The 60948-nt window shown below is 39.9% G+C and overlaps 5 protein-coding genes and 2 long non-coding RNA genes across 9 annotated transcripts in view; 4 read left to right on the forward strand and 3 right to left on the reverse strand.

Annotated features, from left to right (window-relative positions):
- LOC147308882 (uncharacterized) overlaps positions 1 to 3422 on the reverse strand; it is a 7490-nt gene extending 4068 nt beyond the window's left edge. The window contains exon 1 of the long non-coding RNA XR_015125993.1: positions 3379 to 3422. This is a non-coding gene — a long non-coding RNA (uncharacterized LOC147308882). The remainder of the gene's footprint in view (positions 1 to 3378) is intronic.
- Positions 3423 to 7226: 3804 nt separating this feature from the next.
- LOC147308883 (uncharacterized) lies at positions 7227 to 10748 on the forward strand. Its single transcript, XR_015125971.1, has 2 exons — positions 7227 to 7914; positions 9645 to 10748. It is a non-coding gene; the product is annotated as an uncharacterized LOC147308883 (long non-coding RNA).
- A 1785-nt stretch (positions 10749 to 12533) lies between these two features.
- LOC147308884 (caspase-8-like) lies at positions 12534 to 17738 on the forward strand. Its single transcript, XM_086271162.1, has 5 exons — positions 12534 to 12888; positions 16430 to 16446; positions 16572 to 16674; positions 16757 to 17300; positions 17389 to 17738. Exons 1-5 carry the CDS (start codon positions 12639 to 12641, stop codon positions 17549 to 17551), a joined length of 1077 nt encoding a protein of 358 aa, XP_086127288.1. The 5' UTR covers positions 12534 to 12638; the 3' UTR covers positions 17552 to 17738.
- An 8436-nt stretch (positions 17739 to 26174) lies between these two features.
- Positions 26175 to 32083, forward strand: LOC147308885 (caspase-8-like). Its single transcript, XM_086271161.1, has 9 exons — positions 26175 to 26282; positions 26525 to 26878; positions 27341 to 27385; positions 29937 to 29995; positions 30082 to 30120; positions 30215 to 30323; positions 30478 to 30605; positions 30975 to 31354; positions 31819 to 32083. Exons 2-9 carry the CDS (start codon positions 26629 to 26631, stop codon positions 31952 to 31954), a joined length of 1146 nt encoding a protein of 381 aa, XP_086127287.1. The 5' UTR covers positions 26175 to 26282; positions 26525 to 26628; the 3' UTR covers positions 31955 to 32083.
- Positions 32084 to 34095: 2012 nt separating this feature from the next.
- LOC147308886 (caspase-8-like) lies at positions 34096 to 43601 on the reverse strand. Of its 3 annotated transcripts, none has more exons than XR_015126057.1 (11): positions 43518 to 43601; positions 42933 to 43038; positions 41685 to 41814; positions 41556 to 41590; positions 41404 to 41464; positions 41222 to 41280; positions 40998 to 41112; positions 40707 to 40834; positions 36874 to 37268; positions 36299 to 36501; positions 34096 to 34178 (listed from the first exon to the last, which is right to left on the reverse strand). XR_015126057.1 is itself a non-coding variant. In XM_086272131.1 (10 exons), the coding sequence occupies exons 2-10, from the start codon at positions 43032 to 43034 to the stop codon at positions 36351 to 36353; spliced, it is 1176 nt and encodes a 391-aa protein (XP_086128257.1). In that variant the 5' UTR covers positions 43035 to 43038; positions 43191 to 43241; the 3' UTR covers positions 35334 to 36350. The 3 variants fall into 3 exon arrangements, 1 of the variants encoding a protein (XP_086128257.1); XR_015126056.1 differs by lacking the exon at positions 43518 to 43601 and adding an exon at positions 43191 to 43241; XM_086272131.1 differs by lacking the exons at positions 34096 to 34178; positions 43518 to 43601 and adding an exon at positions 43191 to 43241 and having other exon boundaries at positions 35334 to 36501.
- Positions 43602 to 43936: 335 nt separating this feature from the next.
- LOC147308887 (ciliogenesis-associated TTC17-interacting protein-like) lies at positions 43937 to 60044 on the reverse strand. Its single transcript, XM_086272133.1, has 11 exons — positions 59857 to 60044; positions 59528 to 59710; positions 59383 to 59438; positions 59185 to 59271; positions 50311 to 50478; positions 50098 to 50222; positions 48947 to 49023; positions 48785 to 48855; positions 47508 to 48684; positions 44354 to 44419; positions 43937 to 44239 (listed from the first exon to the last, which is right to left on the reverse strand). The coding sequence occupies exons 1-9, from the start codon at positions 59972 to 59974 to the stop codon at positions 48496 to 48498; spliced, it is 1074 nt and encodes a 357-aa protein (XP_086128259.1). The 5' UTR covers positions 59975 to 60044; the 3' UTR covers positions 43937 to 44239; positions 44354 to 44419; positions 47508 to 48495.
- LOC147308888 (zinc finger BED domain-containing protein 4-like) lies at positions 54327 to 55443 on the forward strand. The gene is made up of 2 exons (XM_086271503.1): positions 54327 to 54922; positions 55317 to 55443. The coding sequence occupies exons 1-2, from the start codon at positions 54327 to 54329 to the stop codon at positions 55441 to 55443; spliced, it is 723 nt and encodes a 240-aa protein (XP_086127629.1).
- Positions 60045 to 60948: the final 904 nt, after the last annotated feature.

Raw genomic sequence — 60948 nt, forward strand, 5'->3', positions numbered from 1 at the left:
ACATTTTATTTATTGTATCTCAAATTATAGCGTCATAATGATTACAGGACATCAGATTTCTTGTTCTTATCACTTAATAATGCAGAGTTCATCATATAGAAATAAAAAAAAACTGAAGTTGTGTGCTATTTGAACACCTTGCCTGCCTGCAGCACTAAAGGACTCCATGAGAGACGTCTGTCTCGCCCTAGCAGCACCTGTCCCTGTCCTCTTCTTCAGTTCGCCTCAACATAAGCTCGTCATATTCTGTGATATGATTTACTCTGAGGTGTTTGACAAGGTTAATGATGTTGCCACAACCATACATGCCAACCCTCCCGATTTTTCCGGGAGAATCCCAAATTTCAGTGCCCCTCCCGAAAATCTCCCGGAGCCACCATTCTCCCGATTTTCCACCCGGACAACAAAATAGGAAAATCACATCGCAGAATTCATAGCGCGGCCCAGCCAATTCCAGTTTCCAACAATGACGGCAGCTACTTAGTTTTAATATTACTCTTATTTCTCTTTCTGGGTCGCAAAAAAACTTTTAACATATTTTCAGGTGAGAATGTAGCTGTGTAAACTTCAAATATCTGAGCCGACCGACACATCGTTTTCAAACCCCCGCGGTCTTTCACTACTCGGGTTAAACATGATATACAGGTCCTTCTCAAAAAATGAGCATATTGTGATAAAGTTCATTATTTTCTGTAATGTACTGACAAACATTAGACTTTCATATATTTTAGATTAATTACACACAACTGAAGTAGTTCAAGCCTTTCATTGTTTTAATATTGATGATTTTGGCATACAGCTCATGAAAACCCAAAATTCCTATCTCAAAAAATTAGCATATCATGAAAAGGTCCTCTAAACGAGCTATTAACCTAATCATCTGAATCAACGAATTAACTCTAAACACCTGCAAAAGATTCCTGAGGCTTTTAAAAAACCCCAGCCTGGTTCATTACTCAAAACCGCAATCATGGGTAAGACTGCCGACCTGACTGCTGTCCAGAAAGCCATCATTGACACCCTCAAGCAAGAGGGTAAGACACAGAAAGACATTTCTGAACGAATAGGCTGTTCACAGAGTGCTGTATCAAGGCACCTCAGTGGGAAGTCTGTGGGAAGGAAAAAGTGTGGCAGAAAACGCTGCACAATGAGAAGAGATGACCGGACCCTGAGGAAGATTGTGGAGAAGGACCGATTCCAGACCTTGGGGGACCTGCGGAAGCAGTGGACTGAGTCTGGAGTAGAAACATCCAGAGCCACCGTGTACAGGCGTGTGCAGGAAATGGGCTACAGGTGCCGCATTCCCCAGGTCAAGCCACTTTTGAACCAGAAACAGCGGCAGAAGCGCCTGACCTGGGCTACAGAGAAGCAGCACTGGACTGTTGCTCAGTGGTCCAAAGTACTTTTTTCGGATGAAAGCAACTTTTGCATGTCATTCGGAAATCAAGGTGCCAGAGTCTGGAGGGAAATGCCAAAATGCCTGAAGTCCAGTTTCAAGTACCCACAGTCAGTGATGGTCTGGGGTGCCATGTCAGCTGCTGGTGTTGGTCCACTAGGCAAGGGCAGGGTCAATGCAGCTAGCTATCAGGAGATTTTGGAGCACTTCGTGCTTCCATCTGCTGAAAAGCTTTATGGAGATGAAGATTTCATTTTTCAGCACGACCTGGCACCCGCTCACAGTGCCAAAACCACTGGTAAATGGTTTACTGACCATGGTATTACTGTGCTCACTTGGCCTGCCAACTCTCCTGACCTGAACCCCATAGAGAATCTGTGGGATATTGTGAAGAGAAAGTTGAGAGACGCAAGACCCAACACTCTGGATGAGCTTAAGGCCGCTATCGAAACATCCTGGGCCTCCATAACACCTCAGCAGTGCCACAGGCTGATTGCCTCCATGTCACGCCGCATTGAAGCAGTCATTTCTGCAAAAGGATTCCCGACCAAGTATTGAGTGCATAACTGAACATAATTATTTGAAGGTTGACTTTTTTTGTATTAAAAACACTTTTCTTTTATTGGTCGGATGAAATATGCTAATTTTTTGAGATAGGAATTTTGGGTTTTCATGAGCTGTATGCCAAAATCATCAATATTAAAACAATAAAAGGCTTGAACTACTTCAGTTGTGTGTGATTAATCTAAAATATATGAAAGTCTAATGTTTATCAGTACATTACAGAAAATAATGAACTTTATCACAATATGCTAATTTTTTGAGAAGGACCTGTATAAGTCACTTTGATAACTTAAAAATGTTATTGTTTGGCTTTTTCAGTGTTTTATTTGTTCGTGAGTAAATCGGTTTGGCTGAGATTAAAGTTATTAGATTAGATTAAATAAAACGTTATTAATCCCTCGGGAGGGTTCCTCCGGGGTTTTCACACAGCTGAATAAACGTCAAACAGAAAACTGATTAAACAGAAGTGTGAGACGGTCGAGAGTTTAAGTCAGCGCCCGGTTATATTTTAGATAGCAAGGAGCAGACGGCAGAGTTTCACTCCACCGAGGGAGCTCATGACGTACTACCCGGCTTTCTTTAGACCGCGAAGGCCGGGTCCTCAGGTGGAAGCAGCGACAACACCTCACTTTTTTGCCACATGTATCACAAACCACGTCTCAGCTGTTTGTGGAGGTAAAATACGTCCGCACATGACTCCAACTACGATCAGCCATTGTTGTGAGTGAGCACGCCAGCAGCTGCGAGACATTTATACAGCCGTATTTCGCACAGTTTCTTATGAAAGGCGGAAGAGGAAGTAGTTCCTTTGAATGTAGACAATCCGAATGATATAGTTTCTTTCCACTGTGTTCCTGTTAATGATAAACTACAAATTTACCCTAAATTACTAAAATATCGATATTTTAATGTGAAAATCGATTCTAGAACATAAACGATTGGTATCGGAGGAATCGATATTTCAGGATCGATCCGCACATCACTACTGCTGACCAGGAATATAGTTAAGCTGGCTAACTGATAAAGGCACATGTAATGCCGGCTTACATTCAACTAGGTTTATGTGCTGTGTTCATTAAAAGTCATTTGTTCCTTGCTGGGGACTTCATTATCAGTCACCATTGCAATACTAAATAAAAGCGCGGGCCCACGATTTTGCTTTCATCTCTTTATATCTCCTGGTGATTAATACACGAGCAGGACTGCCTTTCACGTGTTTCTGTTTAGGCTCAACTCGATTTGATGTTTCAAGGCTCACAGTGACGAACTCCCTTCAAAAACGTCATACCGGAAATAATCAGCTTGTTTTGAATATGTTGGGAGTAAAGGTAAAAACTTGTCTGAAAGAAACTATTCAAGTAACGTAGGTATACCTTAAAACTTTTTTTTACAATAACAAAGTATTTGTACTTACTTACTTCCCACCTCTGCTGTTGTCCACGCCCAGGTTAATGCATGCATTCTTCTTCTTTCCTTTTTTTCCCCTTTGTTTTCAGCTTGCATTCAAAGGTGTTGCACTACTGCCATCTCCTGGGTTTTACTACAACATTACTTCCAAATCCTTAGATCCTCATGATGAGTATTTCTCAAAAAACGAAAAATCACTCCTTTCCCTTCATCATAACATAACCACTCAACCACCTTTTCAAATTTGAGTTCCCTAGTACTACTCATTTCTACCCTCAACAATCTCTTGACTGACATACTTCCTGCAACTAATAAGCACATGTTCAACTGTTTCCATAGCATTACACCAATTACACAAACCAGTCGGATGTTTCCCCATCCTAAAAAGAGTGCAATTAAGAAAACAATGACCTCTTCTTATTCTACTTATAATTATCTCCTCCTGCCTACTTGTTCCTCTATTTCTTTTAACTTCTACTGTGTTTTGTACTCTATATAAATGAGTACAAAACTTGTACTCATTTATAAAAATGAGTACAAGTTTGGCATACAGCTTGATGTCATCAAGCAGTACGCCAAGACAAAAGGAAAATCCAGCGGATGGTGAGTGCGGCAAAGCCGGCAATTGGCACTTCACTCACTCAGAGACATTTATACTGGCAGACTTCAGCAGAAAGCCAGTATCATCATCAAGGACGCCTCGCACACTGGACACTCACCCTGCTGGGATAAGTTGGCCAAAGGAGGAGATAGAAGCCACTGACATCAAGACAAGGAAGCTCCTGACCATGCATGAAGGTTTTCACCCCAAGTCCAGCACCCTGAGGCTGTACGCTAAGCGGAAGGAAGGAGGCCAGGGACTGGTGAGTGTCAGCACCACAATCCAGGATGAGACAGCGAACATCCACCAATAGTATTTTATTTTATTCTGTACAGTTGTGTGCAGTATCTTATTCTTGTTGTATTACAGTGTTCTCTAATCTTTGCATTGTCCACTTTCTGCTGTGACAAAACAAATTTTCCATGTGTGGGACTAATAAAGGTTATCTTATCTTATATGTACAAGGGCTCTGCCTTCACCAAAGAAATTATCATGGTATACACAATGTACTCATAAAATTTGTTGCTTAAAATGCAGCTTTTGAGAGTTTTTATATCATTATTTACAATTCAAAGATCCTACATGGGCACACACATTTTTGCATAGTCATGCAGTGCTGTGATGTCTGCCTGCTGCGACAGGGGGTGCTGCAGCACAGCTTCTTCTCAGTGTGACACCAAAGGCTGTAAACCTGTTATTCCTGCTGTCGAGAAGTAGAGGGCACTGTCACTGTCACTACCCGATCCGTACCGGAAACCCGATCGGTACCCCGCATGCGCGAAAGGTGTCTACTTCCGGTCGAAGCATTTTACGATAGTTACAGGTCAGAGTATCTGTTAAGATGTTAAGAATAACAAGTATCTCTTAACATGTTTCCGATAATGAAACATTTAATATAATGTAGACAAAAATAAAAAAATTAAAAGATAGTGACAGATCGGGACTCCCGATCCTTACTGCGCATGTGCAAAGTCAGACCGTACAAATCTGGTCTACCCAATCCGTACCGCGCATGTGCAGGGGTTTCCTTCTTCTTCTGTTCGTTTAATCGGGTAGTGACAGTCACTACCCAATCCGTACCGGAAACCCGATCGGTACCCCGCATGCGCAAATCTTATGTCACTTCCTCTCTTTGCCAACATTGCGACATTCAATATATTTGAATGATACGGTTAGCGCCCAGTTAGCTCCTAGCATTTCTCAGCAGCTCTGCCTCCTTTTCGACTACCAGGACATTTAAACAATGGATAATCCGTATCCGCAACAAATTTTTGCTTTTCTCCTCAACAGAGAGCGTTCCCCGATTGAACAACAGCGCCGTAAAATAAGAAGAATGGTGCCTAATGACAGAGTTAATAATACAGACTTTATAATATGTCACGTGAAGATTCAGCAGCCAGATGAAGTGTTTACTGGCAATTGACAGTGATAGCGGACATTATCATCACTTTTCCAACAATCCTCTCCACACAGACAAGTATAAACACACTCGATTATCACTAAATCAAATTTAACACACGTTTGTAATGACGCTAATTCAGTTTACAATAGGGTTCATTCGCTCAGTCAGCAGGTGGCGGTATCCTCGTACACTGGGGAGTACACTGCCATTAAACGAACAGAAGAAGAAGGAAACCCCTGCACATGCGCGGTACAGATCGGGTAGACCCGATTTGTACGGTCTGACTTTGCACATGCGCAGTAAGGATCGGGAGTCCCGATCCGTCACTATCTTTTAATTTTTTTAATTTTTGTCTACATTATATTAAATGTTTCATTATCGGAAACATGTTAAGAGATACTTGTTATTCTTAACATCTTAACAGATACTCTGACCCGTAACTATCGTAAAATGCTTCGACCGGAAGTAGACACCTTTCGCGCATGCGGGGTACCGATCGGGTTTCCGGTACGGATCGGGTAGTGACAGTGACAGGCACTTTTGTACAGCGTCTAGTCGTTTTAGGATCTGAGAGTCACTTCCGAGTCACTTGTTCTCAGAACGCGGGATAGTTTTGTTCTGACGGTTGACATTTGAAAAGGAAGAAGCGCGGTCTCGTTTTCAAGAAGAGAAGGAGTTCCAGCTGACCGTAAGAGAATTACGTTTTATTTAATGTAATTTAGTGTGCAGTTATTAGTACGATAGTAAGCTGTAATAAACCACTTCTCATAGACAGTAGTGTTTAGGATCACCTCTGACTCTTTCCTTTAGCGCAGATTCAGCATGTCGGCCCAAAATGCAATAAGGAGCAATAAAACAGCCATTCATGAGATTCTGTCCGGAGACTACGGGCTAATTCTCAACAAAGTTTATGAGAATAAGCTGATCACTCAGTGGGAGTACAAGAATCTTAAACGCATCAACAACGTAAACATGGAGATATACGTCATTGAGCTCGTGGATAAGATCATGAATAAAGGAGAAGATAAATGCAAAGACTTCCTGAACCTCCTGCAAACCGACGGCGCCGTTGAAGACACTTTCCCTCTGCTGGCGAGTTTACAGCTGACTTACACCCCCCTTTTATCTGAGCCTGTCCAAGTGTCTTCATGTCAGCACGGTAACACACACGTAACACAGTATAGAAACGCTGTGTCTCCTGTTGTGTTTGTTTTTTTAACTCAGTTTTATTGTCCTTCCCTCAGATGTTCTGCCACAAGATGGGAATATGTCAAAGGTGAGATGCTGATGCAGAAACAGCCTCCTACACTTGTGACATCGCTTGAGACAGATATGTAAATGAAATTCTGTGGTTACGCAGCCTGTAGTAACACATGTAAAGTGTTGGTGTCCACTCTTTAGGACAGGGATGGGCAATTCCAGACCTCGAGAGCCAGTGTCCTGCAGATTTAAGATGTGTTCTTCATCCAACACAGCTGATTCAAATGGCTGAATGACCTCCACAACGTGTCTTGTAATTCTCTAGAGGCCTGGTAATGAACTAATAATTTTATTCAGGTGTGTTAACCCTGAGTGATATCTAAAACCTGCAGGACACCAGCACTCAAGGCCTGGAGTTGCCCACCCCTGCTTTTGGATGTTTATCAAACTTCTTTGATGGTAAAGCAAGAAGAGGAAAAGATAAAGATGCCTGTAAGTTTCAGGGGCTGATTTTTTTTTGTTAGTATCTGGTGCTTAAATATTTTTCTCTAATTACATTTTTTGCAGAAAGCTTGGCAGAGGTGTTCAGCTGGCTGGGCTTCAAAGTGCTTATGTGTAAAGACCTCACCAAGGATCAGATGGATCAGGCACTGACGTGTGTCGCTTTCCTGGCAGACATGTCTCAGCTGCAGAAGTTCAACTTTAAAGAGTGGGATGGCAGCAGCTTTGTTGATCCTCAGCAGGCTCTTGAGCACGGTGATGCTTTCATCTGCTCTATTCTGAGTCACGGAAAAAAGGGTGTTGTTTTGGGATTTGACAGGTACCAAGAGCTATTGGATTTCATGGCTCGTTCACTAGCCAATCAAAAATCAATTCCTTCTGCAGCTGATTATCTAACAGCAGAACAAGAAATCCTTCGTCAGGCACAAGTGGACAGTTTCAGTGAAGATTTAACCCGTTTTCTGGACTTATCCATGTAGGAGGCCAACTACGGCAAAGCCCAGACTTGGAGTTGAATGTCATTCACCCAATAGTACTCGATCCTGCTCATCCAGTGACCAAATTAATCATACAAGATTATGATGACAAACTGCATCATGCTGGTTCAGAAAGACTTTTTGCTGAACTACGTCAGAAATTTTGGATTCTCAGAGGAAGGGAAGCAGTACGCAGTCATCAGTATAGCTGCGCTGCATGTAGAAATGCAGAAATGGAGATCATCATTCCAAAAATGTCAGACTTGCCTGCTGCTCGTCTTAGGTTATTCAAACCACCTTTCTATTCCACAGGAATAGACTGCTTTGGACCATACATGGTCAAGACCGGCTGCCAATTGGAGAAAAGGTGGGGAATAATATTCAAATGTCTCACGACTGAGGGGAGCTAACATAAGAGTTATGAGTTATAAGATATAATCTAAGTTGTAACATTGCTGTATGGAGCTGCAGATTTGGTTGCAGGTTAACATAGCTGGACTGGCCATCGGGCATACCGGGCATATGCCCGGTGACTTATTATTATTTTTCTTTTGTAACGGCCCACTTTGCGCCAGAAACAGGAAACCAGCAGATGTCGCGCTAAACAACAGCAGCACATTTAAGCTTGATCAGCTGTTGTTAGAATTTATTTAATATTAATTTCTAGTATCAGCTGATGTTTGCTGGAGCCACAGCTGTAAAACTGCTGGTCATGATGGTTTGGATATGTGATGAGAGGGAAACATGAAGATGAAACCAGGAGATGTCCTTACTGAATCATCAGAGCTGTGATGGAGAAACAGGTTTACCTTTTAGGTGACATGAATGAGTTGAAGGGAAGTTATGAACTGTTTCTGAGAGACAAATAACACCAGGATCCTTTTTTAGGTAGCTGACAGCTGGTAACTGTGCAGGGGCGGGTCTTGCAAAGTTTTGCCAGGGGGGCAGGTAGGGCATTAACAGGGAGAGGGGGGCACAAAGAAATACTTTTCTTTCTTATTCTCATTTAAAATATCTAGCTTTTATTAAATAATTATCTGAATCTTACAACCAAAGTTTTTATCTGACGTAAAATGTATAGAAATCAATTTGGATATGTATTTCTATATATAGATATATATAGAAATACATATACCAACAAGACAGTGTACATATGGAAAAGATATATATAAATCTTATAAAGTTTGTATCTGTCTTGTGTGAAACTTGTATGAAAAGCATACAAGAGTAAAAACAGATATAAGATCCCTTGAAAAATTATATAATGAAACTTGTATGTTTTGGATACTTACTAAAACAATATATGAAAGTAATGAGAAAGTGGCCACTTTCATGAGTAAATCATATAAGTTTTTACTATTTCTTTTCCATATGGGCACTGTCACAACAGTATTTGTTTTCATTCAAAGTCTTTATGGCTTTAATACCTGGTGAGCCGGTCAAAATGCCCGATTTTGTGTCCCAGTCCAGCCCTGCAGGTTAATACTGTCAGTGTCACCATGCCAGCTGACTGTATTTCATCATCAGCCAGTGTTGTTCTTTATCAATATTACCAAAGTTTACCATAAGGCAGAATATAAAGTATTTACTTGCTTTCAGGTTTTATTCAAATGTTAGTCTTTTCAGTTGTTTCCCCACTTTTTTCCTGTTTCAAAATCAAACACCAGTTTGTGAGAAGATTATCTTCTTTTTTTTAACAGGCAGATAAAGTTTTACATTGGCATTGGCTAATTTGTCAATTGTTTGCTACAAATGTTCGTATTTTAATACTCAAAAATGTTTTTGCCCAAAACATATGTGCACTATATGTCAGTCAAAATACTATGCAAATATTGATGTCCTTGAATGCTGAGTAAACACTGACTGATTGTATCTCTTGTACTTTATCAACGAAGTATCTGAAAACTATTCACCGTAGTGGTTAAAATCTCATTCTAATAAGAGTTAAAAGTGCATTCGGTTATTAGGTTTATAGGATTATTGAATTATGGTTAACGGTTGGTAGAATTTTTTTTTAAACATTATCTGCCAATTACATCTGCCACCCTTCTCCAAATCTGTGCCCCTACCTTCCCCCCCCCAACAAAAATTTTCTAGACACGCCACTGGACCCAGGACACGCTGGAGAGGTTATATCTCTCGGCTGGCCTGGGAACGCCTTGGTGTTCCCCCGGATAAGCTGGAGGAGGTGGCTGGGGAGAGGGAGGTCTGGGCCTCTTTGCTTAGGCTGCTGCCCCCGCGACCCGGCCTCGGATAAAGCGGATGAAGATGGATGGATGGATGGTCTGTGTTAAAATGCAGCCCTACAAAGTGTTAAAGTTTTGTTTCATTTTGTTTCATTTGTGTTTTTCAGTCACAGAAGCCGTTGGAGGAAATTAGATTCTCGTCTGGACAGAGTTGACCTTCCTGTCGTTTGTTCATATAAAGAACTATATGCTATGATTTATTTTATGTTTTGCAGGTGAAAGACTTCACGACAGCTGGAAATCTCAATGTGAAAGGTTTTCTGTAAACTGAGAGATCTAGTACTCACACACAAGCTCCAACTACAGATTTATTTCAAAACAAAAAACTGTTGTCTCGTTAAAGTTTTAAACCCAAAGAATTTCATAAAATAAGACTCCATTGTTATGTAATTTTTGTTAGTGCCATTTTTGTTTCATTAGATGCATTTTGTCCTTTCAGATCTCATAGAATAAAAAGATTTCATTGCTAAAAATGCCATTTCAAGTAAAACCAGTTCTCTTTTTCCTGTAAAGTTAGTCATAGCTCAGTGTTTTCCGTTTCTATTGTTGCCAAACTGGATCATCCATCTGTTCAGAGCTAACCTGTTATAAAATTTTACACTCAAGCAAGCATGCAGACTGGAAGCTTTCCTTAACCCTGCTTTAGATGAGTATACGCTACCTCCAAGGTTTTAAGCTGAAGGTTTAACCATTTCTCTCACTCCCCTGAGATAAACATTGTGGAAAATCTGTTCCAAAAAAAGCCACACGCAAGATGGACCAAGAATCAGAAACAGATGAACGTGGAAGGAAGAAATCTGCAAAACAAGAATTAAAAGAGATTCAACTGCTATAAAAAGAGTTTACATGCTGTGGGGAACTGTGGGGTCCCTAAACATTTACTTTGGGCCCTTTTTATTATTTTAAAACTGTAAAAGATGGAAATAAACAAATCCTGCTCCGAACAGTCAAGAAATGTGTCAAGTTTTATGCCTTTTGAAAACCACATTGTCTTTTAATCTCCTAGCTGTTCGCAGTAACTGAAACATGGAGCTCAAAGGGGTTTCAAACGTTAAAACATCAGTGTTTATAAGCTATTGTGCTATTTAAATATAGAATATTATTATTTGATGAAACTTTGTGTTCTTAATGAAGAACATGTTCTGTAATATTAAATTTACAGTCTAAGTTAAATAAATATAATAAATTTTAATTATATTGTATAAATTAATAAACTAATCTGCAAAGCTAGAAGCATCAGAATTTTGAGGCGTTTGAGTCAGTGAGGGTCAAAGGTCACTGAACAAACAAACAAACTGCTCTCCATTATGGACAAGCTTCACTCCCGCTCCACTCCACACTCTCCTTCTCCCACTGATGCCATAAAGAGCGCTTCAGGAAATCATTCCATTCTTTAAATATATCTGTATAATAATCCTTCACTCTGTGACCGGTGAACACACCTGTCAGGCACAAGATCCCAAACATATTTTCTATTATAGTTTCATCCAGCTGTTTTTCTTACATTTATAGTGCACATATCATTTATTAATGCAATTTGCACAGCTGTCTTACACAATCTCAAGGTTATTTTTACTGTTTTAACTAACTTTGATTTTACTTTCTTTGTTTTTCATCACTGTTGTAAATATAAATTCCTGCAGTCTCTCATAGTATAAGGCCCTTACTGGGGACCTGTGGCACTTTTATTTTCACTGTGTTGTTATTGTTGTGTATTGTAAACTGTACAATTTTTTCACCCATTACATTAAAACACATCCATGAATGAAATGGATTCTTCTTTTTGTTGCTTAGGGTGTAACCAGAAAAACATTTCACTGTACCCTGTTCTCTGGAACACTGACATTATTTTTTCATGACATGGTTCTACTTTGTTGTTATGCAGTTTACATTTTCCTTATGTATATAAGCTTTCACTTTCAATTTACAGTCATTACACAGTCCACTGATTTTTTCTGAAATGTTTTATATGCTGGGAAATACATTACTTATACATCCGGACCTTGCTCCCTCTCATTTGTACAAGAGTACGCAGTTCCTAGTTAGCCGGTGCAGCAGCAGTTTAAATTATTAGAAAGAAAAGCAAACAAATGGTGCTTAAAAAAGGAAGGAGAACAGAGAGCATGGTGAGTTTATCGCCTTTGGATTTAAGCGGTGGTGTCACTGACTTGTGAGCCCCGAAATATGAAAGTTGTTTGTGTTTCTCTAAAAGAATGAAATGTTGTTGTTAGCACTCATATCTTGAAAATATGCTGTTATACTGTAATAAACGGATGTGATGTATAAGGTGGTTGGCTGGAAATGAGTGATGAACGAGGAATTGTGTAACTGTAACTGTGCTTGTTACTTCCTGCTTGTGACTCATCCAGTGAGCTTTTGAGGACCTGCAGTTAATGGGCTTCTCTCATTTGTTCCATGCTGACAAACATCGCAGTGTCCTTATGTTACTTTAGAAAGCCTGAAATGTTTTGGGCTTGTGGTGGCACGGTTAAAGAAGACTGTAAGTTTAGCATAAACTTTGATAAAGGTGTCCGAGAGAGAATCGGAGATGCTGTGTTTGCTCCGATGCAACATGACAAAATAAATAAATGGGCTTGTGAAACCACTACACTGAAATAATCTGTAAAAGTCGTGAAACAGACTGAGCTATTTTAATGAGTACTCGTGTCCATTTGCTTTCATTAGAGGTCTTCTGTTTCCAAAGGCATTTGAATGTATCTTTTTTTTTCTCTTGACTATAGTTTCGAATTGCTCAGAAAGGAATTACGTAGTTAACTTCTCTGGCAACACACCAGGAAGCAACAGCGGTTACAATCAGAGGCTCAGTCTTGGATCTCGGTGAAGAATGGCCAAAACTATTAAATCCGCTTTGGCAGACACTCTGGAGAACCTATCAAAGGGGGATTTTGAGAGGTTCTGCCACCAGCTTCTGGACCGCAGAGAAGAGCCGCGGGTAAAACGCAACAGGGTGGAGGGCAAAAGCCGTCTGCAGATCACAGACGTGCTGGTGTCTACTTTTACCGAGGAGCGGGCTCTGACGGTGGTTCTCGAGATCCTGAAAGCGATCGGCTGCAATCAGCTGGCGAAAGAACTCGGTAAGATTAACGACTGTGATTCTGCATCGATAAAGTAAAGCCCGCACAGACGGAGGTCGGAGTTTAATGAGGACTGAGTGTTGGGCTACTGCATGCTACAGAGCGAAAACTTAACGACCGATTGACTAATAACGAGTAACTGGGCTGATGGCAGATTCGCACATTTATACAATAAATTAAATTAACTCCAGTCCCACAATACAATCTGGACTTAGACTTGTTTTAGTAATAATAATCTTATAAAATGTCCTGATCGCTCTGATGGAGCTGCTGGCTGCTTCATTCCTCTGTATAAATGTGCAAGCTTGGTCAGGCTTAGGTAGAAACAGGGTGTCAATGATATGTAAGTTCTTCAGTTCAGGGAAAGTACTTTAAATGTCTTCATCAGTTTGCAGGAGGTTGAGGAACGTTCTGCAGGTATCTTCTGCTTTACTCATGATCTTATCCACAAGCTCAGTATGTCCCACCACATCTTCCCTGTTGATACTTTCAGTATCTGGAGAAATGTTTGTGTGCAAGGACACAAATCAGTGTTGTGTTCCTGTGACATTGAGTCACAGGCCCACAATGAGCTTATTCACTGTTACAGAGTGAGACGTTACATGCTGGCCATGTTTATAGTCTTATTTCCCAAAGGCCCAGGTCACCAAGGTGACGGGAAAGGACACCAGCTACTCCAGGAAGAGGTACAAGCAGGTGATGAGGAGAAGCGAGTGAGCAGGGCCGTAGGACTCAGGCAGCAAGGAGCATGGACAAGGTGGGAGAGTACCTTGCAGCGCCAAGTCATCATGCAGGCAGACTTCCACCAAGTCCGATTCCTCGTGCAGGAAGTATACAGCACCCTACCAAGCCCAGTTAACCTCCATGTGGGCGGGAAGAGTGAGACATCAGACTGTCCGCTGTGCTCTAGAAGAGGCACCCTAGAACACCTCCTCAGGAGCTGCCGAAAGGCCCTGGCTGATGGTCGGTATTGTTGGCGTCACAACCAGGTGCTTAGAGTAGTACCTGAGCAAGCACCATCGCGCTCCAGAGAAGGCAATTTCTTTCATTAAGGCTGGAGAGAAACCCAGGTGTGTCCACAGTAGACTTGTAGTCAAGACCGCCTAATCCGAGACCAAGACAAGACCAAGACCAGAGGGTATCAAGACCAAGACCAAGACCAAGTTGAGACGAGACCGAGACAAAAAAAGTATTTAAACTGCAGCCAGATGCTATTCTATAGACATATGCAGGACACCTTAAACTAGTTTTTTAATTAAGCAGCAAGGCAGAACAAAGTCGGGCCTGTATCAAGACACAGGGACTAAACCCCAATTCAACCAGACCCAGAACTGATCCGCATTAAAACAGGACTACAACAGTAACCAAGAGGGAACCAGAATCAGAACTAGATGATAGTAGCACTAAAAATCATCATAGACCTGCACTACACTTATTTTTTAATTCTACCAAAGTACAATATTTAGATTGAGAAAAGTTTATATAATTATTTAGCCTTGTTGTGCAAACAAGCCTGCATAACTTAATAAATATAGAATTTGAAAAGTAACAAATGGTATCTAAAAAGAAACACTAGATACTAGGTACATGTTCAACCATTTGACTAACATGTGTGTCTCACCTGCTCTTGTTCCATCTCTGTTCTGTCGTCATTCTCTCTCTCCCTCTCTGTTCCTCTCTCTCCCCCTTTGTGCTGACAATCAAGCCAAACACCAACATCATCAAATATACAGTTGAAACCAGATATTTATGTACTCTTCAGATAAAAACACAAACACTTTTTTAATTGTAACATCAAATCAGACTAAATGTTTATTTTTTTAGATTGATAAATATAAAAAACATATTTGTTAACTTTAAGAGTAAAGAGAGAAACTATCTGTATTTCTTAATTGCAAATGGCACCAAATTGTATTCAAAATTGAGCCACACTTATGGAGCTCCACAGTTCTTTTCCTGGTGTTTTGATTGACATCTCTTGATTTTCCCATGTCAAAGAAACAGGCTCTGTGTTTTGCCTTATATGCATCCACAGCTGTTCCACCAGTTTACTCACATGGACTCTACGAACCTATCAGAAGCTTCTTCAGCTCAGAATGGAATCGTCTGGAGTTTTCCTATTAATTAACAATAAACTTAGTGTATATGTGCTCCTAAATTTGATGAAAGTGATTAAAATAGACAGCTCCCTCTTTTTATTCTGACATTTAACTAATTCAAAAGATATTTCAACATTTATTTATCTAAAACAAAAGTTTACTCTAAATTGATGTTTAACAGTAAAAAAAAGTTTTTTATGTTTTCTCCATGAAGTGTATGTAAATATCTGGTTTCAACTGTGAATATACTGTTGTGTATTGAAATTCCTCTTGTTTTGCATAGATATACTGAACATTCAAAGCATAATATATAAAATAACATCTACCTGAGTTTTTTCTTTGAAAGAAGCTCCATATGTCCATTGTTGTGTACATCAGTACACAATTGAAACCGATTTAGAGAGTTTGTTTATCCGTGGAGGGAAACAACTGAAAATATGAAATGTAAGCTAAGACTCTCTAAAAAATCAGCATTGCTGTTCGGCTTTTTATTTATCCATTTGTTGATCAAAAAAAAGTCAAAAAAGTAAGAAATCTTTGGGGGTACTTTGATTCATTTTGGGGGTGCTTCAGCACCACCAAAAATGGGCTAAAATCGCCCCTGGTTTAACCCTTTAAAGCCAGACGGAGCGGGAACGCTCCGTTTTGAGTAACTATTTTTAAATCCCGGTAGCACTGCAACCACGTAAGCTAGCGCAATAATTTTTTTGCATATGAAACCAGAGGAATTGTACTTACATCTTATGCCATCAGCTTGTCCTAGGTCACAGTTTCCTTCCACATATAGCTTTGCAAAAACTGCATAAAAAGCACTTGCAGGAACCAAATCATAATATTCCAGAAACACGCTTTGCCGATCCGATCAGCTGTTCGTAACACTTCCTGCGTCCATCAGCGTTAACTATCGCATGTCCGCCATGACCTGCCTTTTGCGGGAATGTAGTATTTTACCATCAGGGCCTCATGAGCCTATACTGGTGTTTTTAAAAGTTATGTTTTACTTTAGCATAACTTTAGCATTTTAGCATTCAGCATGTCGGCCCAAAATGCAATAAGGAGCAATAAAACAGCCATTCATGAGATTCTGTCCGGAGACCACAGGCTAATTCTCAACAAAGTTTATGAGAATAAGCTGATCACTCAGCGGGAGTACAACAATCTTGAAAGTATAAATAACGCAAATGTGGAGACATACGTCATTGAGCTCGTGGATAAGATCATGAATAAAGGAGAAGAAACATGCAAACCGATGGCGCCATTAAAGACACTTTCCCTCAGCTGGCGAGTTTACAGCTGAGTTGTACCCCCCTTTTATCCGAGCCTGTCCAAGTGTCAGCATGGTAACACACACGCGTAACACTGTATAGAAACACTGCGTCTCCTGTTGTGTTTGGTTGTTTAACTTAGTTTTATTGTTCTTCCCTCACATGTTCTGCCACAAGATGGGAATATGTCACAGGTAAGATGCTGATGCAGAAACAGCCTCCTACACTTGTGACATTGCTTGAGACAGATATGTAGATGAGATTCTGTGGTTACGCATCCTGTAGTAACACATGTAAAATCTTGGTGTCCACTCTTTAGGATGTTTATCAAATCAACAGCCGGCCCGTCGGCCTCTGCGTGATCATAAACAATAAGAACTTCAAGGATGGTTCACAGAGAAGAGGAACAGATAAAGACGCCCGTAAGTTTCAGGGGCAGATTTTTTATTCTTTCTTGTTAGTATCTGGTGCTTAAATATTTTTCTCTAATTACATTTTTTGCAGAAAGCTTGGCAGAGGTGTTCAGGTGGCTGGGCTTCAGAGTGCTGATGTGTAAAGACCTCACCAGGGATCAGATGGATCAGGCACTGACGTTTGTTGCTTCCCTGGCAGACATGTCTCAGCTGCAGAAGTTCAACTTTAAAGAGTGGGATGGCAGCAGCTTTGTTGATCCTCGGAAGGTCCTTGAGCACGGTGATGCTTTCATCTGCTCTATTCTGAGTTACGGAAAAAAGGGTGTAGTTTTGGGAACTGACAGGGACCCCCTCCCCATTATAGAAATTACTAGAAAGTTCAGTGGGTGTGACCAGTCCGTCCTCACCGGTAAGCCCAAAGTGTTCGTGATCCAGGCCTGCCAAGGAAGTAACATACAGCGTGGAGCGCAGCTGATGGAGACTGATGATGATACTTCACCGTCTACCATCCTTGAGGATGCTGATGTTCTGGTTGCCATGGCCACTGTTGCAGGTCGTGCTTCATTCAGACATATAGTCGATGGAAGCTGGTTCGTTCAGTCTCTTTGTGAGCAGCTGAAGGAGCGCTGTCCCAGGTAATTGTTTTAAAATCACCAAACACATCTGCACACTGACCCTGACAGTAGTAGTAACATGTTTTTGTATCTCTATAAATGCTCTTAGGGGTGAGGACATCGTCTCCATCCTCCACTACGTGAACAATGATGTAGCAAATAGAGAGGTTTCCTTGTGCTCCCAGTCTGGTGAAGTCAAGCTAGGCAGGCAGATGCCTGAACCGAAGTTCACTCTGACGAAGAAACTTGTGCTGCAACCTCAGCACAGCTGAAGTCATCATGGAAACACAGCACACCTTACTGTGTAACTAGGGATGCATGATTAGCTCAGTTTCTTATAATGTTTCTTAAAATGTTGCTTTCATATTTTCCCTCTTTTTTCATCATTTTAAATCTTTTATTTTTCTAAATCTTAATCTCACATTGCGGTGTTGTATTTTATACTGTCACAGTTTTATATCAAAGAATAAATCTGACTGTGAACACAACTGGGGAGAAAAAAATTTTTATTCGTGTTGGGAGGTTTTTACATGTGCTGCAGTAAAGCTTCACGGGAGCTTTGCCTAAACTGAGTCTTTACATTCTTAAACCTAGTAACATTATTAAATCACTCGAAAAGCTAAAAAAAAAGTTTTCAAACAATAGATTTCTGTTTAGGCTCAAATCAGTTTGATGTTTCAAGGCTCACACTGATGAAATAATAACTCCCTTCAAAAATGTCAAGCCAAAAGTAATCAGCCGGGTTTGAAAATGTAGGAAGTAGAAGTAAAAAGTTGCCACAAAAAAATACTCAAGTAGATATACCTTATAACTCTACTTAGTACAGTAACAAAATATTTGTACTTCTTTACTGCCCACCTCTGCTGTAGTGCCCGTCAAGCTTAAAGCATGCACTGTTGATAGTTCAGCTGAAGTGTAATCACAAGTGAACCTCAAACGTGGTGTGTTGCACATTCTTTTAGATCCAAACCAATTCAATAAAACTTTATTGAGCCCGAAGGAAATTGGGTAACAGACCTACCACACCTACAAGTAGCATTACTGGCCACAGAGTGAGAGGGAAACTAAACCTTCATGGAGTTATTTCAGGTACAAGGGCTTTTTTTCTGCTATCAATTTGTTATTTTTAGGTTTTATGTTTAACCCCGACTTTGTTGTAATTATGCAATTTAGAGTTTTTGTACCTTTTTGATAGTATGGCTGGTTTCATTATGTTTATGCACAGTAAAATTCACTGAGTAAATTTTACTCAAATTGAAAAAAAATTTACTCTAAAAAAGACAGTATGGTTGGTAGCCGAAGAGTCTCTGCAATCTTACAGCCCCAGTCTAATGCATTTAAAGAGAGCATTTTACCTGGTCCAGTGGTCAGTCTCTTGGGGTCAAACGTCTGCCAAATGAAAGCAATATGATTTTGATGTTTTATTGCCAATGTTTCAGTTAAATTTTTGAAACTTTTCAATTGTTTCTTAATTATTAAGAATTCATCCAGTAATGGATAAAGTTAAAAATATTAAAAAGTACATATGAAGTTTCTTTCCTAAGTTTTAAGAAAAGGTTTGCAGTGACTTCTTCTACTTTAATAGGTAGGTGGAGTTTCAGTATGGAGTTAAAATAATGATAATATATTATTATTACAAAAAAATAGTATGTAAAAAAACATTTCCAATTGTCCTTAAACAATTCCACATGTTTTGTGACTTAAAAAAAAACAGCTAACCTCCATCCTCAGATACCAGTGGGGCTTGTTCAGTGTCAGGAGTTTGGGAATGGGGCGATGGGAGTGGAACCCCTGAGTCTGAGGCAGGTTGGCAGATACGTGATATAGTATACATATATACAAAGGGTCTGCCTTCACCAAAGAAATTGTCGTGGTATACACAATGTGCTCCTGAAATTTCTTGCTTAAAATGTAGTTTTTGTTTGTTTGTTTAATCATTATTTACAATTCAAAGATCGTGTATGGGCACGCACATTTTGCATAGTCATGTGGTGCAGTGATGTCTCCGTGCTGCAGCACAGCCTCTTTCAGTGCTACACCAAAGGCTGTAAACCTGTTATTCCTGCTGTCGAGAAGTACAGGGCACTTTTGTACAGCATGTAGTCGTTATTATAGGATCTGAGAGTCACTTCCGAGTTTGTTCTGAGATAGTTTCGTTCTGACGGTTGATAGTCAGAACAGAATACAACAAACTTCCCAGAAGGAACAAGGTTTTGTTTTCAAGGCCAGAAGAAGTTCCAGCTGACCATAAGAGAATTACGTTTTGTGTGCTGTAATTTAATGTGCAACTATTAGTATGATAGTAAGCTTAAAATCTTGATTTACCCATTCTTATACAGGGAGTGCAGAATTATTAGGCAAATGAGTATTTTGTCCACATCATCCTCTTCATGCATGTTGTCTTACTCCAAGCTGTATAGGCTCGAAAGCCTACTACCAATTAAGCATATTAGGTGATGTGCATCTCTGTAATGAGAAGGGGTGTGGTCTAATGACATCAACACCCTATATCAGGTGTGCATAATTATTAGGCAACATCCTTTCCTTTGGCAAAATGGGTCAAAAGAAGGACTTGACAGGCACAGAAAAGTCAAAAATAGTGAGATATCTTGCAGAGGGATGCAGCAGTCTCAAAATTGCAAAGCTTCTGAAGCGTGATCATCGAACAATCAAGCGTTTCATTCAAAATAGTCAACAGGGTCGCAAGAAGTGTGTGGAAAAACCAAGGCGCCAAATAACTGCCCATGAACTGAGAAAAGTCAAGCGTGCAGCTGCCAAGATGCCACTTGCCACCAGTTTGGCCATATTTCAGAGCTGCAACATCACTGGAGTGCCCAAAAGCACAAGGTGTGCAATACTCAGAGACATGGCCAAGGTAAGAAAGGCTGAAAGACGACCACCACTGAACAAGACACACAAGCTGAAACGTCAAGAAATATCTCAAGACTGATTTTTCTAAGGTTTTATGGACTGATGAAATGAGAGTGAGTCTTGATGGGCCAGATGGATGGGCCCGTGGCTGGATTGGTAAAGGGCAGAGAGCTCCAGTCCGACTCAGACGCCAGCAAGGTGGAGGTGGAGTACTGGTTTGGGCTGGTATCATCAAAGATGAGCTTGTGGGGCCTTTTCGGGTTGAGGATGGAGTCAAGCTCAACTCCCAGTCCTACTGCCAGTTTCTGGAAGAAACCTTCTTCAAGCAGTGGTACAGGAAGAAGTCTGCATCCTTCAAGAAAAACATGATTTTCATGCAGGACAATGCTCCATCACACGCGTCCAAGTACTCCACAGCGTGGCTGGCAAGAAAGGGTATAAAAGAAGAAAAACTAATGACATGGCCTCCTTGTTCACCTGATCTGAACCCCATTGAGAACCTGTGGTCCATCATCAAATGTGAGATTTACAAGGAGGGAAAACAGTACACCTCTCTGAACAGTGTCTGGGAGGCTGTGGTTGCTGCTGCACGCAATGTTGATGGTGAACAGATCAAAACACTGACAGAATCCATGGATGGCAGGCTTTTGAGCGTCCTTGCAAAGAAAGGTGGCTATATTGGTCGCTGATTTGTTTTTGTTTTGTCTTTGAATGTCAGAAATGTATATTTGTGAATGTGGAGATGTTATATGTTATATTGGTTTCACTGGTAAAAATAAATAATTGAAATGGGTATATATTTGTTTTTTGTTAAGTTGCCTAATAATTATGCACAGTAATAGTCACCTGCACACACAGATATCCCCCTAAAATAGCTAAAACTAAAAACAAACTAAAAACTACTTCCAAAAACATTCAGCTTTGATATTAATGAGTTTTTTGGGTTCATTGAGAACATGGTTGTTGTTCAATAATAAAATTATTCCTCAAAAATACAACTTGCCTAATAATTCTGCACTCCCTGTATTCTTATATTTTGCTTGTTCTTATGTTATTGTATTTTTGCACACCTCCGTTGCTTGTCAAGCTTGCACAGAAGAATTTAACTCACATGTACTGTACCAGTGTAAAATGGTAAATGGCCTGTATTTGTATAGTGCTTTACTAGTCCCTATGGACCCCAAAGCGCTTTACGCTACATTCAGTCATCCACACATTCACACACTGGTGATGGCAAGCTACATTGTAGCCACAGCCACCCTGGGGCGCACTGACAGAGGCGAGGCTGCCGCCACCGGGCCTTCTGACCATATGGTGTACCTCCACATGTGATGTGACAATAAAAGTGATTTGATTTGATTCATTCTCATAGACATTAGTGTTTGGGATCAGCTCTCTTTCCTTTAGCGCAGATTCAGCATGTCGGCCCAAAATGCAATGAGGAGCAATAAAACAGCCATTCATGAGTTTCTGTCTGGAGACTCCGGGCTAATTTTCAACAAAGATTATGAGAATAACCTGATCACTCAGTGGGACTACGAGAATCTTAAACGCATCAACAACATAAACATGGAGACACACGTCATTGAGCTCGTGGATAAGATCATGAATAAAGGAGAAGTTAAATGCAAAGACTTCCTGAACCTCCTGCAAACTGATGGCGCCATTAAAGAAACTTTCCCTCAGCTGGCGAGTTTACAGCTGACTTTACAGCTCACCCTTTTATCCGAGCCTGTCCAAGTGTCTTCATGTCAGCACGGTAACACACACGTAACACTGTATAGAAACGCTGTGTCTCCTGTTGTGTTTGGTTTTTTAACTCGGTTTTATTGTCCTTCCCTCAGATGTTCTGCCACAAGATGGGAATATGTCAAAAGTGAGATGCTGATGCAGAAACAGCCTCCTACACTTGTGACATCGCTTGAGACAGATATGTAGATGAAATTCTGTGGTTACGCAGCCTGTAGTAACACATGTAAAGTGTTGGTGTCCACTCTTTAGGACAGGGATGGGCAATTCCAGGCCTCAAGGGCCAGTGTCCTGCAGATTTAAGATGTGTTCTTCATCCAACACAGCTGATTCAAATGGCTGAATGACCTCCACAACGTGTCTTGTAATTCTCTAGAGGCCTGGTAATGAACTAATAATTTTATTCAGGTGTGTTAACCCTCACTGCTGGTCATGATGGTTTGGATATGTGGTGAGAGGGAAACATGAAGATGAAACCAGGAGATGTCCTTACTGAATCATCAGAGCTGTGATGGAGAAACAGGTTTACCTTTTAGGTCACATGAATGAGTTGAAGGGAAGTTATGAACTGTTTCTGAGAGACAAATAACACCAGGATCCTTTTTTAGGTAGCTGACAGCTGGTAACTGTGCAGGAGCAGGTCTAGCAAAGTTTTGCCAGGGGGGCAGGTAGAGCATTAACAGGGAGAGGGGGGCACAAAGAAATACTTTTCTTTCTTATTCTCATTTAAAATATCTAGCTTTTATTAAATAATTATCTGAATCTTACAACCAAAGTTTTTATCTGACGTAAAATGTATAGAAATCAATTTGGATATGTATTTCTATATATAGATATATATAGAAATACATATACCAACAAGACAGTGTACATATGGAAAAGATATATATAAATCTTATAAAGTTTGTATCTGTCTTGTGTGAAACTTGTATGAAAAGCATACAAGAGTAAAAACAGATATAAGATCCCTTGAAAAATTATATAATGAAACTTGTATGTTTTGGATACTTACTAAAACAATATATGAAAGTAATGAGAAAGTGGCCACTTTCATGAGTAAATCATATAAGTTTTTACTATTTCTTTTCCATATGGGCACTGTCACAACAGTATTTGTTTTCATTCAAAGTCTTTATGGCTTTAATACCTGGTGAGCCGGTCAAAATGCCCGATTTTGTGTCCCAGTCCAGCCCTGCAGGTTAATACTGTCAGTGTCACCATGCCAGCTGACTGTATTTCATCATCAGCCAGTGTTGTTCTTTATCAATATTACCAAAGTTTACGATAAGGCAGCAAAGAAAGTATTTACTTGCTTTCAGGTTTTATTCAAATGTTAGTCTTTTCAGTTGTTTCCCCACTTTTTTCCTGTTTCAAAATCAAACACCAGTTTGTGAGAAGATTATCTTCTTTTTTTTAACAGGCAGATAAAGTTTTACATTGGCATTGGCTAATTTGTCAATTGTTTGCTACAAATGTTCGTATTTTAATATTCAAAAATGTTTTTGCCCAAAACATATGTGCACTATATGTCAGTCAAAATACTATGCAAATATTGATGTCCTTGAATGCTGAGTAAACACTGACAAAGCACTGATTGTATCTCTTGTACTTTATCAACGAAGTATCTGAAAACTATTCACCGTAGTGGTTAAAATCTCATTCTAATAAGAGTTAAAAGTGCATTCGGTTATTAGGTTTATAGGATTATTGAATTATGGTTAACGGTTGGTAGAATTTTTTTTTAAACATTATCTGCCAATTACATCTACCACCCTTCTCCAAATCTGTGCCCCTACCTGCCCCCCCCCCAACAAAAATTTTCTAGACACGCCACTGGACCCAGGACACGCTGGAGAGATTATATCTCTCGGCTGGCCTGGGAACGCCTTGGTGTTCCCCCGGATAAGCTGGAGGAGGTGGCTGGGGAGAGGGAGGTCTGGGCCTCTTTGCTTAGGCTGCTGCCCCCGCGACCCGGCCTCGGATAAAGCGGATGAAGATGGATGGATGGATGGTCTGTGTTAAAATGCAGCCCTACAAAGTGTTAAAGTTTTGTTTCATTTGTGTTTTTCAGTCACAGAAGCCGTTGGAGGAAATTAGATTCTCGTCTGGACAGAGTTGATCTTCCTGTCGTTTGTTCATATAAAGAACTATATGCTATGATTTATTTTATGTTTTGCAGGTGAAAGACTTCACGACAGCTGGAAATCTCAATGTGAAAGGTTTTCTGTAAAATGAGAGATCTAGTACTCACACACAAGCTCCAACTACAGATTTATTTCAAAACAAATAACTGTTGTCTCGTTAAAGTTTTAAACCCAAAGAATTTCATAAAATAAGACTCCATTGTTATGTAATTTTTGTTAGTGCCATTTTTGTTTCATTAGATGCATTTTGTCCTTTCAGATCTCATAGAATAAAAAGATTTCATTGCTAAAAATGCCATTTCAAGTAAAACCAGTTCTCTTTTTCCTGTAAAGTTAGTCATAGCTCAGTGTTTTCCGTTTCTATTGTTGCCAAACTGGATCATCCATCTGTTCAGAGCTAACCTGTTATAAAATTTTACACTCAAGCAAGCATGCAGACTGGAAGCTTTCCTTAACCCTGCTTTAGATGAGTATACGCTACCTCCAAGGTTTTAAGCTGAAGGTTTAACCATTTCTCTCACTCCCCTGAGATAAACATTGTGGAAAATCTGTTCCAAAAAAAGCCACACGCAAGATGGACCAAGAATCAGAAACAGATGAACGTGGAAGGAAGAAATCTGCAAAACAAGAATTAAAAGAGATTCAACTGCTATAAAAAGAGTTTACATGCTGTGGGGAACTGTGGGGTCCCTAAACATTTACTTTGGGCCCTTTTTATTATTTTAAAACTGTAAAAGATGGAAATAAACGAATCCTGCTCCGAACAGTCAAGAAATGTGTCAAGTTTTATGCCTTTTGAAAACCACATTGTCTTTTAATCTCCTAGCTGTTCGCAGTAATTGAAACATGGAGCTCAAAGGGGTTTCAAACATTAAAACATCAGTGTTTATAAGCTATTGTGCTATTTAAATATAGAATATTATTAATATTTGATGAAACTTTGTGTTCTTAATGAAGAACATGTTCTGTAATATTAAATTTACAGTCTAAGTTAAATAAATATAATAAATTTTAATTATTTTGTATAAATTAATAAACTAATCTGCAAAGCTAGAAGCATCAGAATTTTGAGGCGTTTGAGTCAGTGAGGGTCAAAGGTCACTGAACAAACAAACTGCTCTCCATTATCTTTAAATATATCTGTATAATAATCCTTCACTCTGTGACCGGTGAACACACCTGTCAGGCACAAGATCCCAAACATATTTTCTATTATACTTTCATCCAGCTGTTTTTCTTACATTTATAGTGCACATATCATTTATTAATGCAATTTGCACAGCTGTCTTACACAATCTCAAGGTTATTTTTACTGTTTTAACTAACTTTGATTTTACTTTCTTTGTTTTTCATCACTGTTGTAAATATAAATTCCTGCAGTCTCTCATAGTATAAGGCCCTTACTGGGAACCTGTGGCACTTTTATTTTCACTGTGTTGTTATTGTTGTGTATTGTAAACTGTACTATTTTTTCACCCATTACATTAAAACACATCCATGAATGAAATGGATTCTTCTTTTTGTTGCTTAGGGTGTAACCAGAAAAACATTTCACTGTACCCTGTTCTCTGGAACACTGACATTATTTTTTCATGACATGGTTCTACTTTGTTGTTATGCAGTTTACATTTTCCTTATGTATATAAGCTTTCACTTTCAATTTACAGTCATTACACAGTCCACTGATTTTTTCTGAAATGTTTTATATGCTGGGAAATACATTACTTATACATCCGGACCTTGCGCCCTCTCATTTGTACAAGAGTACGCAGTTCCTAGTTAGCCGGTGCAGCAGCAGTTTAAATTATTAGAAAGAAAAGCAAACAAATGGTGCTTAAAAAAGGAAGGAGAACAGAGAGCATGGTGAGTTTATCGCCTTTGGATTTAAGCGGTGGTGTCACTGACTTGTGAGCCCCGAAATATGAAAGTTGTTTGTGTTTCTCTAAAAGAATGAAATGTTGTTGTTAGCACTCATATCTTGAAAATATGCTGTTATACTGTAATAAACGGATGTGATGTATAAGGTGGTTGGCTGGAAATGAGTGATGAACGAGGAATTGTGTAACTGTAACTGTGCTTGTTACTTCCTGCTTGTGACTCATCCAGTGAGCTTTTGAGGACCTGCAGTTAATGGGCTTCTCTCATTTGTTCCATGCTGACAAACATCGCAGTGTCCTTATGTTACTTTAGAAAGGCTGAAATGTTTTGGGCTTGTGGTGGCACGGTTAAAGAAGACTGTGTAAGTTTAGCATAAACTTTGATAAAGGTGTCCGAGAGAGAATCGGAGATGCTGTGTTTGCTCCGATGCAACATGACAAAATAAATAAATGGGCTTGTGAAACCACTACACTGAAATAATCTGTAAAAGTCGTGAAACAGACTGAGCTATTTTAATGAGTACTCGTGTCCATTTGCTTTCATTAGAGGTCTTCTGTTTCCAAAGGCATTTGAATGTATCTTTTTTTTTTCTCTTGACTATAGTTTCGAATTGCTCAGAAAGGAATTACGTAGTTAACTTCTCTGGCAACACACCAGAAAGCAACAGCGGTTACAATCAGAGGCTCAGTCTTGGATCTCGGTGAAGAATGGCCAAAACTATTAAATCCGCTTTGGCAGACACTCTGGAGAACCTATCAAAGGGGGATTTTGAGAGGTTCTGCCACCAGCTTCTGGACCGCAGAGAAGAGCCGCGGGTAAAACGCAACAGGGTGGAGGGCAAAAGCCGTCTGCAGATCACAGACGTGCTGGTGTCTACTTTTACCGAGGAGGGGGCTCTGACGGTGGTTCTCGAGATCCTGAAAGCGATCGGCTGCAATCAGCCGGCGAAAGAACTCGGTAAGATTAACGACTGTGATTCTGCATCGATAAAGTAAAGCCCGCACAGACGGAGGTCGGAGTTTAATGAGGACTGAGTGTTGGGCTACTGCATGCTACAGAGCGAAAACTTAACGACCGATTGACTAATAACGAGTAACTGGGCTGATGGCAGATTCGCACATTTATACAATAAATTAAATTAACTCCAGTCCCACAATACAATCTGGACTTAGACTTGTTTTAGTAATAATAATCTTATAAAATGTCCTGATCGCTCTGATGGAGCTGCTGGCTGCTTCATTCCTCTGTATAAATGTGCAACTGAAGCCATAATACGTGATGGCTGTGTGGGTCAGGTACTTTAATGAATGTAATATTACACCCATGTGTGATGTTTTAATATTACTGTTCTTCTCTGTGTGATCGACTGAAACACCATCACAGGGATCGGACTCTAACACCGTGTCTTCATTTTTGCAGAGGATGCTACAGGTGGAAACTTCTCAAAACCTGATCCCGGTGACAGTGAGTTTCTGCTCTCTTTTACCTTTCCGGCTATGAGACGTGGCTGATTTACTGTTTTCCTTTACTCTTTACCAATATTTCACAGTATAGACAAGCGCTACTTTTGACAACAACATTTGAGTTAGTTTTAATCTAAAGTCTAAATTCTTTTAGCTTTAGTCTGTGAACGCGTTTTCATGGGAGCGCGGAAGCTTTCTCTGCCCCTCACACCCTGATTATCGACAGCAGATCAAATTGCGCGTAAAAGGGGAGTGACTTATTGGATCGCTCCACCCATCTCTATACACAGTTAATGAATTCTGGATGAGTTCTTGTCTCTCCAAAACATTCTGTTCTCGATTTTATTAGTTGAGTGTCAGTACATTTAATCATAGGTGTTGTCCTCGTGCATTAATTTTCATTTAGTTATTGTTTTGGATTTTTTTTTCCATTTTCTTTTTTATACAGAAAAAACCCAACTAACCAGGTCTGCTGGTTGTTGCAACAGCTCAGTGTTGCTAGCTTTAATTGACAAATATTGACGATTTGTGTTGAAATAAGTAGTTAGAAATACTACTACTTAGTTATTAATGGTTACTGATCATCTGAACATTTAACCACAGTTCAGCTGGTGCACCCTGCTCCAAGTCAGGTTTAAAAATCAGACACAAATCCACAAAAATAACTTCAGAAAAGTCTCAAAGCAGAATCTTAAAAAATACTCCTAATTTTATTAGCAATACAAGTATCAGCTCAACAGCTGACCGCTCAGACACTCACAGGTCCTCTGCCTTTCCAGAAGTAGGACCTCACCTCCATTTGACTGGAGCCCTCATGTGATAGAACATGCGAGGGAATCAGAGAGAAACAGAGTTGCACATCCAACCTGAACATGATCTCAGACACAACATTTCTCTGTGTGTAATTACTATGCTGAAGTAACGAAGCTTGGTCAGGCTTAGGTAGAAACAGGGTGTCAATGATATGTAAGTTCTTCAGTTCAGGGAAAGTACTTTAAATGTCTTCATCAGTTTGCAGGAGGTTGAGGAAAGTTCTGCAGGTATCTTCTGCTTTACTCATGATCTTATCCACAAGCTCAGTATGTCCCACCACATCTTCCCTGTTGATACTTTCAGTATCTGGAGAAATGTTTGTGTGCAAGGACACAAATCAGTGTTGTGTTCCTGTGACATTGAGTCACAGGCCCACAATGAGCTTATTCACTGTTACAGAGTGAGACGTTACATGCTGGCCATGTTTATAGTCTTATTTCCCAAAGGCCCAGGTCACCAAGGTGCCGGGAAAGGACACCAGCTACTCCAGGAAGAGGTACAAGCAGGTGATGAGGAGAAGCGAGTGAGCAGGGCCGTAGGACTCAGGCAGCAAGGAGCATGGACAAGGTGGGAGAGTACCTTGCAGCGCCAAGTCATCATGCAGGCAGACTTCCACCAAGTCCGATTCCTTGTGCAGGAAGTATACAGCACCCTACCAAGCCCAGTTAACCTCCATGTGGGGGGGAGGAGTGAGACATCAGACTGTCTGCTGTGCTCTAGAAGAGGCAACCTAGAACACCTCCTCAGGAGCTGCCGAAAGGCCCTGGCTGATGGTCGGTATCGTTGGCGTCACAACCAGGTGCTTAGAGTAGTACCTGAGCAAGCACCATCACGCTCCAGAGAAGGCAATTTCTTTCATTAAGGCTGGAGAGAAACCCAGGTGTGTCCACAGTTAACAGCTGGCCTCCTCAGCACAGTCTCAGATTGGCAGCAACAGGCTGACCGGGGTAAACAGCTAAAATTCCCCCAGCACATCTTAAAAACTTCCCTCTAGCCACACATGATCATCACTTCTGAGGCCTCAAAACAACTGATTATGCTGGAACTTACAGTGCCCTGGGAAGAGCGGATCAAGGAGGCCAACGAGAGGAAATGCGCTGAGGACCAGGAACTAGTGCAGGGAAAGGGGTTGGGAGACATTCTATGAGTCCATAGAAGTGGGATGAAGGGACTTTGCAGGTCAATCACTCTGCAAAGTCCTCGGCCGGCTAGGTGTGGGTGGGCCAGCCAAGAAGAGGGCCATCCAGGCTATGAGTGAAACTGCAGAGAGAGCCACAAAGGTGGCTGTGGATAAAGAGAGCGGATCTGTGGATAGCTATTGGTACGCAAGTTGTGGCCTGATTACCCCTGACTTGGTCGCCAGGGTGAGGATGTATGATTTTGCGAGTCCCGAAACACCTGATTACTCCAGGATACATCGCCGAAGATGCATACCAGTGCATCCAGGAGATGTTTCTTGCATAGTTAATGTTAAAAATATTAAAAAGTACATATGAAGTTTTTCTAAAGTTTGGGTCACTGAGGGCACTTTTGTGCAGCCTCTTAGCATTATATGAGGATCTGAGAGTCAGAGACAGATGTTACTTTGCTGCATGAAGCAGTGCAGAAGCCGGATCAACAACTGGCAATTATTTTAGAGAACTACACACAAAGTACAGGATGCACTTCCATATACCAGAACATGCACGCATGAAATTGTACATGTTGGTAACACCATCGAATGATTGTGATCATTACAGGGGCCCGGCATCCACAGCAGCAGTTCAAGTTACATCCTGACGTCAGCATGGATATTGAGGTATATGTGTGTCTGTAAATGTGTGTTTCTGAGCAGTTAATGTTGCAGTTTGTCAGTTTGCTGACCGCTGTGTTTTATTCCCACAGAGGACCCATGAGCCACGGCCCACTCCTCCTCCTAATGAGGTAATTCATTCACAGGTTCTCATGCTTTCATTCATTCTTTTGTCACATCAGTAACATTTATCATCAGTCTGTTTTCTGTGTTTGTGTCCTGTAGTCAGACTACTACACTCTGACTCATAACCCACGTGGTTGGTGCGTGGTCTTCAACAATGAGATCTTCACAGGAGGTCTGAATAATCGAAAAGGAACTCAGGAGGATGCAGGTACAGTTCTTGGCTTTAAACAATGACCTGATTTATCTATGACTGTTTTATCTGGAAGCTCCTGAGCCCTGTAACAATTAATGCATATATACGTATGCCATGACCATGTAATGTACTTATAATCCTTCTTTTGCTTCTTTTCTGTCTGACACAGATACTCTGACAGAAGTGTTCACTCGCTTAGGTTTTCAAGTGAAGATACACGACAACTGTACTGCAGAGCAGATGGAGAAGAAAATAAATGATCTTGGCGGGATTAATTTTACAAATCATGATGCCTTGGTGCGTAGTCACTCACCTTTAGAGTTGTAGTACTTCATACACATGCACTTATTTTGAAATTATTTTGAAAAAAGAGTTATCTGAGAAGATAATACAAGCAGCGAGCTCTGAGGCTCTTACCATAAACATAACCTACAGACACTTTACCATAAAACCATAACTTCTCAGTATTACATTTACATTTTTTCAGCTATTGTTTATCATTTACTGTGCAGATATGCGGTATCAGCCTTCTCAAAAAGGTCTTAGATCAGCACATTTCTAAAAAATGTCACCATGTAGTGCATGTCTCTGTGATTGTAACAGCAGCAACATGTCAGCAGTAGTGTTAGTATAAATAATAAAACATAGGTCTACCTCTGATTTAAGGTGGTGTTCGTGCTTTCACATGGAGAAAAGGGGTGTGTCTTTGGCACTGATGGGGAAAAGGTGCTCCTGAAAGAGCTGACGGACCCCTTTACAAGTGGAAGAGCTCCAACCTTGACAGGGAAGCCCAAACTCTTCTTCATTCAAGCCTGTCAAGGTGATGGATACCAGAAAGGATACCGTCCCTGCAGTAGAGAGGACGAGAACCGAAAAAAAGAAGCATGGCAAGCTGACGCTTCAATCCCTGATGAGACAGTGCCTGAGCTAGCAGACTTTCTGATCGGCATGTCCACAGTAGAGGAGTGCAAGTCCTTTCGAAACACACTCACAGGATCTATCTACATCCAGGAGCTGTGCAAACAGCTGAAAATAGCAGCAGAAAGGTGAGTTAAAATGATTAGTTTCTTTATAGCAGACCACACCACTGTCATATGGGAAGGTCGTAGTGCAGTAGTTTCCTACAGAGTAGATTTTTTAAAATGTCACATACAGTTAGGTCCATAGAATTTTGGACAAAAACAAAAATGTAGTCGTTTTTCCTTTTTAGAATACCTCAATAAATTTTCACACAATCATGATGTGACTCAAGTGAAGACTTTGAGCTTTGAGTTTTACAAAAAGCACAGGTTTAACAGTTCCAAAATTACTCATCTTTACACAAACTCCATCATTTTCTGAGACTCAAAAGTAATGAGGGAAGGCAAATCAAATGCATCAAATCTCTGTACATTTCTGTCTGCCTGCTTTTGGTGCTTTCAGACATGGTGTTGGCATGAGTTGGGTGTTTTGTTAAAATTTTGAAACTATCCAAAATGTGTCCTTTTTTATTCTCATGTTGTCCTTGCAGCCAGGTGATGGACGATATCCTCACTGTCCTGACACGTGTGAACAGGGAGATCAGCAAAGGAGAGTATTCAACCCACAAACAAATGCCGGAGCCCAAATACACTCTCACCAAGAAGCTTGTCCTCAAATATATATGACCTGACTGTGACCAAATACAACACTGCAAGTCTGCACAATTCCTGCATAGAAAAATGTTTTTCACCTCAGAATCATACATTCTTTCTTGGGCCTATAGTGCTATTTACCTAAATTAAATTTTTAATAGGAAAGACATGTTTGTTTGGTTTTTTGTCATGAAATAAAAAAAACATTAAAGTGGTTTGTATTATTTAAGCAGCTGCCAAAAAGAAACATTACAGGTAAAGGAGGTGCAGAGGTGCTCTGCCATGTCCACACTAATTCATTTTCGTTTGAAAACACATCTTTTTCTCTCTGTTTTGGCTTTCCGTCCACACTCAGATAACGTTTTTGGTGAAGGGAAACAGAGCTTTTTGAAAACGCTCTCCAAAGCAGATACATTTGAAAACGTTTTTGCGTCGCAGTGTGGACAGCAAACCCGGAGCCTTTACGAAAACAATGACACATTTTAGTCACATGATGCAGTCATTAAACTAAGATAGCGGAGGGCATTATACAGCAGTTGTTTAGTTTGCTCTCAGTTTTGACAGCCCTAATAAAGTTTAATATCAGTCTGTACATGTTCCAGATAGCTTTTCTTCAAATTCTTTCATTCTCACTCGCTTTTGCAACTTTGTACTTCTGTGTTAATCGCAGCAACAACGCCACATCATTGCCAGTCCATTAAAAAAAAAACTGTGTTTTTCCTCAACATTTTGCCGTGACGTTTCAAAGAGCCTAAACAGCAGACCGATATGATGCAGGTCAAATCGTCTTATGTTTCACAGATGTGTAAGCGGTTTTAGTCGTTTCAGCGTGGATGAACAACTGTTCGGAAACGATTGAAAATGATAGTGTGGACACTGAGCGTTTTTAGACGAAAACGGATTAGTGTAAGCGTAGTATAAATTTCAGCTTCAAACCATGACAGAGATACGCCATATAGACACTGTTGTACTTCCCTCTCGACCTCTGTACACAGTGACAACCACAGGTGAATGAGACAGGTTGTATAAAGCACTTTTGAGTACTCGGAAAAGAAAAAAGCGTCATATATAAATCACTCATCATTTGAACCAAAAAATTAGAATTTGGATCCGTCGCTGCATAAGACATGGACTGATTTCATTGCAGTTCTTGTGTAATCTTGCATGCCTCAACCCATTCTTCTCATCTGGGTGGACAGTCACCCTTCCACTAAGACTTTTTCTGATGATGCTTCAGTGAACAGAAGCTGGATAAACTGAAGGGCCAGATCTCTCGGGTCCTTTGTCGGGTCTTTGCTAGATTTTCTTCATATTTATTAGGGACATGACTTTCATATACTGTTGTAAATAGTTTTTAAAGGTCTGCTACATCCTCTTCTGTCCTTTTCATAAGGACACACAGTACACAATGCATCCAATAAATTTGAAGAGACGTGCTTTTGGAACAGGCTGCTAACAATAAATTGTCTAAAAATACTAACGGAAAAACATTTTTCAGGTCAGATACAAGGATTGGATTGAAAATGAGTGAAAAAGCAGCCAATGTCCACAAAAAACCCTTTGAATGACTTTCAGAAAGCCTATAGGATTAATGTTCAAGATCATTTTGAAAAATAACAAAGTTTGGCTACTTGGAAGCAAAACATAAAGAAATTAACGACTTGCACAGTACTCTATAATATATCTCACTTAAATCTTCCTTATGTTAAATCATGAATGAGCTGATCTGCAGAGGGCACATATAAAAGATGTTTTCAGGTTACCTCTGACGCATGTAAATATCAGCTTCATCATAACGCTGGCCTTCATTAGCCTGAGAGAAATTCAGCATATTTGATGAGCTTGTTTACATCACTTTGTAAAACTTCAGAATCCAAATAATAACAGCTCAAATTATATCAGGTGAAAGGAGTCAAAACTCTGCAAAGTGTGGAAGACTCGTGCGCCAGCAGCAGAGAGCACTTTAGGAGAGCGCGTGGATTCAGTAATGTGACACGCGAATGATGAAAATGAGTCTGCGCCTTTCAGGCCTCGCTGTGTGGGTGTGCCTTCAGAGAGATTCTTCCAGAGCCCAAATGGGTTAAAGATTGTGTTGAATCCCTGACCCGGAGTGGGCACTCCTCCCTTTTCCGGCTGCGGACCATGGCCTCAGATTTGGAGGTGCTGATTCTCATTCCCATCGCTTCACACTCAGCGGCGAACCGTTCCAAGGCAAGCTGGACGCCATCAACTGACGAAGCCAACAGGACCACATCATCTGCGAAAAGCAGAGATGAGATCCTGAGACCACCAAAGAGAAAGCCTTCCGCCACTTGGCTACGCCTAGAAATTCTGTCCATTCTAATGGACCGATTCTGTTCATCATAAAAATTAAGAACAGAATCGTTGACAAAGTGCAGACCTGGCGGAGCCAAACACACACCAGGAACAAGTCCGACTTATTGCCGGCTATGCAGACCAAGCTCTTGCAACAATCGTACTGAATGGCCCATAGCAATGGGCCAGACACCCCACACTCCCGGAGCACCCCCCACAGGACCCCCCGAGGGACATGGTCAAATGCCTTCTCCAAGTCCACAAAACACATGTAGACTGGTTGGGCAAATTCCCATGCGCCATCGAGTATCCTCGAGAGGGTAAGGAGCTGGTCCAGTGTTCCACGGCCAGGACGAAAACCGCATTGTTCCTCCTGTATCCAAGGTTCGACTAACAGACGAACTGTCCTCTCCAGCACCTTGGCATAGACTTTCCCAGGGAGGCTGAGGAGTGTGATCCCCCTGTAGTTGGAACACACCCTCCGGTCCCCCTTCTTAAAGATGGGGACCACCACCCCGGTCTGTCAGTCCAGGGGTACTGCCCCTGATCCTCACGCAACATTGCAGAGCGGTGTCAACCAAGACAGCCCTACAACATCCAGACTGCTACATCTAACTGTCCATAGAATTCTATTCTATTCTATTCTATTCCATAAGAATAAACATGTTTACAGCTTATAAGCAACTATAAAGAAAAACAACAGCAGTCATTCCTTTAAAGAAAAATATATTTTTTTTATAATTGTCTATAATTATATTTCTTTTTGTTTTGAGCCATTAAGTATAGAAGTTCATTTGTTGTGTATCATACACAGGACCTAACAAAATATCACGTTTCTACAAATAAAGAGTTAAAAACGATACATATGACACTGAAACTTTCCTTTTTATTTATTTATTGAACTCATGTCCCAAAAGAAAGTCATTTGTTTATAATAATTGTCACCATATTTCTACTACTCTTATGTAATTTCTTTTGAAATTGTACTTAACATATATCTGTAATTAGTGTTAAGGTTCAAAATTGAGGAAGGAGAGTACAAACCACCCATGGTCCAGGAGGTCTTGGTCAAACAATGATTTTAATGAACACACGTGTGGGAAGACACTCTGTACGCAGACAGCCAGTAGTCCTCGACTCAATCAAAGCATGAACAGATATTTTATAGCATCAGGGTTTGATTTACTGACGCCCCTTCATGCGTCACAGATACATTTTATACATAGATCAGACTTTTAACCCAGAAGATCATCTTCTATTTTCATGGCTGGTACTTTCCGTTCTTGTCTTAAAGTGAATTGTTCCTCTTTTACCGAGACATGACTAATCTCTCCTCTAAATAAATCTAACTCATGTGTGTGTGTCGTCCTTAAAGGCTCCTCAAAATAACCTGCACTTAGACTCTGCTTTCGGTTTCAGTTCTGCAAAAGGCACACTCTGCAAACCTGCAACTTCCTGTCAGCCTGCAACTTAGTCTTTCTGAAAGACACACACTGTTTAAACATCTGAATGCAATATAAACTCCAGATTATATTATTAATGCAATGGTAATGATGACAATTATTTAGCAATAGCAGTAAAATAATTTCCCTGCTCCACATTAGTCATAACAAGTTATGGGTTGGATGCTTGAAAGTCTGAAACCAGAACATATAGAAGGTGAAGAAGTCTGAAAAGTTATTGCTGATTTTATTAGACCAGCAGCACCAAAAATATGATCTCTCGCCAACTTTACATATAGGACACAGGCACTTCTGCCTATATGTAAACACCAATAAAAACACAATAATATACATTTTATTAATCACTTCAGTGCCCAATTCAATGACATGTACACATTAAATGGCATTATTAATCAGTTTTTAAATGTGGAAGAACGATTTGTAAAACAAATGACCACCACTTAATCACAATTCAGCAGCGTATAATTATGTGGCAGAAGAAAAGAGAAATGGCATGTTAACAATTTCAGAAGCTAAATTTCATAACCACATTTTATATATTATGATATTTTCTTTGATTTTTGAGATGAGAATAAAATAGAAATTCATTCATACATACACGCTGTAAATCAGGCTCATCAAGTCTATGTGAATCTGGGAATTATTTTTGGTCACAGGCGGGTGACAGGTTTGAGGACGAGCTTCTTGGTGAGAGTGTATCTGGCCTCTGGCATTTGTTTGTATTTGTGGGATAAATACTCTCCTTTGCTGACCTCCCTGTTAACACGTGTCAGGACAGTGAGGATATCATCCATCTCCTGACTGCAAGGAAAACATCAGAAACACACTAAAAATAACAACTTGAATTTTTGGAATACTTGAAACATTGAGCTTTCTGATGTTTTACATAAGCACATCTTACATCACCAAAAGCAGACCTACAGATATGCACATAAGTATAGCTTTCTAAATATCTTTTATCATTGCAAAAACTATAAAAACAGTTTATAACAGTGTGCTATAAAGATGTCAGATTGTGTCACTTTACATGACAGTTGTGCCTAAGTAAAGTATAAATAAAATTAGGCTTACTTAAAATGTTTTCTGTATGTCAACAAATAAATTGTGAAATGTGTCATATATTACAGTTTTCTTCCAAAGTAGCATTTTATCCTATTAAACTATTTCTCTCACCTTTCTGCTGATCTTGTCAGCTGCTTGCACAGCTCCTGGGTGTAGATACATCCTGTGACTGTGTTTCGAAACGTCACGAAATCCTCCACGGTGGCCATGCCTATCAGAAAGTCTGCTTCTGAAGGCACTGTCTCAATCTGTCTCCCCGGGTCTGCATTTCCTTCCAAGAAGAATTGTGTCTCCCTCCCATCCTCTTGAGGCCCCAAGCTGCAGGGACAGTATCCTTTCTGTAATCCTTCACCCTGACTTGCTTCAATGAAGAAGAGTTTGGGCTTCCCTGACAAGGTTGGGACTCTTCCACTTGTAAAAGGGAGCATCAGATCTTTCAGGAACACCTTTTCCCCATCGGTGCCAAAGACACACCCCTTTTCTCCATGCGAAAGCACGCATACCACCTTAAATCAGAGGCATATTGGATAGATGTGGTGTTAAGAACAAAAAATGCAAAAGGACACATGGTAGTGAATTTTGTGAAAAGGATAAAAATAGCTGTGGTGACCACATACTTTAAGAAGAAGGTAGAATGTAAAGTGAATTATAAGAGTGGAGAAAGGTTCACAAAGGTAAACTACATCTTATGCAGAATCGTAAAGAGAGAGGATACTGCAAGGTGGTGTCAGGGGAGAATGTAGCTAAGTAGATTTAAATGGTACTCTGAAGGTTGACTTTGGAAATGAAGAAGGGGAAGTGAATGAAGCCAAAAGCAAGGATTAAGTGAAGAAGAAGGACATTGTGCAGTATATAGGCAGATGTTATATGAACTATCAGGGCTGCTTATCAACCTCTGGTCAGTATAAAGGTAGTACGAATGTTGGTAAATGATACTAAATTAACTAATTTAAAACTGACAGTTGCCCTGGACCCAACCCTGACGTATGCAATGAGTTAGGGATGCAGCTATCAATTATTTTTGTAATCAACTAATCTATCGATTATTTCATTGATTAATCGAGTAATCTGTTAACCAAATATATCATGAAAAATTAGGTTTAAAATTTTTGGTGAAAAATTTGTTCATGGCAGTCAGTGTTGGGGAGTACTGAATACATGTACCGGCATTACGTATTTAAAATACAAAATAAGTGTAACTGTTTTCCGATAAAGTTACCATTTAAAAAGGTAATAATCAGAATACAGTTACTTTGTAAAAACAGATGGATAACACGGTGGTCTTTTCCTGTTTCATATTGTAGGCTATCCCCTCTTTAATTTTTGGTAATCCATACCGGTGGAAACCCAAATAAAACGTGCAATAAGAGACTCTAATGCCTGGGTCTCAATCTTGCGGCCCGCATAATGACGTGAAGAAATATTTTTTAAAAATTAATATCCAAAAAATGATTTAATATGAAGACAATATGAGCAGAGTGTTACTAAAGAATGTAGCCTAATGGCCAGTGTAGTTCGTGTTGCAGGGAGAATGTGTGGGACTGCCCCTGGTGTTATGTGTGTTTGTGAGCACGAGGAAGGGAGAAAAAGGAAAGTCAAAAAGTATGAGTTGCTACCGACTAGAAACGGGAGATGGAAGCATGTAAATATAATAATAACCGCTGTAGCCAGTGCAGAGTGCCTGACGAGTCCAGTTGTAAGGGGTCATGACTCGACTGCACACTGGGTTTGCTGCCTCCAAAACAATCATTTCCATTGGAGCAGCCCTTCAATGCCTCTCTCTGTCTCTCGCTAGCAAATTTGACCCAGACAGTAAAGCTAGTTCCCGGCTATGAGCCCGACACGGAACCCGACATATTAGCCAGAGGTCCCTTTACTATGGTTCGGAGCCACGGACCTGGCCGAGGTATAAGAGAGTACAAAAATAAATAAAACAATTTTCACTAGCAGTCAAAAACTAATGTGTCTGCATTTTTATTTTGTTAAATACGAGCAAAATGACAGCAGAAGTGCTGCCACATGTCTGGCCAAAAGAGGGTACCAATTTGTTTATTTGGTAGTTAAATGAAAGGCTTCAGTTAAGACTGTGAAAAAATTGGGTTCACGTTTGCAGTTTTGTCTAATTATGCAATATTTGAAATAAAAACAAACAAACAAAACACTACATTTTCAGAAGTATTTTGGGTTTTTTTTTGTTTATTTGTGTATTTTTTACTACTTGAACACTGAAGTGGCCCTCCAATGAGATGACAGTGCCAGCAGTGGCCCACAGCTCACTTAAGTTTGAGACCTCTGACCTAATGTAAGCATCCTGTTAATGCTGATGGTGTCATTTACACAGTGGAGCCAGAGCCAGCAGTGCACGGACAGGAATGCATTTCTTACTTGAAAATTCGGACACCACTTCACATTTAAAGAACAAAGGGATGAGCAAAATCTGACCATGCAATGCAAACTGTTTGCCAGCAAACAAGCTGCTCTCAGCTGGAAGTAAATCTTTTTTTAAAAACTAACATTACCCTACTGCAACTGCCTTGTTTAAGTTGTGGTAGCTACCTGGGTTATATCCAATTCAGTATCTTTAATGTACTATTGCTGTGTAATTTATTACTATTAATGAAGGCTACATTAACAACCTGCTAGCTGCAAATAATCATGTGCAGTTCAGAAAGGAGACAAAAAGAAAATGTATTACTGATACAGGAGTAGTTTTCTATACGAGATCACTGCAAAAGGTGCAACATTACCTAATGTCCACCCTACTGTTACTCATTTTATATTAAGATTTAAAAAATCTAGTTGGTATTGTGAGTAACCTTCAGTAATGGTAATAAATCACACAGCAATAGTACGTTCATGTAGTTGTAAAAAGCATGACAGTATATTAAGTAATCCAAAGTGTTCAGAATACATTACTCTCATTGAGTAATAAAATACATTGCAAAATAGATTTTGGGACATGTATTCTGTAATCTGCAGTGGAACACATTTTAAAAGTGACCTTCCCAACACTGATGACAGTGCAGATTTCTGAAATTTTGTGTAAATTTAAACATGTAAAAATGTGATTATTTAAAATGAAAAAAACTGTGAAACTTTCTAACCATATATAAAATGCATATTACCAGTGATGGGAATAACTGCGTTACTAACAGCGTTACTTTTTTCAGTAACGAGTAATCTAACTAATTACTATTTCTATCGTTACAACGCCGTTGCCGTTACTAACAAAAATATGCGGTGCGGTCGTGATACTATTTTTCAGCCAACAAACAGTTGAAGCTGTCTTCAGCTTACGGCATCTTATATCAATTGCACCGAAGTAGCTGTAAGTAATCTGGGCGCTACAGCTTTAAGCAGAGGTTAAGATGGTTCTCTTAACCTCTAGTGTCCAACATCTGGTTCAGGTGTTACCGCCACCAAAGGCCCTAACCATCTTTAAGCCACAGGTCAGTGCAGCAGCTTCAGCAATGGAGGTGGTCTCGGTAGCCAAGGGTCTGTCCACCAGGGTTTCCGCCACTGGCTGCCAACCAGCACACAATGCACCTAACCCCTATAGCACCTGGGTGGGTGTGTGGGTGTTGGGCCTACAGGAGGGTGGGCCCATGTCCCTTTTCGGGCTGTCCCAACCAGCCCACGTAGACTAAAGCCTGCCCACCAGACACTCACTCTTGGGCACCCTCCCCAGGCCTGGCTCCTGGGTAGACCCCGGTATGCTGGGAAACTGTGCCCTGGATATTCTGCTCATAGGGGTTTTTGAATTGCTCTGTCTGGTCCCTCACCCAGGGCCAATTTGCCATGCAAAACCTTACCAGGTTACAAAAAGTCCTAGACAACATAGCCTCTGGGATCACTGGGACATGCAAATCCAGGGATATAAAATAAATTAAGAATATAGAATGGTGGTTGAGGATACAATTCCAAAGATGTATGAATCTACTTACCAAGGCATTATCATTCACAAAATTCTTCTTGCTGTACATTCTTAATTCATTTCGTATTTGTGCTGCAGTCAGGTTGTTGTGTATCAGCACTTTAAAGCCTAAGCTTGTGAACACTGTGTTCAGAGCATCTGTGCCACATAGAAAAGAAACAAATGAAGGTATAGCAGTAGATTACAAAACCAAAGAATATCTGATCTGTATGTGCAGTAATTGTTGCAGGTCTCAATGCTTCTAGTTAAAACAGTCCTACATAAATCAGGTCATGATATGGTTTGAAGGTAAGAACTCTACCTGCATCCTTCTGAGTTCCCCTTCGAGCACATAGACGTGTTTCAGTAGTGAAGGTCTCATTATTGATGATCACACATAAACCATGAGACGTATGAGTCAAAGTGTAGTATTCTGACTACAGGACACAAACAAAGAAAATGTGAATTATTATGTTTTTACATTAATATAAATGTTAGTGTTCCGACAAAAGAATGAATGAAAGCATAAAAGTCTGAATGAACTACCTGATCAGGAAGAGAGATGGGCTGTGATCGTGCATCAGTGCAAATAATCTCTCCTCTGCCTTAGAGACAAAAGAACAACATATTTACATGTTCAGTATTATTATGACAAAATAATAAAAACCAGAGTGACTGTAGGAATTCCTAAAAAATAATTACAATTTTTTCTGAACAGAGATACTTACAACTGCTCTGAGTTTCAGTTACAGACAGAGGAAGATGGGATTCATTTGTGTTAAAAAACCTCTGTGGGAATAAACATCACAGTGATCAGCAAACTGACACACAGAATTAAATGTTCAGAAACACACAGACAGATACAGTTGTCAATACTGACATGAGGAGGTAAAGTCTGCTGCTGCTGGGGGACTCCTGTAACGAGTACAATCATTTGATGATGTTCACAGAAACACACTGTTTACATCTAAATGTTTTTCTGTGGTAAAGTGAAAAATGTCTCTCATACCTTGAACGTAGTTCTCTACAATCTTTGCCAGCTTAGCATCAATCTCTTGGAGTTTTTCATGCAACACACTGACATTTTTGTCTGATATTAAATCTTTCTTTTCCATCTGAGCAAACACATCCAGCGCTGTCTGGAATTAACAGCAAAGATGGTTTTAGTTCACAGAGGCTCTGCAGCTACACTATAAATCTATCAACCGCTTCACAGCAAATTGCTACTCAAATGCCAGTTTAAAGACACAAATCTTCAGCTCTGTGATGAACAAGTCAGCTGGGTGCACAGATCATAGACTGAAATTCTCTGTGACCTTCAGTTTTTAATTTAGATTTAGGGATGGATGCACTTAGAATAATTGCAAGTTTAAAGCACTTCTTAAATGCTTTCACATTTCACATCCAAAAGTTAGCTTTATATATGTTTTGTTTATTTTTTACATCCAGTCTATGATCAAGAGAAACATAGAAATGAACCACTGTTCATTATGTTAACACATGTCTTTGAAAAATGTGGAGTGGCTTTGTCTTCATTGGCATTTCTGTTTTGTGCCAGCTATACAAAAAAGAGGCTGGTAAGATGGAAGCTGTTAAATTTTGTGATGGGTCAAGCAAAACTTTCTATATATAAAAGAAGAAAAAATAAGATTAATAATATTGCAGAGAAAAGGGTTGATACAACTTTCATTTAGCTGGTTAAATATAGATGTCTACAAGCTCTACAAGGGCCTGATATCCACACGAGGACATTATACTGCCACTGTTCTTTTAAATTTAAAATGTCCCAATATGTGGATCTCACTTTTCTCAGAAACAAAAATCAGGAAAAAAATAAAGATAAAAATCTGTAAATTCTTTGTTTTTACATTCATCTGCTCCCAATCAGCCCAAATAGCAAAGAGAAAGTAAAAATTCATGCCATGAAAGAGTTCGGGTCTTAGGAGGTTAAAGCTGAATTTCCATTGTATCCATTGACAAATAATTTAACTGATTTTTCTTCTCAGTGGTGCTTTAAGAAAATAGTGTTTTGTTATATATGGTCAATTATATTTCAGCCCTGTGACAATTTATTTTCTTCTTGTGATGTACTGATGTTCATTTATTGAGAAATAAATGTTTTGTTAAAAAGAAAATGACCATAGGATTTAAAATCTGAAGCCCAGATACAGTTGTTTCTTAATGACTACATCCTGTAGATGTAGATATGGTGAGTTGATTTTAAAATAGCTGGAGATGTGTGCAAATGTTATCTCACTTTGCATTGATCCAGTGTGCTTTTGAGCAGCTTTGATCTCAGTAGAAACTTCATGATTGCGATATTGTCGTTATTCATAGCATCATATATTTTGTACAGCATCACCCTAACAGTGGGGAAAAAAAGAAGAAAAAATAAAAATGTGGAGAGAAAGAAAAAAGGACACAAAGATTTTGTAATTCAAACTGATAGCATTTGAGTACTAATTACTACTATATGCATGCTGTCATATTAAAGTCAATGTGGGACTGCGTTCACCTGTACTGTGACAGAACAGGACTCCCATCTGTGTCCTTTGATCGTTTGCTATCTATGCCCAGGGACCTGACAAGGTCTACTCAATCAATAGTTGAGAGAAGCTGAGAAAGGAAACAATTGTTCTGCAGGAGACCTTTTTCCTTTAAGCTTGAGAACAGGTCTTTGATATTAGTGATCTGTGGGGTAGGGGGGGTCATTAGAAAGTCTATCAGTGAATATGAACATATCTAAGCTATCTATCATACTGTCAGTCCTACAAGTGACGCATCCATAAACATGTCAGTAAAACAAGTGGAAGGATAACAGTATAGAACATGCAGCACTGACCACTTTCAGATGACTTCTACTAACAACATCACGACACAGGAAGCAAAGTGCTGCCACCTCGGTAGAGTCCAGCTCATCTTCTAGAGTTGAGGACAAGCTTTGTATCACAGGCCTGGATGGACTGATAGATACAAACACTAAGTACCATAGGCTATATGAATGTAGCAACAGTCTTTGAGATGACCCTATGTCATACATCTTGCAATATTATGTGAAGGAAATTGATTAAACAGCACACTATCTCTGTGACACAAATGTTGTAACTTATTTGAGCTGCTCTGTATTTCCAGAAGTAGGACCTCACCTCCATTTGACTGGAGCCGTCTTGTGACAGAACATAGAGAGAAACAGAGTTACACATCCAACCAGAATATGATCTCAGACACAACTTTTCTGTGTGTGTTTAATTACCATGTAAAAACAGGATGTCATTTTTTAAGTCCTTCAGCTGAGGGGAAGTACTTTTAATGTCTTCATCAGTTTGCAGGAAGTTCAGAAAAGCTCTGCAGGTATCGTCTCCTTTACTCATGATCTTATCCACGAGCTCAACAATGTGTCCCTCCACATCTTTTCCGCCGATACTTTTAAGAATGTTGTACTCCCGTTCAGTGATCAGCTCCTTCTCATAAACTTTGTTGAGGATCAGCCTGTAGTCTCCAGACAGAATCGTTTGGATGGCTGTTTTATTTCTCCTCACAATGTCTTTGGCAGACATGCTGAGTCTGCATTACAGACAATTACACAGTTTAAATATCACAACTGCAACTAACAGCAGCACACAGGTTTTATTATCTTACAAAGTCTTCATTTTAAATGTAATAGTTATTGCATGTTACCTCTTTTGGTGTCCTTGAGAGTGTGCGCACAGATGATTCAGCGGCCCTGCTTCATTGCATTATGTTCTGCAAAAGAATATGCAACTCCTCAAAGCAAATACTTTCATTCTTCTGTAAGCTACTGTACTTGCTGCAGTAATTAATAATGGCTGGAAACAAAGCAATAATTTAGCAAGAAATGTGAATGTGCCTGAATGATAATTTCATGTGTGCCCTGTAGCCTAAAATGTGTATTACAACAACTTGTTGGGAAAAATTTGTTTAGACATAAATGTTGATGCCATAATACTGCAAACTCAGACATAGTTGTAATTTCTATTCAAAATGTAGCTGTATGAAATGTATGACAGTCCGTTAACCAAATAATTCAGATCTTCTCTGTCTAAAATGTTAAGTGACAGACAAAATAATAATACTACTGATAACAAATATATTTTGCTTATATAACTGTTTTGTGCACCATCAGTACCTATCAAAGAGGAAGCAGGCTGGACCTGTATTGCATAACTACTCTGTCCTACAATCAAGTTTATGAGGATTCTTTTGTTTGTTTTTGTTGTTTTTTTCTTTTTCAAAGATAATATTTGAGAGAATAACTAATAACCTCTCAGAAGTCACCCTGGTTTTCTCCGTCCTACCCAAATGTAAAAGGGGATATATTTCCTCAGGCTGCATGTCCCCATCTGCCACATTTGTCCCCATCCTATAAAGCACCACCACGAAGTAGATCATTAGCAGGCACCTGCATGAGTCAAGCTGTAACTATCACCAGTTAATACAGGCTTGTTTCCTAAATGACCTTAACAGGCTGGAACGAAAGGCACTTATTCAAGTGGATGAGCAGAAGGTGACTCTGTGTGACAGCAGAAAAGTGTGATCAGAGGATTTCCTTGAAGATATTTGTTTATTTTTGTTTTTGAACAAAACATTGTTTTGCCATTTTGGCTGGTAATTGCAAATGTAACTCAGTCCTCACAGACAGAAAGTTAAAATGTCGAACACTACAGTAGGAATAAACATGTTTACAGCCTTGGTATTTATAACCAGTTTCATTTCCCATAACTAGTCCAGTTGTAAATGGGTTAGAGCAGGGGTCTCAAACTTAAATGAGCTGGCAACACAACTTGTTTTAACATTGCACTCAACAACAAACAAATCCTCTCTAACACAAAAAAGTAACTTCAAGGGCCAAACTCCATCATATTTTTTTCACGTCAATATACGGGTGGTTAGTTTGAGACCCCTGGGTTAGAGGAAAACGTCATCAACTAAATAACTCAAGTCACTTTTGGCACAACACGTATAAATGAAATTACACGTAATCACAGGGTACTTGGGATCTAACAGTGTAATTATTTTTTACACTGAATCGATATCGTGTTACTCAATCTAGAATCGATTTTATTTGGAAAATCAATAATCAAAACCTACCCCCACTTAGTCCCTCCATAACACGTACCCTAGAAAGTACTTGTTTCATTTGAAAACTGTTCTCTCCTTCTTCTCAGCTGGGCCTTTAGCTAGCAACACTGAAAAGAAACTGCACACAAACAGTTCGTGTGTTTTCTGTTTGTTGAGCTGATAGAAATGTTGCATTTGAAATTACCTGACACTCCAAAAAAAACCTCACTCCCTTTATGCTCGCTGGTCGTCGGTAGGGCTAGCTAGATGCTGAAGTATCGCAAACATAACTTATGGACACCCGAAGTCGTTCCAGCCACAAGTAATTGTTGCCTCCTGTAATGCCATATATCAAACTGCACCAGTAGAGGGTGCTGTCGTTAAAAAGTAGAAGTATAATCCTGTCCATAAAGTTTATGACATTAAAAGTCACTTGTTCCTTGCTGATGATAAATAAATAAAAAGGCCCACTTAAACCCCTAACTATGGCACATGTGTTTGCCTCTTTCATCTCTTTTTATACCACATTTGGTGATTAATGCACGAGCAGGACTGCCTTTCATGTGTTTCTCGCAATGACGAAGTAATGACTCCATTCAAACACGTCAAACCGAAAGTAACGAGCCTGTTTTGAAAATGAAAAAAACCTACTCAAGTGAAGTAGATGTAAATTTAAAACTCTACTTAGCACAGTAACAAAATATTTATCTTTACTGCCTACCTCTGCTGTTGTCCATGTTCAGGTTAATGCATGCACTGTTGATACTTCCGCTGAAGTGTAATCACAAGTGAAACTCGCATTTCTTCTAGAGCCAAACCACACCTACATATATACATTGCAACACGTTCTCACTCCTAACTCATCAAATATGGGACGCAGGGTCAGAGTCTGCTTCGCTTATCAACGACTATGGAAAGTCAGCGAGCAGGGCTGGACTGGGACAAAAAATCGGCCCGGGCATTTTGACTAGAGACCGGCCCACCAGGATAAAGATTGAAAATGTGACATCATTCAGGGGTAAAACCGCAAAGGATTCTGGGAACTTGTGGCAAGAGGTACTAGCGCACGCAGGCGTTCAATTAAACTCAGTTACACAGTGATAAAAAGAAACCCAAAAAATGCCAAGAAGCTGTTGTATTATTAACTGCAATAGCCGGTCGCATGACAGCCACGGGAAGCCGACGGGTAAAGAGATTTTTTTTTTTTTTTTATCGGATTACGTCGTTGAAGAGAAAATTTTTAAGCCATGTTTCCGAAGTAAGAGCCAACGGATGGTCTGGATATACCAAATATAACGTCTCAGAACACTTCAGCTCACATGTTGGTCTCCTCCAAGCATTCCCACAAAGGTCAGAGTTTTGTAGTAGTTAATACGTCATTTTTCTTAACATAATTGGTGATATAGGTTACAAGCAAGTCTGGCACTGAACAGAAATTGTCGCGCTATGCTCCTTTGTTTATTGTGCATAAATAGTAAATTGTCCTGACACAATATTGCGCTTCGCTTCTGTTATTACCATGGTACATTGACAAAAACATATACTTTTATTCACAGGATAAAACAGTTGTTTTGTATCACTAATTGTCCAGTGCGATTACAACATACATTATTATTGTCATTGCTACATTTCTGTAATGCTACCAGAAATGATTTCCACTACTAATTAATTACCGTTGAGCTCAAAGGTTATATTAATAAACGGTTAACGAATGTGTATTTATGACGACGATTTGTGAGACTGGTAAACTTACCTTTGTTCGTACGATGGTCTTTCGTTCTACACGGTGCATTTCAAGGTCCTGCACCCATCCGTCGGTAAACTGTACCTGGGCTTGTTGCAGTGACCTGAAGTTACTAAACTTCATGAGTGTATGCACTCACTCCAAGAACCGTATCATTATAAATCTGAGCGTGGTGAAAGTTGAGCAGCACGCTGACGTCTTTTGTCCCTCTGTGTGCTCGTAAGGGTCTGACCCTTTCACTGGTTTGATTTTTTCCTCGTATTTTTCTTTGTCTTTTTGTCGAGTCTGTCTTTTTACGGACCGGCATTGTTCTCCTTTTGTTTTGTACATTCCTTTTTTGTGCGGCAAAGAAAAAACAAGAAGGTATTGGAACCGGAGAATGAACGTTTTGCGGTGCTGCAAACGCTTGCATTTGATGCGGTACTTGGATTGTTTTGCCACGAGTTCCCGGCATGCAATGCGCGAAAATCACGTGATTGCTAAACAAGGGGGAGGGTGCATCCAGCCTCCTCGGCTGTAATTGGTCCAGCCCAGAGTCGATCATGACCACGACCGTGGCTCAGGGGGTTGGGAAGCGTATCTGTAACCGGAAGGTCGCCGGATCGATCCCCGGGCTCTCTGTCCTGATCGTTGTGTCCTTGGGCAAGACACTTTACCCTACTGCCTACTGGTGTTGGCCAGAGGGGCCGATGGCGCGATATGGCAGCCTCGCTTCTGTCAGTCTGTCCCAGGGCAGCTGTGGCTACAACCGTAGCTGCCTCCACCAGTGTGTGAATGTGAGAGTGAATGAATAGTGGCATTGTAAAGCGCTTTGGGTGCCTTGAAAAGCGCTATATAAATCCAATCCATTATTATTATTAATTGGCCGATCCAACACCTTTCATTATATATACCCTTCCTAAAAAAAAAAAAAATCCATCGGCCCATAAAAACAAAAAATCGCCAGCGGCCCACCGTATGCCCGATGGCCAGTCCAGCTATGCATGTGATAATGTGACTAGAGGGACTGGGCTTCCTGGTCTGCGTCTGCAGGATGATTGGAGGCAAAAGGGGTGAAGTACTCTCTGGCAAACAGAAAGACGTCGTCTGGTTTCCTCAACAACAGCAACTGCAGGAAGTCAGATATTAGTGCTCGAATCTCTGGATGCTGTCTCAAGTATGAGGAGTGGTCGGCCTTAAGCTCTTCCTGCCAAAACAAGACATAAACACACATTCATTTTCTGCTCAGATGGTCAGTAGAGTAATGGAAGTCTAGTATTAATCTCCTGTTGCACATGACCGGCTACCTTTCTGTCCAGAAACTTAGAACGCATCTGCATGTCTTCCTCCCACACAAGGGGGATCTTCTTGAAATCTACTGTAAAATTACAAATACACAAATATCACTGAATCTTTCATTGGAATCATACCTCTTATGTGTGAATATGTGTGTGGGGGATGTGTGTAACCTTTTTCTGCCTTTGATGGCAACTCTAGAAGTCTCATGGTGACTGGTGACCCCACCTGAACTCTGGTCACCAGATGCCTGATCAGAGAATATAACGAGTCAAATTGAAAGCACTAGTGTAACACATAACAACAATAATAGCACTTACTTGTTATTCAGAAACCGCTTGAGTTAAACCAGAAAGTTCTCATGTATCACCAATATTCTTTCGCATACAAAAATCAGATGTGTCCTATTCCGTATGTATATCTACACTTTATGGGAACCTTTCCCTTCAAAATGATCATTTTTAGAAACTGAATAGTTCCTAAGATGTCAAGGACACAAAGCAGTTAACTATTCTACTATAGCTAATGTTATAGTTTGGACCCACAAAGAAGAAGCATCAATGGCTCCATTAGCAGTGGTTAATAGTTTTGGCTAACATGTGAAAGATCTCTAGTTTAAGACCAGGAGGTGACATAAATCACAAGCAGGGTTGTACCAGGAAGGATGCCTAATCAAACATGTGGGAAATAGTAGAAATTCTTCTTTTATTTACCCCTTTCCCTGTTTCATCCACACCTCTTTAACCTCACTTACTGTCGGAGTTTTCTTATCACTGGTGGGCTCCTTTGTTCCATACCTGAACTTACCTGGCACAGAGTATATAATGACTGCACTCCCTTCCACCTCACTCTGTTTGCTTCTGGACTGGGAGCAGCTAAGGTGAGTTAGCTTAATTTACTTATTTAGCTTTAAGTCAGTGACTTGAAATCTAACCTTGTTGGTCTTTTTAAGAGATTGCTAGTCCAAGTGTGGCAATCTTTTGTGTAATTTAAACTACCTTTTTCTACAAGTTAAATAAACCCAACCACTGGGGAATCACTGATGGTTCATTCATACTGGTTGCCCATGCTGATAACAGTCCTCTCCTTTTAACCTCCTAACTAATGGATCCCTTGTGATTAAGGGAAGCATTCAATAAGTAGTGCTATTGTGTGATTAAAATGATTTGTTGTTTAGTCTACATTAGTGACCTCCTATCAGCAGTAGGTAATATAAACATGAAACTCAACAGTGGGCAGCTGCAGTCTGTCTGGTGCACAGAGGGAGGCAGTAACACAGTCCAACATGTGTGGGATGATGGAGAGGTACATATATTAAGCTTACCCATCATCCAGGAAGTAGCACTGCCAGGTACTGGGGCTGCCCTCCATGGACTGAATAATCCTCTCTACCCCAAATACATCCAGGAGCTCACCCCCGACCTCTAGCTGCCTCTGACCCAGCTCTCTCTGAGCACAAAAGAGACCACAATCAGAGCTCAGTACTCAAACAAGTTACTGATGGACCAGGATGTCTTACACAGGCATAAAGACTTACAAAAGAGGTGTTAATTATGTGTAATCCTGGGTCTAAGGAGACAAACGTCATGTTTTCTGGCATCTTCCTCCTCAGAGCGATCAGGCGCATCAGCAGCAAGCTGGAGCCCTCAGTTACCAGCCCTCTCAGGACAGACATGGGATAGGACATGCTCTCTTCTGTCACCTCCTGTACACACACACACACACACACACACACTCGCTTAAGTCCCGTTTGGGGTTGCATATCTTAACTCCCACCCTTTGGGGACACCACTTTCTGTATGGTTTAGAAGCAAGCTGGCAACTCAGTTTTACTCCTCCAAGACCACACAAATAAAAAATCACTTGAGATTTTCATTTTAAGCAACATTTGTCCAGACAGTATTTTTACCTTCCCATTGGGGACTGGGAATGTTTAATGTCCCCTTTTGGGTCTTCAGCGATACACAGATAAACAAACTATTTTATGCCACTTTTGGGGACCTTACTTCCCTTTTGGGTCTTCAGCAATACACACATACACAAGTTATTTTATGTCAGTTTTGGGGCTATTACTTCCCTTAAAGGCAGTTCCTTCAAAGTACAATGTAAGGTTAACTACCCAATCTAACAATAATCTAAACAATAATTAATTAGAATCAGAATCAGAATACTTTATTGATCCCTGGGGGAAATTTTTTTTTTGTTACAGTGCTCCAATTAAGGTCTCTATTTATCTTGAAGAAATCAAAACTATGTCCAACGTCTCGGCCACAGAACAATTTAAATTTTTGACTGCATTTGTTACTGCTGTGTTGTTTTGGGAGTTTATATGCACATCATTAATGCAGAGAAACTTGGATAAAAAAAATCATCTGTAGTATTGAGTGTTTGTTACCAGCAAATTGTAAGGCAAGAACTTTGCTTCCAAATATGTTCACTGGGAAGAAGTCCCTGGTCCCCTGTCTTCATCTTGATCCGTTTTCTTATTCTATTGTGGTTTTGTTGCCTCCATACCTGACAGAAGAGACTCAATCTCATTGCTTGAGGAATCTGGATTTTGGAGATCAATTTTTTTTCACGTTTCAGGCATTTCTCATGATGCTGCTTCAGCTTGGTTAGTCTTGAGTAGATAAACATAAGTTAAATAGGCAAACATTAGACAGTTAAACTAGTTTTTATATTCTATTTAAACTAAAAGAAATTTCTAATTTCAACTATGAATTGTTTACACAGGTAATTTGTACACAATTACCAAGGGTTCATTTGATTTTCAGAAACTATCCAAACCTATCATAAAAGATTTAATTTAATTATTAATAAACACACTGCTTTAACCTACATTAGAACCAATCAAAATATCCTTTAGCTCATATCTGTGAGTGATAAGACAAGCTGTACGATTTTAAAATGGATATCTTAATTTTAGTTTTCACTGATGTTACGAGTAGATTTAACATGAATAACAAATAGACAAGAGACAATTAAAAACTGCCAAAGAAGATGACTCTTATGACTTCCGGGGACATTTCTAACAAAAATGCACTGCGTTAATCTGAATGAGGACAATCAAAAGGGATATACATAAATGAAATTGAATTGATATAGTACCAGAGTACAGTGATCATTAACTGATCGTCATTAACAATCAGTGACCATAAACGGTTTTGTCACTGATCTCAAGGGTAGATTAATACTAAATACAGAAATATACCCATCCATCCATCCATCTTCATCCGCTTTATCCGAGGCCAGGTCGCGGGGGCAGCAGCCTAATCAAAGAAGCCCAGACCTCCCTCTCCCCAACCACCTCCTCCAGCTTATCCGGGGGAACACCAAGGCGTTCCCAGGCCAGCTGAGAGATATAATCGGCTGGCCTTTCAAATATACCTCCATTTAAAAATTGCAAAAACATATGCAACAATAGTTATTGGTACACCTGACTCTTATGACTTTTGGGGACATTTCTAACACAAAAACACTCTGCTTTAACCTAAATGGGGACATTCAATGGGAAACTTTCCTTAGGGAACTGGTTAATACAATAAACTCTGATTATTAAACATCTGCATATGTTAAGGTATGTGTAAATACTTTTCGGATGGATTTCTTTATCTTAGTCCTCATTCTGATTGGTATTTGTTCCTTATTTTTAAATCTTAGACATAGTGAAGGTTTTTTTTTTTTAACATAACCCTTGCTTGAGTGTGGGGATCATTGATAAATTGTTTACAGACTTCATGGATAGATTTATACTGAAAAAGAACATGATACTATTTTTAGAAAAAAATTCCAAAACATATCCAACTATAGTCATTAGTATGCCATATACTTATGACTTTTTGGGGACAATTTTAACACAAATACACTCCGCTTTAACCTAAATGGGGACATTCAATGGGAAACTTTCCTTAGGGAACTGGTTAATACAATGAACTCTGATTATTAAACATCTGCATATATTAAGATATGTGTAATGATTTGGGGGATGGATTGCTGTATCTTAGTCCTCATTCTGATTGGTATTTGTTCCATATTTTCAAATCTTAGACATAATGAAGGATTTTACAACATAACCCTTACTTGAGTGTGGGAATCATTGATAAATTGTTCTCCGACTTCATGGGTAGATTTATACAGAAAATAGGGACATGATACCATTTTTTTTTTTAAATCAAAGCATATCCAACTATAGTCATTAGTATGCCATGTGCTTATGACTTTTGAGGACGTTTCTAACACAAATACACTCCTCTTTAACCTAAATGGGGACATTCAATGAGAAACCTTCCTTAGGGAACTGGTAAATACAATGAACTCTGATTATTAAACATATGCATATGTTGAGGTATGTGTAATGATTTGGGGGATGGATTGCTTTATCTTAGTCCTCATTCTGATTGGTATTTGTTCCATATTTTCAAATCTTAGACATAATGAAGGATTCTTAGTTTAGGTTCTCTGGGTGGGGTTTGGTTAGAGTTTTAGTGTTCTGGTTTTCTGTCTGTGTTCCATAGTTGCTGTCTCCCCTGTCTGCTGTATCCCCACATCCAATCAGTGTCTGTGTCTGCCCTGGTCCCACGTCTCTGTTCCCTCTGTTGTAGAGATGGACTGATCCGATATTCAGTATCGGTCCGATATTGACGTAAATTACTGGATCGGATATCGGAGAGAAATTTAAAATTTTTATCCGATCCAGTGAATGTTACAAAAGCACCTCAAAAACTCGCTAACATGGTATAACCCAGGTCATGACCTTAGCACGTCAGAGCAATATGCGTCACGTGATCGAGCGGTTATCGTGTGGGAGAGGCCATCAGAGCCATCATGTCAGCAGTGTGGACTTATTTCAAACTAAAAGACGAAAAAAGCAAGACTGCCGAATGCAACTTATGCGATGCAAGTGTTTCGCGAGGTGGTAGCAGTGTGGGGATTTTTAACACCACAAACATGATTAAACACTTACAGAAACACCACGCAAAGGAGTATGCGGAATTTAGCCTGGCCTCCAAAGCTAAGCAGAAAAGTGTACCATATCAACAAACGCTTTTGGAAAATATTCAGAGACGTGAGAAATTCCCTCCGGAAAGCAATAGAGCGAAGCTGATAACGGAGAAAATGGTTGAATTTGTTGTGCTTGATGACCAGCCCCTTTCCGTTGTGGAAAATGATGGTTTTCGACGCTTAATTGAGCATTTAGAGCCTCGCTACATGCTGCCAAACCGGCATTTCATCTCGGAGGAAGCTATCCCAGGCAAGTACAAACAGGTGCACAAGTTCATCTCCGAAAGTTTGGAAATAATTCCCACGTTAAGCATGACGACTGATATTTGGAGCTCGGACGTTTGTCCGTTGTCCCTGCTAAGCCTGACTGTACACTGGATAGACTCGAGTTTTACAATGCAAAAAGCAGTGTTGCAGGCCAAAGAGTTTTGTGGTTCACACACAGGAGAGTCCATCGCTGCAGCTATGGAGGAAATGTTAAATGCGTGGAAAATTCCGACGAATAAAGTCCACGTTGTTTTGCGAGACAATGCCAGCAATATAAAAAAGGCAATGAGCCGGCTAGGTGTTGCAAGTTTGGGATGCTTCACGCACACTTTGCAACTTGTGGTGAATGAGGGACTGCTTGCACAACGTGGTGTATGTGATGCTGTGACAGTGGGCAGAAAAATAGTGGGTCACTTCAAACACTCACCACAGGCATATTCGCGTTTGGAGGACATTCAAATGGAGCTGAACATGTCACCCAAACGTCTGATACAAGATGTGCGAACAAGATGGAATAGCACATATTATATGATCAAGATCCTCACAGAACAGAAGCGAGCCTTGTGTGCATATTCTGCAGAGTATGATCTGCCTGCCACACTTAGTGCACAGCAGTGGGGGTTACTGGAAAAGGTCCTGACAGCTCTAGCTCCCTTTGAGGAGTTAACAAAGGAGGTAAGCGCATCATCCTCATCTGCATCTGATGTCATCCCTATTGTCTGCGTCCTTAAGCGCCTGCTCTCCCGAGAAAATGAGGCCGACGATGGAATAAAGAAAATGAAAGGCACTCTTCTCGAAGCGGTTAACAGACGCTTCAGAGACGTGGAATCCGAGCCACTATACACAGTTGCAACACTGCTGGATCCAAGATATAAAGACAGGTATGTAAGGCTTCACTCATGTTATTTTAACAGATCAACTTGTTTTGTGTGTGTCTGTGTGTGTGTAAGTGACAGTGCATTAGAGAGAGTGTGTCAGAAAATGGTGAGGACATTCTAGATTAGTTGTGATAGACTTGTCATTCAGTCAGGACACCACCATTGCGCATTATAACATGTATTGTCTGATTCAGAGTAGTACAGCAAAGTATGTTGAGGTCTTTATAATGGGCATGGAATAAATAGCAAGAATGAGGAATGATAGTTTAATCACACTGCTGAATGATACTAATGATAAATTTAATGATTGTTTAATATTCAAGTTTGGACTTTTTTCATTTCAGGTACTTCACGAGTGTAGAAACCTCAAAACAAGCTAAAGATGCTTTGTTGGCAGAGGTGAGGAAGATGGAGTTTTTGAGAACTACATTAAACTCCTCAGAGCCAGCAGAGGGGACATCAGCAGTCTTGGAGCCAGCAAAGAAGACTCCACGGGTGGAATCTTCCAGCCAAAGCAGACTTGAAAGTGTTTTTGATGAAATCCTGAAGAAAAACACTCAAGATCCTGTTCCTCAGTTAGCCACGACAAGTGCACGCATTGAAGTGCAAACTTACCTTAGTGAGCCAACCATTCAACGCTCAGATAATCCACTGCTGTACTGGCAAGTCAACAAACTTAGATTTCCCACTCTGGTTTCTACAGCAGCTAAATTTCTCTGTGCACCTACCACAAGTATTGAGAGTGAGAGACTCTTCAGTACAGCCTCCATTATCATTAATGAAAGGAGAAGCAGGCTGACAGCTGAGAAGGTTGAAATGTTGATCTTTCTGAAGAAGAACCTACCTCTCATGTTAAAGTGGAAAAAAAAGTTACAACTGCATTATTACAAGAATGTTGTTTGCTCTGCTAAAATTGCAACTTTTTTCAGTACCAAAGGGGTTTTGAAATTTGCATAAAGTTGCACTTTTATTTACTTGAATTTTACTTTAAATACTTCAAGATTTAAAATTCTGCATAATGTTGCACTTTTATTTTGATTAATGTTACTTTAAATACTTTGAGATTTAAAGTTCTGCATAATGTTGCACTTTTATTTTGATTAATGTTACTTTATACTTTGAGATTTAAAGTTCTGCATAATGTTGCACTTTTATTTTGATGAATGTTACTTTAAATACTTCGACATTTAAAGTTCTGCATTATGTTGCGCACTTTCAGGATGGATATTTTGATAGTGGTGACAGCTAAACAGTGCTAAAGTTTAAATAAAGAGATATGCATTGTTGAACTGAGCAATATTTTGGGTGCAGTCTTTTTCTTGCATGCAAGTATAAGAGAATAGCTTTAGTGTTCTGTCTTTTTAAATTTGACTTTGAACTTATACAAAAACAGTTTAAAAAATAGATATATCGGATTTATATCAGTATCGGCAGATATCCAAATTTATGATATCGGTATCGGTAATAAAAAAGTGGTATCGTGCCATCCCTACTCTGTTGTAGTGCCTGCATGTGAGTCTGTGTCTTTTGTTCAGTCTGTGTTATGGGTTTCCTGTTTTACTTTGAAAGTCCATGTCTGATGTTAATGTGTCTGGTTTTGCTTCCCCTTGTCTCGTTAGGCCTGATTTGCCCCAGCTGTGTTTCCCTCCTGTTACCCATTCCCTGATTGCTCCTTCTGTGTATTTTAGCTCTGTGTTTCTCTGTGTCTGTGTCGCGATCTACCGTTTATTTTGCTGTGTGTTTTGTCAGTCCAGTGGTGTTATTTTATTTTGAGTTTTTCCAGTTATGTTATGTTTGAGTTCAGCATTAAAGCTGTTTCGGTTTAAGTTTGTCTCTGGAGTCTGCACCTTTGGGTCCTATTCCTGTCCGCATACAGCCGTCACACAACAGAAGACCCTTACTTGAGTGTGGGAATCATTGATAAATTGTTTACAGACTTCATGGGTAGATTTATACTGAAAAAGGGACATGATACTATTTTTAGAAAAAAAAATCCCGCAACATATCCAACTATAGTCATTAGTATGCCATATGCTTATGACTTTTGGGGAATACACTCCACTTTAACCTAAATGGGGACATTCACAATCCTGCAGCTTATTTGTGTTTCTTTGTTTCAGAATAATAAATAAATAAATTAAACAAATAACATAATATTCCCCTTCATAAAGCTTATTTATTTTTTCCGTTTCATTAGCCTCTCTTAATTAAAAAGATAATCCTCATTGTTAGCTTGCACATGAAAAACTTGAGGATGCTAATAAACATATTTTATTATTTTAGAATCATAAAAGCATAAAAAAATGAAATCCCCTAAAATATTGAAAGTTTGGTTCATTCAAACATCCCTTGATGTTTAATCCAAGACAGCTCTGAATGTGTAACTTATATGTGGCTAGCTTTTTCGGGTTAATTAGCTCAAGTCTTTTTATTCCAAATCATCAAGGGCACATCTAGCAAACCAGTATTAGCAGTTATTACTAAATAACTTTCTTACATTCAAACAGAAAATTCTGAAACTTGTCAGCAGACACTTAAGATATAGGTATAAGAAACTAAAAAATGTTTTAATCACTCTTCATACTTTTAAAGCTGCTCTACATGCTGCTGCTTGCACACACCTCCATGGCTGCGATCAAGGCCTATGGTGACATAGAGGTCTTACCTCACCTCCCCTACCTTTAGGCTGTCCCTGCTCTGTCCCTCTTCACTCTCACACACACGAACTCCAGACCTGCATTCATCTCTTTCCTCTGATCCCCCCCACCCGACAGACATACAAAACTCTAAACATCGCCCTTTGACTGACTGCCCCACCCCCACTTGCACACGAACTCTTTCCCGAAAGCACTCTGATTGTATGACACTAGTGTTCATTGTATTATGTTGTACATAGGACTTTTGTTTTGTTTTTATCTTTAAGTTGTTCACTGTACACTGTAGACCGTGGGAGCATTACAATTTAAAATTCCTGTGTATCATCTGTACATGTGGGTTTTCAGAATAAAGCTGACTTTGAATTTGACTTGAGTCAAGCTCTGCACATATCTCTAAGGCCCAGTCAACCATGCTGCAGGAGCTAATCTTTCCTGCTTGTATCCAGGATATCATTTTTGTCTGTCATGATCCATATGTAATGACCATTGTCTTACACAGTTTTTGATCAGCTCTTAAAGAGACTTTGGTGAGAATTAAGTTTTATGCCATATGCTTGTGACTTTTTATGCTTTTTAGGCAGTATTTTACATACTGCCTAAAAGGTATTAACATTGAAATTTAAATTTAGCTCAGCTGTTTCACCAAATTCTGGATCCCTGCACCATTCAACAGAATTTCAAGAAACATCTTAAATATGTTGCAATACAAGTATCAAGAATTTAGAGTAATTTATGTCAAGCTGCAGTTCAGAAAGCAAATATGAACCTAAAGTGCTCCATTATTTCATGCATCTGCGTCACATCATGCCAAATAACTCTTTAAAAAATATTAAAACTATTTATATCATAATTACGTGAAATATGACTCTTTTGTATTTTCTAGTGTCTTCTTTACCCTTTGAAAATATTATCTACTAAATAGTCTACTGATTTCTGTTATTTAGTCAAGAGAACAAATGTTTGTTTATATAAAACCATTCATACAAAAGAATGTTGAATAAGATTTTCAACAAAGATCAGTAAATTAAAAGAAATCTTACACTATAATAATATAAGGGTTAGGGAGAGGTAATACACACACACAAAAATCCAAGAAATGTCACTTTTGGGGACAGTGGAAATTCTTGCAATTTCACACACTTCCACTAGGGGAAACATAGAGTTATACGCAGATTGCGAAAATTTTGGGGGGCAATGTCATACACATACACAAAAAATCTAAAAAATGTCACTTTTGGGGACTGGTGAGATTTTTGGATTAAAATACGTTGTAGAGCATGCTGAAAGTTGTTAGAGGTAAATCTAATTGGGGACGGTGGTTTTGGTCCCCAAAGGGAGAGGTGTCCTAAATTGACTGGTGTGTGAGCTGATAGAAGTCCCCAATTTTGACACAAGCAAACTCTCACACTCACTCACTCACACACACACACACACACACACACACACACACACAAATGACAACATGCAGTGAATGCGCAACAGTAAGTAAAGATTTTGTAAATACTGGACTAACTCTTGCAAAGAGAGCGTGGAAGTTGCTTTGAATGACTGTGGTACTGTTTCATTAATATATTAGTGAGTTGACCTATAAAGCAGTGGTTATCTGACCTCTCCCACAGTCGTAACCTTATGGATCACCATCTGCCCATCACACTGCACCATGTGACACCTCTTGTCCACACTATGGCCCTCGAGCTGAGGAGAGAAGTATAGAAGCACATCAAAGGTGCAATATTTCCACTTAATGCATCTGCTGAGCTGAGTCAATGTAAAAAGAAACAGCCCGGAAAGGATTCAGCGACTCACCTTGACATATTCATGGTGATCTTCCTCCAGCACGTCCAGGTCAGTCGTTAGGTAGGCTTAAACAGAGTAAAGGGTATGAAGAGAAATACTAACAACAGGAAACGGCAAAGATCAGTTTGTCCTAGCATCCTCTGCCTACTGTCACCTGTCACTGCTGTCCCACAGGGGCAGTCATCAATGGCTCCGTGGCTCTGAGCATGAAGCATCATGCATGGCTGCTCTCTCCGGGCAAACTCCACCGTCACACTGAACTCCCCCAGCTCTCTCCCCCCCTCTGATACAGTCACCAGCGAGTCTGCAAACACACACTTCTGCAGCTCGGCAGGCTCTGAGAAGCGAAGGGACACAGAAGGTAAAGCCAAAGTGGACAGATTCAAATATCTGTAATGATTTCACGGTTTTTTGCTTTTCAGGCAGTTTTGGACTCAGCTGTTTCCTACCGACCATATTAGCCTAAATTGGATGCGAACTCACCGATGCCGGACATGAACGTGACAGCTTCGTCAGAGGCTTCCAGCTCCTGTCGCTGTTCAGGTCCTTCAGTCCCCGCTGAAAAACCCACAGCAGTCTGTTCACCCAGCGTGGCTTCCATCTTTAAAACAGCCTGAAAAGTGTGTGGGAGCAACTTCACAGGACACTCGCCTGCCTCGACAGGCAGTCTGTCTGGGTAATTTTATGCAAAGCAGTCTTATCCCACACTTTTCCTGCTTAGCATTTTTCTGCTACGGAAGGGAAGCTGACGACCAAATCTCTGTTGGCATGGCAACGACGCTGCAGTACCGTAAAGACCATTGTATGTGTGAATTGTAGGCTGACTATTCACCACCAAATCTAGAGGAAGGAATTATACAAAAATAGAGGCGCTGTACATAAGCTAATAAAAAACAAAACAAAGAACACTGATTACTATTCCTCCTAAAAACCAGCAATTAATTTTTGTGAATTAATTTACTTAAGTCTGAGATCTTTACATCAAGCAAACAATTATGCAATACAATATACAATAGTGAATTCAGATCATAATTCTGATTGCAAAAGCTGTTAGACAGAACAATCTTAAAAACAGTCCTACTGTACTGTCAGGAGGACATCCTGGGCCACATTTGTGGGGGTCAGTCTAGCAGGCAACATGCTTGCTTTTCAAAATGATGGTCATTTCATATGTTATAGCAACAAGGGAGCTTAAGTGATCTTTTTTTTTTATTATTTAAAAGGGACAGTGCAGTTTAACATATTTCAAGTGCAAGACATGAAACTGATGTACCGCACACAGGTTTATAGCTACTGCTAATTTTCAACAATTGTCCCTTGTTGGGCTTACAATCTAAATAGATACATTTGTAGATATTATGTTTCTGTTGCTAAAAGTCGATTTTTTTTCATTCAATATTCTTGGGGATTCTTATTTTGAATTTAGTAGGACTTCAGAAATGTACAGTAAACCTATCCCACTTAACCTTAAACAAATGTTTGATTCAGTGTCCTTTGTAGTGGACAGCAAGACTCCCACATTTTCAATCTGTGTCCACACTTCAGGAAGCAGAGGGCTGAGTGATGTAGAGTTCT

Source organism: Aulonocara sp. 'chitande type north' Nkhata Bay, linkage group LG18, assembly GCF_057382095.1.
Source record: "Aulonocara sp. 'chitande type north' Nkhata Bay isolate Kocher_YH1m ecotype deep benthic linkage group LG18, A_spYH_male_GT1.1, whole genome shotgun sequence".
NCBI classification, from domain to species: Eukaryota; Metazoa; Chordata; class Actinopteri; order Cichliformes; family Cichlidae; genus Aulonocara; species Aulonocara sp. 'chitande type north' Nkhata Bay.

Coding starts and splice junctions, on each gene's coding strand:
- LOC147308888 (XM_086271503.1), top strand. CDS start 54,327: ATGAGCCGGCTAGGTGTTGCAAGTTTGGGATGCTTCACGCACACTTTG. Junction 54,923..55,316: donor GATCCAAGATATAAAGACAG/GTATGTAAGGCT, acceptor CTTTGTTGGCAG/AGGTGAGGAAGATGGAGTTT.
- LOC147308886 (XM_086272131.1), bottom strand. CDS start 43,034: ATGCTGTACAAAATATATGATGCTATGAATAACGACAATATCGCAATC. Junction 41,815..42,932: donor GCACACTGGATCAATGCAAA/GTGAGATAACAT, acceptor TGTTAATTCCAG/ACAGCGCTGGATGTGTTTGC. Junction 41,591..41,684: donor TGTAGAGAACTACGTTCAAG/GTATGAGAGACA, acceptor TACTCGTTACAG/GAGTCCCCCAGCAGCAGCAG.
- LOC147308887 (XM_086272133.1), bottom strand. CDS start 59,974: ATGGAAGCCACGCTGGGTGAACAGACTGCTGTGGGTTTTTCAGCGGGG. Junction 59,711..59,856: donor CACGTTCATGTCCGGCATCG/GTGAGTTCGCAT, acceptor TTCGCTTCTCAG/AGCCTGCCGAGCTGCAGAAG. Junction 50,223..50,310: donor ACATAATTAACACCTCTTTT/GTAAGTCTTTAT, acceptor TTTTGTGCTCAG/AGAGAGCTGGGTCAGAGGCA.
- LOC147308884 (XM_086271162.1), top strand. CDS start 12,639: ATGGCCAAAACTATTAAATCCGCTTTGGCAGACACTCTGGAGAACCTA. Junction 16,675..16,756: donor AGGAACAGATAAAGACGCCC/GTAAGTTTCAGG, acceptor CATTTTTTGCAG/AAAGCTTGGCAGAGGTGTTC. Junction 17,301..17,388: donor CTGAAGGAGCGCTGTCCCAG/GTAATTGTTTTA, acceptor AAATGCTCTTAG/GGGTGAGGACATCGTCTCCA.
- LOC147308885 (XM_086271161.1), top strand. CDS start 26,629: ATGGCCAAAACTATTAAATCCGCTTTGGCAGACACTCTGGAGAACCTA. Junction 27,386..29,936: donor AAAACCTGATCCCGGTGACA/GTGAGTTTCTGC, acceptor TGATCATTACAG/GGGCCCGGCATCCACAGCAG. Junction 30,606..30,974: donor TTACAAATCATGATGCCTTG/GTGCGTAGTCAC, acceptor CTCTGATTTAAG/GTGGTGTTCGTGCTTTCACA.